This window comes from Capricornis sumatraensis, chromosome 1 (genome assembly GCF_032405125.1).
Source record: "Capricornis sumatraensis isolate serow.1 chromosome 1, serow.2, whole genome shotgun sequence".
NCBI lineage: Eukaryota > Metazoa > Chordata > Mammalia > Artiodactyla > Bovidae > Capricornis > Capricornis sumatraensis.
The window spans coordinates 30,546,952-30,619,040 of record NC_091069.1 but is presented as its reverse complement, the minus strand read 5'-3'; positions in this window follow the sequence as shown (position 1 = coordinate 30,619,040).

Genomic DNA, 72,089 nt, shown 5'->3' with positions numbered 1-72,089 from the left:
TTCCTATTCTTCAATAGTGAACGCATTGTTTCAAAGGCACTGATGACTTCTTGATACTTAAATGTCTGGCCAGACATCTCTGGTTGGATCATACCCTGAGCTTCCCTTTAGGGCTTGCTATCCAGGTAAGAACTTAGCCCCAGCAGCAGTGAGGCCCATCTTCAGCTGTTTCCACTCTATGTGTAGTTCCTAGTGGTGCCCTGAGGACTGTCACTCCCTACCCTGTAGATTTTCCTGCTGGAACTTTGCATGTGCCAGTTTGCCTGCAGACACTACTGTGGTGTCACAATTGTGACTTGATGAGAGCAATTTTCCTAACTGAAACAATTCTGGTGATTTAGCTCCGGCTCCCTTCTGCCAGCCAGTTCAGCTGGGATGGGCTGTGGTATCCACACACACACAGACACACATACACACACACACAGCCCGAGGGTCTGGTTTCCTTGGCGCTCTAGGACCCACTGGAGCTCCCTCTGTGAGCCCTCCCTCCCTTCCTGAGTTAACAGCAGTGTCCCAGATACATGCATAACAGGTTTCCAATTTATTTCTTTTCAACAGCCCTTGGCAAACATTTCTTCCCCCTTTTTCTTTTTATTGCTTGCCTTTACTTTATCTGCTAAATCCCTGCTTGTGGGTCTCCAGCTGCCTTTATAGCACCTGCCCATGTTAATATCTCCTCATTGTTGCAGTTGCTGCCCTTGGGGTCTTAATGAGGAGCAGGTGGATATTATCAGGCCACTTTCAGGGAAGAGACCGGGAAGGGAACCTATTACCAGCCAAGGCATTATAGAGGTTATCTCATTTAAAACCATCCTTGTGCAGTAAATATTATTTCCCTGCCTTTATAATGAGAAAATTTATCCCCAGGAAAGCCCCCAAATATCATTCTTTTGAAATTCCCTATAAGAGTCAATCTCTCTTCTGCTTAAGTTCTTTCAATGGAGTCCTAGGATCTATTACAGAATAAAGATCCCATTCCTTAGCCCTGTATTCAGTATCCCGCGTGGCCTGGCCCTAATCTACATTTTCAGTCCCATTGCTCACCACTTTATAAATATTCAGTTATAATCAAATTGAAGTTTTACTCGGATGTACCCAACACCTTCCTACCTTTATACCTTTACTCCCATAATTCTCCTCTTTATAGTGCTGTCCTCAAACCATTTACCCCACGTCTATATAATCTGCTTAATTTTTAAGAACTATCTCAAAAATCACAGACTCCCCACAAACTCACCTGACCGCCATCCATGGCACCTAACCTGGGCACCCCCTTGCCAAATCCTTTCACCATTGCCTTGTCTAAAGCTGTGGTCTCTTGTGATTTTATCATCTCACAATTTGTCCAGGGCAGTAGCTTTCTCAGAGTTTATGCTTTTAAAAAAAGAAAACAAATTTTTAAAATAATGATTTGGGGAAAGTCACTCCATCGTCTTCAAACTACCATCTCCACCTGTGGTTAATGAAAGTGAAAGTGAAGTCGCTCAGTTGTGTCTGACTCTTTGTGACCCCACGGACTGTAGCCCACCAGGCTCCTCCTCCATGGGATTTTCCAGACAAGGGTACTGGAGTTGATTGCCATTTCCTTCTCCAGGGATCTTCTCAACCCAGGGATGTAACTGGTTCTCCTGCATTGTAGGCAGACACTTTACTGTCTGAGCTTAAGAACTAGTACTAATTAAGAGAATAATGACTAAACTTTTGAGATACAAAAATTGGTGCTAAATGGCAAGCTTTCTGAAGATTTTGCTTAATGAGGCTAATTCTTTATATACTTCCCAAATGGTTTAATATTTGGTTAAATAAACATGAAAAATGAAAGTGTTAATCTCTCAGTTGTGTCTGACTCTTTGAGATCCCAAGGACTGTGGCCTGCCAGGTGCTTCTGTCCATGGGATTCTCCAGGGAAGAATATTGGAGTGAGTTGCCATTTCTTTCTCCAGAGGATCTTCCAGACCCAGGGATGAACCCCAGATCTCCCACATTGCAGGCAGATTCTTTGCCAGATGAGCCACTAGGGAAGCCTGTAAATAAACCTGGTCCTCCTTAATGTAAATTTAAAATTTCAAAATAGTTTCAAAATTTTTGCATCAGAATAGGACATATACAGATAAGGATCAAAGTAGGCTACTTCCTTTATCTGCAATTGGTGGTTATACAAAAATGTACACATGAAATATGAAATATGCTTACCAAAAACTCAAGTGTTAACTTACCCCTCTTGACCTGAATTTAACTATTCATTTAGTCAATAAACATTTTTATGTACAGATATACATCTTTCCTAATTTTCAAACATATACATTCATTATCAACTCAAAAACCACATGTGGATGACCCATAATCCCCTGGGACTCAAGATACCTAAAACTGAAATTATAATCCCATAATCCTGTGCAACCATGTAAAGCAACACCTGTCCGTCTGCTCAGTATGGACCAAATAGCAGTGCTCACACCATCTCCTTCATAAGTCTTGGTAATTATCCTCTACTTTACTTTCTCCTCTACTTCCTGGGACTTCCCTGGTGGCTCAGATGGTAAAGAGTCTGCCTGCCATGCAGGAGACCCAGGTTCTAATCCCAGAGTCAGGAATATCCCCTGGAGAAGGAAATGGCAGCCCACTCCCGTGTTCTTGCCTGGGAAATTCCATAAACACAGGAGCCTGGTGGGCCACAGTCCACGGGGTTGCAAAGAGTCGGACACGACTGAGCAACACTTTCACTTTACTGTTTCCCTCCATCCTGCTCAACCGATCAATTATTCAGTACTGTTGATTACACTGCAGAAATAGCTGTAATATATTGCTCCTTTTCTTTACCTCTAATGTATGAGTGCAGTTTTTTGGATAAAACAAAAAAGTGGCCAATATTGTTAACAATAAACTCAATGGATTAAGTGTCTACAAATTCTGACAACGTAGAAGTTCTTTGTAGATGTTTTCTCATTTAACACTAACAAGAATCCTTCTAAGGACAGCATTTCAAGCAAAATTTGTCTTAAATCAGATGACTGAGTCTTAGAAACTGGAACTTCCTAAAATGTCACACTTAGTAAGTGGCAAAATGGTATTTAGATGGGTCTGAAAGTGAAAGCCGCTCAGTTGTGTCTGATTCTTTTTGACCCCATGAACTGTGGCCCCGCAGTTTCCTCCGTTCATGGGATTTTCCAGGACAGAATTCTAGAGGAAGTAGTCATCCCATTCTCCAGGGTTTTTTTCCCAACCCAGGGATCAAACCCAGGCAGATTCCTTACCAGTTGAGCCAGCAGGGAAGCCTAAGAATACTGGAGTGGGTAGCCTATCCCTTCTCCAGCAGATCTTCCTGACCCAGAAATTGAACTGGGGTCTCCTGCATGGTAGGCGGATTCTCTACCAGCTGAGCTACCAGGGAAGCCCCTTAAATGGGTCTCTGTGACTCCAAAGTCTAATTTATTCTGTTAAACCACATTGCCTCTCAGTGAAGAAAGTGATAGCTTTGATTACGAACATTCATCAGTTTCTTTTGCAGGTCTGTTGAGCATGCATTTGTGCTGGACTCTGTACTTATACTGATGATATAGGGAAGGATCCATTCCTAGAGGAACTTCCAGGGTCGTCAAGATTAGACCAGGCTCTGCTGCTGTAACAAGCACCTGGAACATCTCAGTCACTTCAAAAGCACACATTTTATTACTCACATGCCCCACTCACCTGCTGATGTTTGGCAGGGGCTCTGCTCTGAGTCATCCCCTTTCTCATCCCAGGACCCAGGATGATAGAGCAGCTACTTTCTGGAAATTTGGTGGCTACCTGGGCAGTAGGTTAATAGAGTCTGGTGAAGAAAGGGCTTTCTCTTAAAGCTTCTGACCACAAGTGTTGTCACCTGGGTAGAAATGTGTTCTTCATTGGCCAGAGAGTCACTGGGACACAAACAGGAAAGTGGGAAGGCATCGGGGCAGGGTGTAGTAGTTGGGGGCATGTTGGGTAGTAGTGTAGTTTATCACATAATATGTGAAGTTTATCGTACACATACCACTGGGAACGAACACTTTAGTCTCAGCTCCCTTCATTAGAAATGTCCCAAGAAAAGCTTGCTAATACGACTAATCATTGTTTAAGGCACTAATTGTGCTCTTTGGCACTTCCTGCTGCCCCGAGGTAGACAGACCTGGATAGTGCTTGCCCTTAGGAAAGAGTTAGTTCATGCCCCTCTGTATATGGACTTCTCAGATGGCTCAGTGGTGAGGGAGTCTGCCTGCCAATGCAGGAGACACAGGTGATTCCAGTTCAATCCCTGGGTTGGGAAAATCCCCTGGAGGAGGAGATGGCAACCCCTCTAGTATTCTTGTCTGGAGAATTCCATGGACAGAGGAGCATGGCAGGCTACAGTCCATAGGGTTTCAAAGAGTCAGAATTGACTAAGCACACGCACCTTGGTAAATATTCTGCAGTATTTGATAGAGCTGGCACTCTAAGAGGGCTCCTTTTGTTCCTGACTATTCCTTTTTCTCCTTGCTCTGGTCTGCCTTTTTCTATGTGGCCACTAAAATGGCGGTGAAAGGCCAATTCTAGACTTCATGCATAGTGGGAGGGAGGAATTAGGAGGCCCTATTTAGACCCTGAGCCAAATCCACTCCTCTCACCCAATTTTTAGGAGGGTTCAGCGCTGGTACAGTCTTGGAACTAAAAGCAGAATAGTAATGTGTATCCCATTTGGCTACTATTCCTTGAGACTAGATTCATCAGAATCTCATCAGGGAGAAGCATTGATTAGTAGGATTCAATTTTTTCTTTTTTGGATTCTTGCCTTAATATCATCAAATTTCCATCAGTATTCAAAAAACATGCCGATGGAAGCGCGCACACACATTTTATGGGTCACCGAGGAAAACAAAATGATCAATATATTCTGCAGGTAGATAAATCAGGAAAAGATGAGTTCTCTAGGTCCTGAGCATGGGAGGAAGCAGTTGGGCAGAAGAAACAGCAAATACAGTCTGGAAGGAGAATAGCCTCCTAGGCAAATAACATATGAATACAACGTGAATACAGTGGATCCAGAGCCAAGGCTGTAGGTGGGATTTGACACAAACTATGGCTGATAAGGCCAGATTTTTAAAGACTGCTAGACAAAGAGAAACTTAAACCTATATTTTCCATTTCAGAATTTCTTTTACTAGACACCTAGTCATTATTCAGGGAAGAATGAATATACATACATATGTATATTTATAGTTATATATAATATGTATAATTATTTTCTATATGTATGCATTAGATTATTATATCTCTACATGAATTCAATATAATAAATTGCTATTATTGTATCAATAGTAAAGATGGGAAAACTGAGGTGTAGAGATGCTAAGAGTTTGATGTACTATGTGTTAAAGATGACTTTGGCTATAAGTGAAAACATACTTGTTGAGAGATAATAGGAAATATATCTATGTCTATCTATCATCTATCTATCTATATGCCCCAGGGTTTTAGCTGTAGCTTCACTCCCAGCTTATCCAGAGAGAGTGGAGGGGCTGCAAATGGAGTCATAATTGGTCATGCCTGTGTGAGTAAGCCTATCAATTCAGTTCAGTTGCTCAGTTGTGTCTGACTCTTCGCGACCCCATAGACTGCTGCAGGCCAGGCTTCCCTGTCCATCAACAACTGCTGGAGCTTGCTCAAACTCATGTCCATCAAGTCGGTGATGCCATCCAACCATCTCATCCTCTGTCATCCCCCTCTCCTCCTACCTTCAGTCTTTCCCAGCATCAGGGTCTTTTCTAATGAGCCAGTTTTTCGCATCAGGTGGCCAAACTATTGGAGCTTCAGCTTCAGCATCAGTCCCAATGAATATTCAGGACTGATTTCCTTTAGGATGGACTGGTTTGATTACCTTTCAGTCCAAGGGACTCTCAAGAGTCTTAAACACCACAGTTCAAAAGCATCGATTCTTTGCCACTCAGCTCTCTTTATACTCCAAATCTCACATCCATACATGACTACTGGAAAAACCATAGCTTTGACTAGATGGACCTTTGTTGGAAAAGTAATGTCTCTGCTTTTTAATATGCTGTCTAGGTTTGTCATAACTTTTCTTTCAAGGAGGAAGAGTCTTTTAATTTCATGGCTATAGTGATTTTGGAGCTCAAGAAAATAAAGTCTCTCACTGTTTCCATTGTTTCCCCATCTATTTGCCATAAATTGATGGGACTGGATGCCATGATCTTAGTTTTTTGAATGCTGGGTTTTAAACCAGCTTTTTCACTCTTCTCTTACAGTTTCATCAAGAGGCTCTTTAGTTCCTCTTTGCTTTCTGCCACATAGTAGGGGTTTGGGAGAGCTCCTAAGTTGAAGTGTTTCTCTAAGTTCTTGGAGCTGTTCTCACAAATTAATCAAACTGAAGGATGAGGTGGTTGGAACCTTCTATCTGTAGCCAGTTGGTCAGAAGCACAGGTGATAACCAGGGATTGAAACTGGTGTCTGAAATGGCAGTACTGGGGTAATAGGAACAGTCTTGCGGGGCTGAGTCCTTAGATTGTGGGATCTGAAACTATCTTTGGGTGAATAGTGTCAAAACTGAGTTGATATACTTGTATAAAAATGTTTTCAATGATAAGAAAGGAATGTTTACTATTTCTTGCAAGAAGATTTTCGTGGTAATTTCTTTGAGGGCTAATTTTGCAGCTCAGTAATATTATTAGAGCCCCAGACCCTTCCCACTCTTCCATTCTGGCCCTTATATTTTCTCCTCATGGGGATAAAATGACTGCCATGGTTCCAGACATCACATGAAAGCATGATGTTATCAGCTGACAGAGAGGGGAGCTTACTCTCTGCATGTCCTTATTAAGAAAGAAATTCTTTATAACTGACTCTCTTTAGGAAATATCTCAATAACCCTTTTGGTGTGGTCATGAGAACATGATCTATCTGAAGATGGCAAGAACAAGATCTATCTGAAAATAGAGAGACTACATTGCTCTGTTTATCATGTTAGATAAAATTTGGGCTTGGGGCAAGTAGAGAAATAAAATTATTAAAACAAGAAAAGACAGTGAGCTGAGCAGTATTGCAAAGGGTGGCATTGAATCAAAAGTCTGGAAGGCTGAAGGAACTTTTTGAGAATGTAAAATTTTTAAATTTTCAGACTTTAAATCTTTGTATTCCTGTGTCTGTATTCTCTCAATTTTCCTGATTCCTCTCTAAACACTGAAACATGTACAAATTCCACATGTTTGTTTGTGAGAGAAAGTTAAAAAAAAAAAAAAAGGACTGAATCCCCAACCTCAGTTGGCACAAAGCTCTGAATTTAGATTAATATTGGGAAGATTTGGGGTTTAGTCATCATAGGAGCTTAAAACTTAAGCCCTGAAAATTATCAGAAATCTTGAGGAAGACTTTGGAATTTCCATAGCATATAAGACACAGTTTTAGGATAATTTTATTTAATTTTCAGAAGACAGGAAGTCCTCCAATGTGGGTCACAAGCAAAATGTTGCATTAAGTATTCCTAAATGTCAGTCTTTGCCCATATTTCTGATAATTCCCTATGTATAAATTCCCAGAAGAGCAATTACTGGTCAGAGGTTATGGACATATAGAAAGTCCTTGAAATGCATTGCCAAGCGCTGTGACAGGGCTCATTTCCTTGTACCTTTGCCAACACTGGAGAGTATTATGATGTTTCAAAAACCTTGTGTCTGAAGGTTTTTAAGTGTGCTGACCCTGAGAAAGCGTCCATGTCTTGTTCCGGAAATTTCTCCCTCCCTCCAGCTTCAGCTATCATCCATAATTCGAGTGTATTTGATTGTGTCTCCTATCCAGATGAAGCAGAAAGATGTGCTGGGAAGAGAAAGTAAGAGCCTCAGATGAACGAGGGATCTAGGCTGTTTAGTGTTTAAGAAATGGCAAGTGGCACAGTCTTAAAGGAAATAAGTCCTTTTCATGGGAAATTGAATTTCTGAGAAGGATCTGTAAGGCTGAAATATCTGATCCCTGAACTTGAGGTTAGGTGCTGTCTCTGGGGGATATTGCAATTTCCTCTTCATCCCTCAACCCCACCACCTCCACTGCTTGTAAGCACACAATGCCACAGTTCTGTGCTACTTTCTGAGGCTACAAAGCTATTGCTTTGTCCTGAAAATGCAGATTGCATAATAAGATTTCATCAAAACTCATTTCTTCTGATTAACGTTGAAGGAAGGACCCAGGGTAGGAAGAACGTGGGTGAAGCACCCATTTTTCACCGACCAGCACTCTCGCTTTTCAGACAGAATCAGCTTTTTGCCTTTGGCCACCTGGATTAGAGGCAGATCCTTTCACAGGAAACAGAATCCAGTACAGCACTGGAGGCTGGGCTACTGTATTTAGGCTCCAGGAGAAAAGCTCAATGAGTGATAAACTAAGAAAATAGGACTAATCAGATGGTGTTTTGTTTCTTTTCTAAATCTGCCATATGAGCGCTTTGTGCATCTAGGGGACAGAGCAGGGCATGAGAAATGCTGCCGGGCACCAGATAACTTGAGGTCCTCCCACAGCGAATTTTTTGCTATGATGCACGAGTGTGTGCCCAGTTGCTCAGTCATGTCTGACTCTTTGCAACCCCACAGACTGTAGCCCACCAGGCTCCTCTGTCCATAGGATTCTCCAGGCAAGAATACTGGTGTGGGTTGCCATTTTCTCCTCCAGGGGATCTTCCCGACCCAGGATCAAACCTGCATCTTTTGTGTCTCCTGTATTGGCAGGCAGTTTCTTTACCTCTGAGCCGCCTGGGAAGCCCAGGCAGTCTCAGATGTCTTCCAGAGGAAACACCAAGCACCAAAATACAGTTTGCCTAAATTCACTTCCTTTAAGTGATATGCTAGTGAGGTTTGGGAATCATTAAACTTAGGCTATGTCTCTTCAAATATAATGTCGGTACCATCATGTCATAATTTTCACTGCCATTTCAATTTCTATTCAGTTCAGTTTAGTTGCTCAGTCATGTCCGACTCTTTACAACCCCATGGGTGCAGCACATCAGGCTTCCCTGTCAATCACCAACTCCCGGAGCTTGCTCAAACTCATGTCCATCAAGTTGGTGATGCCATCCAACCATCTCATCCTCTGTCATCCCTTTCTCCTCCTGCCTTCAATCTTTCCCAGCATCAGGGTTTTTCCAATGAGTCAGTTCTTCACATCAGGGGGCCAAAATATTGGCGTTTCATCTTCAGCATCAGTCCTTCCAATGAATATTCAGGACTGATTTCCTTTAGGATTGATTGGTTGGATCTCCTTGCAGTCCAAGGGACTCTCAAGAGTCTTCTCCAACACCACAGTTCAAAAGCATCACTTCTTTGGTGCTCAGCCTTCTTTATAGTCCAACTCTCACACCCATACATGACTACTGGAAAAGCCATCGCTTTGATTAGACGGAACTTTGCCAGCCAAATAATGTCTCTGCTTTTTAATATGCTGTCTAGGTTTGTCATAGCTTTTCTTCCAAGGAGATTTCCAATTTCTGTTAGAATCATGGAAATCCAGAGTTGATTTACTCACAATCATCAGTTCTGTTTTCAGTTCACTCTTATGAAGTTGCCTGAGGGCAGGAATTAACCTTGGTAATCCTAGTGTGCTTACCAGGCACTCAGCATATATTTACCAGATGAATAAGTGAATCCATGCAGAAATGAATATGTAATATCATCAGTATTCATGCTAGGTGCCTCTTTTGTTTCATTTAATTTTAGTTATTTTCCTTTTGAACTGCAATCCCCATTTCCTTTCTAGCCTAGGTACTCTCACCAGTGTATATAAAGGATGTCCTTTCAATTGAGAGGGCGATTAAATCTTTCTCTCTTTACAGTCTCCTGTTATTCTTTGCAAAACTGGTTGATGATTTCTAATTACTGCGGGATGTTTTGGGTTAGACTTACAGCACATTTTGCGTTTCTATTCTGTAGGTGTGGGCAACTAGGTTGGGTCCAGCTTCGTGCTGTCACAATAATGTGGATGTAGAAATCCTCACCGGAGAAGGCAATGGCACCCCACTCCAGTACTTTTGCCTGGAAAATCCCATGGACGGAGAAGCCTGGTGGGCTGCAGTCCATGGGGTCGCTAAGAGTCCAGCACGACTGAGCGACTTCACTTTCACTTTTCACTTTCACGCACTGGAGAAGGACATGGCAACCCACTCCAATGTTCTTGCCTGGAGAATCCCAGGGACAGGGGAGCCTGCTGCTGTCTATGGGGTCGCACAGAGTCGGACACGACTGAAGCGACTTAGCAGCAGCAGCAGCAGCAGAAACCCTCACAAATGTCTCCTATGGGCCCAGGAGAGGGGCTTTTCTAATGAATGGGATGATTGGGAATCTCTATGTGTATGTTTAATTTCATTAAGTTTTACCAGATTCTTCCCAGAAAGGCTCCTGCAGTTACGACCACTTCTATTTCGAACATTAGTTTTGGCTACTTTCTAATTTTGCTTATAAGATGGTGACAATAACGATTACTAATTCTGAGCATCTATTATTAGCCTTTTGGATTCCCTCTGAGGTACCTATTCTTATCCTTTATCTATATTGTATTGGGTTTCTCATCTTTTCTAGATGATTTACAGAAATGCTTCATATATCCAGGTAGTAATTCCTTATTCATATTTTCCAGGCTGTTCTTATTATTGTCTTCACACTGAGTGGCATTTGAGGCACAGGAATCTTTTTTGGTTTCATTTTTTTCTCTCATGATTTATATATTTTGAATTTTGTTTAATAAAGTCTCTCTCACTATAAGGTAAACACCTGTCCATATTTCCTCTGTTAATAATATTGCCTTTCACAATATGTTTCTTTTGAATACATCTAAATTTTGTATATGACAGACACAAGGTCACAAATCAGGGGTAGAAGGAATAGACCATTAATCAAGTTTTGAGACAAATTAGCTCATTTTTATATTTTAAGAAAATAAACTCTAAACAGATTGAAGACCTAACTGTCTTCCTTTTGGTATATAGTCTGTCCTCTGTCTATTTTTCATTTGTCTTTTTTTTTTTTTTTAAATAGTCCATGTTGACTTCAGGTGCCTTACTTTTCCCTGTGAGATTCCCTTTTATACCCTCTGGACCACCAGCTGTCTTGGCTGATTAGTTTCATCAGAATGGAGAAGCAAAACTTAGATCCTAGATTTTTCCTGTTGGTGATGTGGAAATGCTGGTGTTGATATTAATGCTCAAGCATTTTTTGTCCTTTACCAGAGAGTTTCCCAATAGTCTCTTCCAGTGTATCCCCCTCTGTGATAATGGGAATAGGGTGGTTGGGGAGATGTAAACAGTTGCATTCCTGCCCTTGGTTAAAGCAAGCCAGAAAATAATATGTTGGGGCCATATTGGAACTCAGAGTGGTATACCAGCTACCTCCCAACTCAGAGTGGTATACCAGCTACCTGGTCTGCCCACTTTAGGCCACAGCCCAAACTTAACCATCACTGTTCTCTCTCCCCAGAAATTTCATACACATTTTGCTTAGCTTCTGAGCACCTCTCTTAAATATGCAAGCTTCCTTTTTTTTTTTTCTTCTGGCACCTTCGTAATTGGTTGGGGAGGGCACCAACTCCTTGTACTTGTTGGCCATGATATAGTGGACTGGAAGCATGTCAGAAATCTGTCACAGAGGGCATCTGGTATTGGAGATTTGTGCATGTCAAACATAATTGTGAAATGCTTTTTGAACTTTTACTGTATTAAATTGTTTTATTCATATTGAATTTGTCATCTTTTTTTTTTAATGTTTATTTTTACTTTATTTTACTTTACAATACTGTGTTGGTTTTGCCATACATTGACATGAATCCACCATGGGTGTACATGCGATCCCACACATGAACCCCTCTCCCACCTCCCTCCCCACAACATCCCTCTGGGTCATTCCCATGCACCAGCCCCAAGCATGCTGTATCCTGCATCAGATATAGATTGGTGATTCGATTCTTACATGATAGTATACATGTTTCAATGCCATTCTCCCAAATCCTCCCACCCTCTCCCTCTCCCTCTGAGTCCCAAAGTCCGCTATACATATCTGTGTCTTTTTGCTGTCTTCCATACAGGGTCATCATCACCATCTTTCTAAATTCCATATATATGTGTTAGTATACTGTATTGATGTTTTTCTTTCTGGCTTACTTCACTCTGTGTAATCGGCTCCAGTTTCATCCATCTCAACAGAACTGATTCAAATGTATTCTTTTTAACGGCTGAGTAATATTCCATTGTGTATATGTACCACAGCTTTCTTATCCGTTCATCTACTGATGGACATCTAGGTTGTTTCCATGTCCTGGCTATTATAAACAGTGCTGCGATGAACATTGGGGTACATGTGTCTTTTTCTATTCTGGTTTCCTCGGTGTGTATGCCCAGCAGTGGGATTGCTGGGTCATATGGCAGTTCTATTTGCAATTTTTTAAGGAATCTCCACACTGTTTTCCAAAGGGAACCCTCCTACACTGTTGGTGTGAATTTGTCATCTTTTAAAAAAGCTCTCCCAATATTTAGTCTTATTTGTTGGACATGTTATTATAACAACAGTTTTTTTGAAAATCATAATGTGAAATTGAAAAGTAATTTTTGTGAAAGTCTATGTGCTCATAATCATTAATTTGATCTTCCAACATCTTTGCAAGAGCAGAGGGTCTGTGTATTATTTTACAAATGAAGAAACAAGGGTAAGATTGCCAGTCAGATAGTCAAAACCACAGTAGATATTGATGATACTTCCTGAGACACAGATGTGGAGATCTTTGTTAAAAGCCTTGTGCCTCAGTAACTGTATACCACAGGGTCTTCTAATTGGGTCCTAAGACCATCCTGGCTCTATTTCTCAAGCTGATGGAAGCTATACTCAACATTCAGCTTTCAGTAGAAAGGAGGAACCCACTACCCATATCACCCCCGCTTAAGGTGTATGAAGGAAGAGTCTGGATATGGAAACCCTTAGGCATGGCTTCCAGCCCTGGTCACATGTCCACCTGAATGCGTGACTTTGGGCCAGTTTCTCATGCCTGGGCCACAGGTTTCCTAATATGAATGAGGAGGTTGACTTGACACATTTCCCCTTTTGCTCAGCTCTAAAGAGTTTGGAGTTTGTGATTGGGGTTGGAGGTTCAAGCAGACCCCATATTCCATCCTGAAGAACCGAATTTACTTCCCTTCCAGACCAGGAGGTCTCAGCATCAGTGGTTTGGAAGGGCCTTTAGAGACAATGTAGACAGATGCCGAGGCTGGGATTCCTTTTGCAATTACGTGAGTCTAGCCATGCATTAGTAGACATCTTTTCCAGCATATTCCTAGATCTTCCATGGAAAAGAAGGACAAAGCCTGCTTGCTCCAAGTGTTCGCTGTTGTCAGAGCCAGTCTGCCCAATGTCTCTTTTTTATTTATTGGTTGATAGTTGGTTTACAATGTTGTGTTAGTTTCTGCTGTACAATGAAGTGAGTTAGCTATACATATGTGTGTATATATATATATACGTCCCCTCCCTCATGGTCTCCCTCCTCCCCCGCACACCTCCATCCCATCCCTCTAGGTCATTGCAGAGCACCAAGCTGAGCTTCCTATGCTATCCTGCAGCTTCCCACTAGCTAGCTAGTTTACACACAGTAGTGTGTATATGTCAATCCTAGTCTCCCGATTCATCCCACCCTCCGTTCCCCTCTCTGTGTCCGCACGTCCATTCTCTGTGTCTGCATTTCCATCCCTGACCTGCAGATAGGTTTATCTGTATCACTTTTTTTTAGGTTCTATACATGTGCTTTAATATATGAATTTTTTTTTCTCTTTCTGACTGATTTCACTCTGTGTGTCAAATTCTAGATCTATCCACAGAACCCTCTTGCACTGTTAATGGGAATGTAAATTGATACAATCACTAAGAGAACAGTATAGAGGTTTCTTAAAAGCCTAAAAATAGAGCTACCATATGATCCAGAAATCCCACTACTAGGTATATACCGTGAGAAAACCATAATTTAAAAAGATACATGCACCCTAATGCTCACTGCAGCACTATTTACAACAGCCAGGACATGGAAGCAGCCTAGCTGTCCACGGACAGATGAATGAGTAAAGAAGTTGTGCTACATGTATACAATGGAATACTTGGTTGTTGTTCAGTTGCTGAGTCATGTCTGACTCTTTGCGACTCCATGGGCAGCAGCACGCCAGGCTCCTCTATCTTCCACTATCTCCTAGAGTTTGCTCAAATTTATGTCCATTGAGTTGGTGATGCTATCCAGCGATCTCATCTTCTGCCCCCTCTTTCTCCTTTTGCCTTCAATCTTTCCATAGAAAGGAATGAAGTTGGGTCATTTGCCTCAATTTCTTTGCCCCTCTTCTTTCTTGCCGTCAATGCTTGTAGGCACCCAGTGGTTTTCAGAGATGCTTTTGCAAATGTCCAGCCCAGTATGGAGCCAGGCCCACAGAAGGAGCTCCCAGACTATTAGTTTGTGAGGTGCTCATCAATTCCATTTTTGCCATCATCATCTATTATTATCAACTCTATCAACACCTGGGCAACTTTTCATATTTGAAATCCAGGCAGATGTCAAACCTTTTCAAGTCCCCCAGCTGGGAATGAGTTTGGAGGAGACAGGATGATATTCAGCTCTGGATGGAAGGATGAGAAGTGTGGCTGAACTGAGCAGAAAGCCTGTCCCAGGCAGAGAGCTTCTGATGTCGGTAGATCAGCAGGAAATAAGTGGAGATCGCAGCATCCCAGCTTTGGGGGTTATTCCGAGCCCCTTGGTGTGACCCTGCTAACTGTTCTCATCTGGAGGCAGCAGGGGGGTAAAGGAGATCTTTAGAGCAGACAGCCACTCCATAGGAGTATCCATTTTGGCAAACTGTGGATTTGTCCTGAGAACTCAGGCAGCAGAGATTGCAGCCTCCTCCCTGGTCTCAGGCTTGAAGACTTTTTCTCCCAGTAATGAGAGTGTAGAGTGAGCAGGCCTTCCCCGACAGTGCTGGCAGCAGGACAACTTGTGCCCAGGATGGATTTTTCTTCATTGATTCTAATCTTCTTCCTGACTGTCTGTCTTGGCTGCTTTGACATATTGAACACTGAATAGTCCCTGAGTAATTCTTGAACATCTGGGGATCGTTTTTATTTTTACAAGACAGTAGAAGCCAATGGAGTGATTTATACATGTACTAGAAGAAAATGAAGAAAAAAATAACAAAGTGGTTTCATTCAGGGAATAAACACAGATGCGGTGACGATTAAAAACAACACCAAACAAAAGGTTCGGGCCCAATCTTCAATAATTTCATAATTTTGTAAGGATGCAAGGCATCATGTAGAGATGTGCAATAATGGATAAAGGGCTTTCAGAGCTACAACTTCAGTCATGATTGATGAGAAAATGCTACTGGAGGGAGAAAAGGAAAATGAATATTTATTAATAGAATAGAGTGTTAGGGGCTTAAAATCTAAGGAGATCCATCATTTCATATTCAAGGCTGGATGCATTCAAAACAGAAGGCTTAATACAATGACCCCATAGCTGAGCCAGAGACCAGAAAAAGTCACAGGTACTGCCATCATCTGGACCATGGGGGACTTTCTGGAGATGTTATTCCCATTTTAGCCGCCACCAACGTCACCTGAACAGGGCAACATTACATGACTTACCACTTCAAGAATGCTATGACGACAACTGCCTTCACATTTTAGGACACCCAGAGCTATGTGATCTGGCCATTCGTCTAGAAATTAATATATCATGTCTGCATACTTTCTCTGTATATGGTAGTTATGGGCTCTGTGCTGACAGCTTGGGAATTATTATTAAGATTTTTTCCTCCCATGACTTCATCACTTCTCTGCACCTTATAAGTGAAAATCTCTCAGTCGTGTCCGACTCTTTGCAACCCCATTGACTATAGCTTGCCAGGCTCCTTTGTCCATGGAATTCTCCAGGCCAGAATAATGGAGTGGGTAGCTGTTCCCTTCTCCAGGGGGTCTTCCCAACCCAGGGATCGAATCCAGGTCTCCCTCATTTGCAGGCTGATTGAGTGTTTAGCCAACCAATAGCACCTCTTTAAATCTTTTTGCATATTTTCTCCCTATAGAGTCCCCTTTCCTGTGCTTGCTTGCTCTATTTAGGTCAGTTAACACCCAGAAAAGACTGTTTCCTTTTGATGAAATGTTACTCGCCTGACCTTAACATCTTAAAAAAATTAAAATTGGAAATCTAAGGAAGGCATTGTGGATCTCTTTTGTGATGGTGTGATTTCTTCATGTAAGCAGCTTGTTCGGACAATTAACAACAGTGATACTGGGGCTTGTTGTTTTGACAGGGAAGGAGAAATTGACTGATGGCATTTAACTGCCTAGTTTAACTTAAGGTATTGAAGTTGTACGGTAAGTTTCAGTGTGTAGACTTCAGCTAATGGGTAGCCCCAAGCACATCACCCCTACCTACACAACCATGTGCATGCAATGTCTTCAGCTACCCAGGCTTCCCTGGGGTCTGTATTACTTTATTACAGATTATGGCAGTGGTGGCTTATTAGTCTTATAAATCCACCTACACTAAGCTTTTGAAATCACTGTCCTGATAGATGGTCTGAGTCTAGACTGTCATACTTACGTTATTTCTGGATATGACTATTTCTAGGTGGCAAATCTTAGACTGCAGGAGCAGGCTATTACTGGTTTGTTGGATATGTTATGCCAGAAGAAGAGCTGCTATTCTGTTAGACAATGTGTTTCAATTTATTTTAAACCATTGATTCTACCAAATCCTCAGCAATAGATGCAGATGAATTATCTGTGTTGGCCATCTTTGGGAGAAGGCCAAGAGAATATGGATTAGATTGTTCTTTTACATCATGTACACTTCTCGCCTCCCAACACAGACTGGGAAGATTGGTCCCTAAGAAATGACTGGACCCAAAGCAGGTATTTAATGGGTTAACTAATTAACTTTTTATTTGGACACAAAGTGCTGAAGTTTTATTCTGTCTGGAAAGGAAGATGCAGACCCACTGATAATTATGCAGCCATGGCCAGAAGGTATGTGTTCAGAAGAGGCTGCACAGCTCAAAGGATATGGGTAAGAAAGCCTCTGAACTGAACAAAAAGATGGATGATCTCTGCAGAGAGTTGTCTGGAATGGCTACAAATAGGGTGCTGGGCAAAGGAGAAAGAACAATGAGAGAGGAAGCTAGAGATGGATAGTTAAGGGTGACAACCAGAATATCTGGATATTTTCTGGCTAGAATTTCAGTTGTACCCTATAAGCAATGAAGCATTAAGAACTTAAGAGGCCAAATGAAATAGATAATGCCTGATCGTATTTGGATTTTAGAAAAATTCCTGTAACAATCATTGATGGAATGGAAAGTGGCAATAGTAGAGGAAGGAGAAAAATGATAGACTATTTCCATAAGCTAAGGCAATGGCCATGCCGTTAAGGATTTAACTGTGTCTCCTAAAAATTCTTATCCTAAAGCCCTATCTCCTAGCACCTCAGAATGTGACTGAATTTAGAGATACAACCTCTAAATAGGTAATTAAATTAAAACGAGGCTATTAGGGTGGGGTTCAATCCAATCTGACTTGTGTCTTTAGAAAAAGAGGAGATCAGGACACAAGATAAACACCAGGGATGTTCGTGCACAGAGAAAAGGACATGTGAGGACACAGAGAGAAGGAAGCCATCTGTGAATCAAAGAAAGAGGCCCCAGAAGAAACCACACTTGGTGACACCTTGATCTTGGGCTTCCAGCCTCCAGAGCTATGACAGAATAAATTTCTGCTGGTTAAGCCACCCAATCTGTGGCCTATGGTAACGGTATTAGAGTTTCCCTAGAAACAGAACCAACAGGTATGTCTATCTGCCTGTTTATCTATCAATTTATCGTAAGGAATTGGGTCAGATAATTATGGAAACTAAGAAGTCCTTATAGCTGTCAACCTGGAGACCCAGGAGAGCCCGTGGCATAGTCCCACTCTGTGTCTGGAGACCAGAGGACCAGGTAAAATTCCAGTCCTAAAACTGGCATGCTTGAGACCCAAGAAGAACCTGCTTTTGTTCAAAATCAAAGGCAGAAAAAGACTGATGTCCCAGCTCAAGCAGTCAGGTATGAGTTTCTTCTTACTTGATAAAGGGCCAGCCTTTCTGTTCCATTTGGGCCTTCCACTGATTGGATGAGGGTAGCTCACCTTAAGGAGGGCAATTCATTTTGATTCAGGTTAGTCTCATCCAAAAACACTCTCACAGATACCCCCAGAATAGTGTTTGGCCAAAATATGTGGGCATCTCATGGCACAGTCATGTTGACATGTAGAATCAGTCATCACAGCAATCCTAGCAAACTGTTACACATAGCAATAGCCAATGGAATGCATGAGAGCAGATGGATTCGTGAAGTATTTTATGTGGAATTATAAGGACTTGGTGACTGATCAGATGTGAGGAGTAAAGAAAAATGATGCATCAATATTTTCGTGATTCCTACACCAGATGATGGAGTGGGTGACATGCAGGGGGAACGTAATGCATACACACACACACACACACACACACACACACACACCAACTTCTATTACGTATATATAAAAGTTAAGGGATAAATTGAACTGTAATCATCTACCCAGAGTTCACAATTCTTTGCAGCTATTAGGAACAAAGCTGTTAAGCTGGGCCTATGCAAACTAATAATAAAGGTAAAAATGATGTACTGAACTCAGAACCCGGTTAACTCATTTTGCATAGGTGCTATTTTTTTTGTCATTTAAACATTTTTAATCATTTTTAAAAATTTTGCGATGAACACGTGCCCATTTAACAAGCGATACAATCCAACAAGGTACATAAAAAAGTAATGCATCCCCCTTTCCATTTTCCTTCGTTCTCATTCTCTTCCTACAGAAAACAAAGAGATCTTATTTTTCTGTCTTGTATTTTTCTCCCCCAGCCCACACGGGATGAGAAACCCTGCATTAGAGGGGAATAGGAGTATATAAGGGTGAGCTCTGACTTATGCACAAGGGAGAGTTCCAGCCAGGCATTTAATCATATGTAAAGATGACTGTTAAAGCCAAGTTCTGAGGGAAGAGACAGAGTAAATCTATAGGAAATATGAACTTAAAGGCACACAGATTTGGGGCCATTTTGACCGAGAGAAAGCAGACACACTCAGTGGTCTTGATGTCCTTGGCATGTGATATCTGTGAAACTGAAAGTCACTTAGTCGTGTCTGACTCTTTGCGACCCCATGTACTATATAGTCCATGGAATTCTCTAGGCCAGAATACTGGAGTGAGTATCCTTTCCCTTCTCCAGGGGATCTTCCCAACCCAGGGATCGAAGCAGGCTCTCCTGCATTGCAGGTGGATTCTTTACCAGCTGAGCTATCAGGGAAGCTCTGCTATCTGAGTCATCGGTTAAAAAGTTACATGTGGTGGTCGGGTCTGTTGTTTAATTAGGTGGAGACCTAATAGGTCGGTTTTGGAAATCATCAGGATATAAAAGAGGTTTGCAGTAAAACTCCGTTGTGATGCCACTGTCAGGGGAGTGAAAATGTTGACTGGAGTCCCCTCATGATTGGACGAAGGGGCCGGAATGGGGGCGGGGGGACAGGAGGAAGACTACCACACGTGCTGGGGCCCCAGACCTCTGCGAGCAGCCCTTCTGCCTCCTGTGGCTCCCGCCAGGTGAGGGGCCGAGCTGCAGAGGGTCTGCCCTGAATGGTGCTGCTGCCATTGTTTGCTTTCCTCCCTGCAGTTTCCCTGCCGCACCCCCACAGTCCACTGGCTGGTGCAGGTGGGGGATAGATGAGTCTCAACAAACAGAAACACATCCTGTCATAAGTGGCTTTGCCTTTCCTTGTTATTTGAAAAGCTGCAACGTCACGTTCAGGCCAGTTACTCTTCAGGTGGTCTCTTGGGCGAGATGAATTGGTTGGCAAAAAGGTGGATGTCTGTTTGTTGAGAGACAGATGGCTTGGTTTTGAGAAGCCATTGGCATTCTGCTGTGCAAGGGACTTTTCCCTCTTTAGTCTTTAATCTGTTAGTACAATTGCAAGTGAAAACTCACAAAGAATTGCACTGTAGCCATTTTTTGGTAAAACTTATATATGATCCTGGGAGACTGGTTCTAGATAAGCTGCTTTTGTGAAATAAATTTGTCCTTGATTAAAGGCCTATGTGGGGAGGGGGTGGGAGCAGGGAGAGAAGGTGGAGGAGTGGTGGGCAGGTATGAATGCAGGGTAAGTCATTTGTCTGTGTGTGTGTGCGTGTGTGCGAACTTGCTTCAGTTGTGTCTGACTCTTTGTGACCCTATGGACTGTAGTGGAGTGGGTTGCCATGCTCTCCTCCAGGGTGTCTTCCCAACCCAGGGATTGAACCCAGGTCTCCTGCATTACAGATGGATTTTTTACCATCTGAGCCACCAGGGAAGCCCAAGAATACTGGAGTAGATAGACTATCTCTTCTCCAGGGGATCTTCCCAACCCAGGAATCAAACCAGGGTCTCTTGCATTGCAGGCGGATTATCTACCAGTGGAACTACCAGGGAAGACCTATTGTACATCAGCGGATAACTAACATATCATCTAAGATTTTGGATAAGCATAACTGCAGCTGGGGACTAAGCCAGTGACCGCAAAGAGATTTCTGTTGACTTCAGAAATATTCACATTCAAACTCATTTCCAATCCCATCCTCACCTGCCCAGGGTTGCATATGGCCCCTGACAGTTTGTTATGCCACATCTTAGTTTACTGAGGTTGAAGAGATAAAGTAATGGTTAAAGATATTGATTTTAAAGGCTCCTTTGATTATACATTAATTTTAAACCTGGTTTTTTTTGGTAAGAAATTAGGCCTAATTATTACAGTGAATGGGCTCCCTTTGAGGCTCAGATGGTAATCTGGCTGCAGTTCAGGAGACCTGGATTTGATCCCTGGGTCAGGAAGATCCCCTGGAGAAAGGAATGGCTACCTACTTCAGTATTCTTGCTTAGAAAAATCCCATAATCAGAGGAGCCTGGCAGGCTACAGTCCATGCGGTTGCAAAGAGTCAGACACGACCGAACAACTTTCACTTCATACTTCGTTACTGTGAACGGTACCCAAAGCTGATAAAGAATCAGCTAAGCCACACTTACCATCACATTTAGGAACATCAGGTTAAATAAGACACTAATATGAATGAGCCCTGCAACGAAAGAAATAAATACAAGTGAAAGCATAACAGCTCCTTTTTAAAGAACCTCTTCTTTTTGTTCCCACATCCAAATATAATAAATACTTCTTGGCAGTTTTCCTGCTTAGGGCTTAGAATGGTTAGCTATCCTGAGGCCGTGGTAATAGTCATACTGTTAATTTATTACTCTGTATACTCAGATGGCAGTCCCAGGCCTTGGAGCTCTGGAAAAATTTGTGTGGACATCTCGATAGAAAATGACCCTCCTGCTACCACAAAGCTAGCTGATTCTGGTGCCTGCTTTTCCTTTCCTTCTTTTTTTCTTTTTCTTAGTATCAATGATGCTCTTTCTCTGTCTTGGAGGTAAAGAGACTGACATCCTACTTAGTCTAGAAAACAGTCTAGAATTGTGCTGTCCATTAAAAATATCCAAGCCACAAACCCTCACACCATCAGTTCAGTTCAGTTCAGCCACTCAGTCATGTCCGACTCTTCGGGACCCCATGGACTGCATCACACCAGGCGTCCTTGTCCATCACCAGCTCCCGGAGCTTGTGCAAACTCATGTCCATCAAGTTGGTGATGCCATCCAGCCATCTCATCCTCTGTCATCCCCTTCTCCTCCCACATTCAATCTTTCCCGGCATCAGGGTCTTTTCAAATGAGTTATTTCTTTGCATCAAGTGGCTAAAGTATTGGAGCTTCAGCTTCAGCATCAGTCCTTCCAATGAATATTCAGGAATGATTTCCTCACCCCATATGTAACTTTAAATATTCTAGTAGCAACACTGAAAAGTAAAAAGAAACTGCTGAATTTAATATTAAAAATATATCTTATGTAGCCCAATATATCTACTGTCTTATTACTTCAATATGCAATCAATATCAAATTCATTAATGAAATAGTTTCCATTTTTTTCATATTAAATCTTTTAAGATTCAGTATGGGTTTTATTCCCTGGGAACCCACTCTACTATTCTTGCCTGGAGAATCCCATGGACAGAGGAGCCTGGTGGGCTACAGTCCATGGGTCACAAAGAGTCAGACACAACTGAAGCGACTTAGCATGCACACACGCATGGGTTTTATTGCACTTATGTCTTAGTTCACTCCACCCATGTTTCAAGTGCTTGATGGCTGCTGTGTTGGACGAGGCTGGTCTAGAATGTATGTGGAGCAGCTCCTGCCTCTCAGGCTGCTTAGGAACAACCTTCATGCCACTTTGCAGCCTCCTAGTGAACTGCCCCATCCTTTTGGTCCTGGGGTCTTCCTGTTCTGTGCCCTCCTCCTCCGTCAGCTCTTCTCAATCCTCCAGCTTTCTCATGCTATATAATCCGGTTACACTTGGGGATGTTAATTCAGCAGCAGGTTCTCAGGATGCTCCTCTAAAGCTCTCTTTTGAAACAGGAAACATAATAGGATATACATTATGGCAACATTCAAACTGTTCATCAATTATCCATTACATCTGCCATCTCCCTTCTGCCAATCGAGGTAACTATGTTATTACCAAAAAAAAAAAATCTTATTTTAATTATAATCCAATCAGAAGATGCATCCATTATGTAGAGTGCTTTGGCATATTCTAAGAATTTAATTTTTGCACAAATAGTGGAGCAAATGCTGCAGACAGGAAGGGGCTGGCTTCTTTCTTCATGTATTCAGTCACTCAAAAAAGACATACAGAGCACTGGATATGTGGCAGAATTTTGTGTAAAGGGGGACACAAAGTTGCACGGCCCCTGGCTCCTGTTCTCAGGAAACTCACAACTGAAAAGGGGAGGTGAGCCCGGAGAAGATGCTCAGTGTGGCCGCGTGCCTCCACGAGGGCTCTAACTGGGGCGATGGGGAGACATCTTGGAGGAGGCGAAGTCGGGCTAAGTATGGAAAGCGTGGGTCGGGTTTTGATGTGTCACCATGGATGAGAAGGGAGAGGCACGGAGATTATTTCGGAGACTGGCGTGATTCGATGACACAGAGAGGTAAAACCACACACTGAAAATATGTGCAAAGATGTATCTTTTTGACAGGCTGTAGTGGGGAGGGGCTGCAAGGACCCTGTGAGCTGTGAGCATCCACAACTAGGTCAAGCTAGATGGTGGTAGGATTTTTGTGCTAGACTAGGAGACTATATCTCATTTTCTTGGCTGGGCGGAGCCAAGGAAGATTCTAAGCAGAGCCGTAAGAGGATCATAGCTGTGCTTTTGGAGGACGGACCTGAAATGTGTGTGCATTTCTGCACAGAAGTCTGGGGGGAGGAAGCGGGGAGGGCTGCAAACACTTTGTCTCTCGTGGGAAAAAACAATATTAAAGTAATGGGTTTATGCATTTTTTGACCTTTAAAAAATGGTATTTTCAGCAAACTTCCTCCTCCCCACCTTGCCCTTGTTAAATATTTCATCTCAACTGGAAAATACCCACAACAATAATTTTTTTTTATGGTTTTAGCCTTTCAGTAATAAACCAAAACAAACAGTGGGGAGCTTAAAAGGCCTTTCAGCTGAGAAAGATGAAAGCAGATGCCTCTGGTTTAGATTATTGTTAGAAAGCACAAGAGTCTGATGCTTCTGGAAATCCTGTGAGGAAGAGCGAGCAGGAGGAAGAGCAGGTGCCATGAGCACCCCATCCCTGACCTGACATGCTGGTAGTAATTCTCTTCCCTGGTAACTCAGACGGTAAAGAATCTGCCTGCAGTGCAGGAGACCTGGGTTCAATCCCTGGGTCAGGAAGATCCCCTGGAGAAGGAAATGGCAACTCACTCCTGTATTCTTGCCTGGAAAATCCCATGGACAGAGGAGCCTAGTGGGCTACATCCCATAGGGTCACAGAGAGTCAGGCAGGACTGAGCACTAAGACACACACCGGGTTGTGTACATGCATCTAAGAATCTCATTATCTGAAGTGGGATCTTGCTTCCCCTCCCTGTAGCTGGAACCCTCTTTTTTTTCAACCTGTAGAGAAAGCCCCAGGGAGGGAGAGGGAAACATTGGGTACTCATTTTTTTTTTTCCTACAAAACCACTGAGGAAACAGTAATGCCTGAATGGCTTAATGATCTGGGTGCAGCAACAAAGATACCTTCAGGCTGGAAGGAATGGTTTCTAGATGCAGCTTTTTGCTTAGACTACTGACTTCAGTGCATTTGTTCCAGTAACTTTGAATTGTCCAGAGCGCCACGATTTTAGCAACAAGCAAATATGCACTCCTGTTCTACTTACGGGCTTCCCTGGTGGCTCAGACAGTAAAGGATCTGCCTGCAGTGCAGGAGACCCAGATTCAATCCCTGGGTCAGGAGGATCCCCTGGAGAAGGGAATGGCAACCCACTCCAATATTCTTGCCTGGAGAATTCCATGGATGGAGGGGCCTGATGGTCTACAGTCCATGGAATCACAAGAAATCAGACATGACTGAGCATCTAGCACTTTGAAACCATTCCTTTCCACAAGATTTTGTTCAATCCATTCTTTCCACCTAGAAAAGTCTGCCAATTCATTTGTTCAGACATTTGTTCAGCCAACATTTAGTGAAAACCTACTGGGTGCTAGAGCCCAAGGATTCAGAGACAAATAAAATGTAGTCTTTCAAAAGTGCATGGACAAGTACACAGGTGTTAAAATATCTGGTAGCAAGTACCGTGATTGGCATGGTCTTCAAGGCTATGTGGACACCCAACCTGTGAGGTCAGGAAGTCTTAGAAGAGAGGATAGCTTCTCAGTTAATGACTTAGGAGCTGTCCTCCTTCCAAGTCCATCCACATTCAGCACTTCTCCCTTGATCCTGTGTCTTCTTCCTCTGAGCGTTGCCACTTGTCCCTCATGTGTGGTTTTTTGTTTATTAAAATTATTTTTTTATGAAGATTTTTTTTTGATGTGGACCATTTTTAAAATCTTAATTGAATTTGTTACAATATGATTTTGGCATTACATTCTTTGCAGTTTTGGCTGCAAGACATGTGAGATCTTAACTCCCAGACCAGGGATTGAACCCACTTGCCGTGCACTGGAAACTGAAGTCTTACCCACTGGACCAGCAGGGAAGTCCCATGTTTGTTTTAGATTTCACACATGAGATCATGCGGTGTTTGTCTTTCTCTGTAGACTTACTTCACTTAGCATAATGTCCTCAAGGTCCACACATGTTGTTGCAAATAATATGATTTCCTTCTTTTTCATGACTGCATTGTATTCTTCTCTGTGTGTGTGTGTGTGTGTGTGTGTGTTTCTTCTAGTATTTTTTGTTGTTGTTATGCTTATTTCTTTTTGTTGTTATATCTGCTGTTTTAGACTCTTGCCTGTCTCTTCAATGGAACAATTAAAGAATGGGCTTATGGATATTTTGACTTTTTTAAAAATAATAATTTCAACAAATTTCAACTAGATAACATGATATCACTCTGGGGGAGGGATGTCCATCAAGACTGTTAGGTTAAGTGAGCTCATTTCTTCATTCGTTTGCTTAATAACCACATTTTAAGTACCTGTATATTTTCTAGTTCTTAAAATGTGAACAACAACAACAAAAACAACACACAGTCCTTTCCTCATGGAGCTTAGTGATAGTATAAACCGATAGTTAAAAACAAAATCTGGTAAGAAGTGCTATGAACCAAAATAATGAAAAATACAGCTTTGGGGAGGGTGGGCCTATGGTTTTTCTTTTCTTGTGCTGTGCTTGTTTCCATCAGTGTGTTTGTTGGCTGCCTCCAGGGTCTGTAGGGGAGACGTGGTGCTGGTGGGTTAGTACACGGGCTTATAGGAGTGGCTGTGAACCACACTCGGGGGCTGTGTTGGGGATGGGTGATCGGCACAAGCTTGAATCTGCTCTTTGAGAGGCTTGCTGAGTAGATATCAACTCTCAAGGGTGCCCTGAGGCAGGCTCCTCGGCATCCAGGGCCCTGTGAGGGTCCTCCCGGGGTACACACTTCACTGGCTCAGAGCCCTTCTCCCTTCCCTGCAGGGTGGGCTCCTCCTGGGTGTACTGGACATCCTTGAGCTTCTCCTGTGCTTTCCTGGTAAAGGCAACACTCCGTGAGCGGTGTTTGGGGTCATTACGTTTCCAGTCAAAACAGTGAGCAAGTCAGCTTTAATTTCTGACAAAGAGGTATAAACTGAAAGTATAAGTTATGTGCTTTGAAAAAAGGTAAATTTGGGTGCTAGAGAAAGGAAGGCTGAGTGCAGGATGATAAAGCAATGCCCTGCTATCCCCATGATGACCAGAGCCTGATTTCAAATGAATTTCTCTCTCTTTTCCTGAGGGACTACAGAGAGTGCCAGGCAGGGTATCTTGAGCAGTGAGGCATGTTTGCCATTTGCTTGGTATAGTGGTGTGATAGATAACTGATCATATTAAAGCTATTTAAGACCTTTTGTGTTTGGTGGCAGACATTTTTTTTTCAATTTTATTGAGCTATAATTGACATATAACTTTGTATTAGTTAAAGTGCATAGCATTATGGCTTGATGTGTGTGTGTGTGTGTGTGTGTGTGTGTGTGTGTGTGTGTGTTATGTGTTAGTCAGACATGCTCAGTCATGTCTAACTCTTTGCAATCCCATAGACAGTAGCCTGCCAGGTTCCTCTGTTCATGGAATTCTCCAGGCAAGAATCCTGGAGCAGATAGCTGGATAGCCATTCTCTTCTCCAGGGATCTTCCCAACCCAGAGATTGAACCTGGTTGCAGACAGATTCTTTACTGGCTGAGTCACCAAGGAAGCCCTGTATATTCATTTAGCAACAAATAAACACCACGATAAATCTAGTTAACATCCATCATATCAGCTAATTACACTTTTTGCGTGTGTGTTGAGAACTTTTAAGGTCTACTATTTTAGCAACATTCAAATATACAAAATATTATTGCTAACTACAGTTACCATGCTGTAATTCCATCCCCAGAACTTATTTATCTTATAATTGGAAGTTTGTACCTTTTGACCTCCTTATCCTTTTGAAGTCTGTTTAAAGGGAGGCTTAAAATGGCCCTTGTTCTCTTTTTATATAGCTCAAGAGCTTTAGCAGTAAGCTGTGAGGCTTGAGGATATTCCAGAATTGGGCGAGATGTCCCACAGTCGGAGGCTGCAAAGAGCAAGACACTGTATGCAGTGACATGCTCGGCCTCTCTGGGTCACACTCAGGACCCCAGCCAGACTCCCCCTGGACCAGGCCCAGATGGAACAGCCTGACCAGCTGGCACAGCGGTTGCCTTTCTTGTGTGTTAGATGTGAGATGTGTTCAGTGAACCATCTGACAGCCAACCCACATGCTCTAATTGGTGCCTGCTGGGTGCCCTGCCCGTGCAAGATCACCATGGGGACAGACAGCCCAAAGCAGCCAGGGCGATGCCATGCCTTATGCCGGCGCTGCACCCTGGAAGTTTTGTGGGTGACAGTGTGCCTGCAGCTGGCCTTGGCCAGTGGTTCTCACTCTTGATGTGAAATAAGAGTTTCTACAGGTTCTTGTTAGAATGAGTTCCGGGATCCCCAGCCTGGGAGATTTTGGATTATGGTGTCCAAGTTGGGATCTAGAAATGTGAACTTTTGGCAAGCACACCCGGACATTCCGCTGGTAAGTAGATGAAGCCAGCTTGAGAAACCCTGCATTTATGCAGCTCAAGCTTATATTTTTTTTCTTTTAATCTACTAAGAACTTTACTTTTTAAAACCACTTTATTGAGATAAGATTGATACATAAAATGTTGTACACATTTAATGTATAGGGGTGTCCCAGGTGGTGCTAGTAGTAAAGAACCCGCCTGCCAATGCAGGAGACATACAGGCGTGGGTTTGATCCCTGGGTCAGGAAGATCCCCTGGAGGAGGGCATGGCAACCCACTCTAGTATTCTTGCCTATCGAATCCTGTGGACAGAGGAGCCTGGTGGGCTACAGTCCATGTGGTCACAGATAGTTGGACACGACTGAAGCGTCTTGCCACGCATGTGTACATCTGTGATACCATCACCACCAAGGCCAGAACCGTATCACCTCCCAAAGTCTCCTTCTACCCCCTTTTTTATTGATTATTTTTATTTCTGGGTGAGAACACTTAAGATCTATCCTCCGAGCAGATTTCAAGCACACAATACAGCATTGTTAACTATAGGCATTGTGCTGTAGAGCAGATCTCTGAAATTATTTATCCTACATAACTGATACTTTGTATCATCTAACCATCATCTCCCATTTCCTACTCCTCACAACTTCTGGCAGCCACCACTTTATGCTCTGGTTCTATGAGTTTGTTTAGGATTGCACATATAACTGAGATCATGCAATATTTTCCTGTATGTGTCTTGTGTGTTTCACTCAGCATAATGCCCTCCAGATCTATCCATGTTGTCACAAATTTTCTCCTTTTCAGACAGCCCAGTCTTTGATGGGAGAAAATGCTACATGGTTCCAGGAGCAGGACTGCTTGAGTCAGCTTTTTACAGAGCCTAGCCTTTCTCTAGAATGGCAATCCACTCCGGTGTTCTTGCCTGGAGAATCCCAGGGATGGGGGAGCCTGGTGGGCTGCTGTCTATGGGGTCCCACAGAGTCGTACACGACTGAAGCGACTTAAGCAGCAGCAGCAGCCCTTCTCTGATGTACCTACTCTGGCCCAAATTCCTTAGGCCTACAAACCATGGTGAGGTAGTTCATAGTTACTGTTGTCAAAGGAGTCCTCTCCCTGATACAGAAAAGTAAAGCCACCCAAATGAAACAAAACTAGGAGCCTACTGAAATACTACCATCGTTATTGCTATTACCAATATTTAATATTGCAATTGCTTACTGGGAGCCACAATAGGTCATATGGGCATCTCAGGTGGCTCAGTGGGTAAAGAATCTGCCTGCAATGCAGGAGATGCAGGAGACATGGGTTCAATCCCTGGCTTGGGAAGATCCCCTGAAGGAGGGCACAGCAACCCACTCCAGTATTCTTACCTGGAGAATCCCATGGACAGAGGAGCCTGGTGGGCTACAGTCCATAGCACTGGAAAGAGTTGGACACAACTGAAGCGACTGAGCACACACATAGGTCATAAACTGTTCTAAATTCTCTGCATCTTATTGTGTTTAAGTCTATGGAATGATCTTTGAGGTTGGTACTATTATTACCCCCATTTTACCGATGAGGATCCTGAGAGAGAAAGAGATTAAGTAATTTGCCTGGGATTGCACAATTTGTAAATGAACAGTTCATGACTACGGAATGCCAGTGCGGAGGCCTTCTACCGCATGTAAATGACAGGGGACTGGAAAAAGAGAAGGGTTTCTGCTTCTAGGCTTTAATTTTCTCACCCATAAAATAAGGGGTTTGAATGATGTGACCTCTCAGCAGGGCTGACTTTGTTTGTCCAACCTGTGCAGTCAAACAGGGCCCTGGGATCAGAAGTGTCTGAGGTTTGGTTTCATGCTCTGCTGTTGCCACCTTGAAATTGCTAATAATTTTTGAACAAGGAGCCACATGTTTTCATTTTTCACCCTGCAAAATAAAGCTGATCTTGTCTCCCAAGGGCTCTTCCTGTTGTGACACTGCATTTTTTTCTCAGCTCCGTTATAGATCCTTGACAATTCTGTGTGTTCTTGGCCTTGGAACTGCCTTCTGCAGGGGTGATGGAGCAATGGATTGTAATAAGCCTCATAGAGAGGGGTGTTTCTGGCTGGTGATGAGGGTCCATGGTGTGTCTACAGGGGCAGATGAATGGCTGGTGAAGTGGAGCTCATGGAGAGCTTGCAGTGGCTCAGGGTGGTGTTGCATGCAAACTGCAACTGTCTCTTGGCAACAGCCATGTCCCCAGCCTGCCACCGGTGTTGTAGGTGTTGTCACTAAGCGGCCCATCTACAGCAATCCCTCCATGCAGGATACAAATGAGGACTCGAAGTTGAAGTTAATGAATTCATTTCTCCCAGAGAGGCAGTTTGGGACTGTACTGACTGCCCCACCTGCTTCTTTGGCCCTGGTCCCCACCCCCACTTACCTACCAGCAGCCCTGATCCCAGCACTTGAGAGTCCCAGGAGTGGATCCTCATGTGTGCTGCCTGGAAGAAGCTTTCTAAAACGCTGGTTTCTTTGAGGCAATATCTAGTGCCACGACACACACAGTGCACAGGTTTCATCCCACTTGCTGCTGGAAAGGTTTGGCTCAGGAACAAGGGAAGGAGATGTTTGTGGAGTGCTTATCATGTGACCTCCTTCCTCTCTTCCCTAGCTCTTCCTCTGAGTAAAGTTCCCATTTACCTTTTAAGAAAAAAAAAAAAAAACCAAAAATTAAAGGGTGCTTATTGGGGTTAATGACTTAGATTACTATCAGCGCCGAAACAAAAAAATTCAGACACAGACAATCCATCCAAAATGTAGGATAAAAGGTTCATTCTTCACACCTTGATGCTTAAAGGCAGAACAAAGATAAACCATGAGGGACGTGTCGTGTGCGCCTGTGTGTGAAAGCGTGTGTCTATTTGTGTGTGTGTGTAGATTAGGATGGTGAAGAAAGCTGTGACATGTTCTCTTGTCCTAAGTGATGCATTTCCCCCTTCCTAGCTTCCCTTCCCCTCCCCGTGTCTAGATCTTTTACAAATTATGTTTTGAAGTCCTTCCCTCATCCAAGCTTACTGATCACGTCCTCCCAGAAACCCGCCTGCATCCAACCCCGATCTGGGTCAACTATCTACTTTTATCCCCCAGAGCATGAGTACCTAGTAGCTTTTTTGTGCCTGCACACCCCTTTGCACTGCAGTTGTTCACTTACTCATTGTAGCCTCAGGGGCTGTGATCTCCATATGAGCTGGTAGCGGGGCTGTCTTGCTCACCCAGTGAGGATTAATAAATGTTTGTTGAAAGCGTGAGAAGGAGCCCATGGCAGTCACTGCGTCCTGGAGTCTCAGGTGTGAAGACAGATGAGTTGAGTGGGGTACAGTGGAGGCAACCCCACCTGAAGGGCCCAGCCAGGAAAGATGTTTAGAGTCTGTATTTCAGGGCTCACTGGGTCCCCCGTGCAGAGAACTTCAATTACATCACCCTATTTAATACTTACCAAAACAAAGTGGGTTCTGATTAAAATTTTATGTGGAAGGTAACTGCATATTGAACTGAACCTTGAAAACTGGTTAGGCATAGAAGATAGAGAAGGGCTTTTCATCCACTGAGGGCAAATTGAGCCCTGTCCCAGGCATGTGACCATAGCTCAGGTGAGTGTGTCTATGCTGGAGGTCATCATGGTGGAGTGAAATGGGAAGACATGCAATTTACCTGAGTCCTCTGCTCCTGGAGGCAGTAACTGTTAAGAAATCTTCCCACCCTTCTGTGTTCCAATAAAATCTATAAAAACCACTACCCTGATCTCTCTTATGCCTAGATAGGGCCGTCTCATTTCTTCTTCATGACTTCTGTCTGCCTTACCCATGACTCCCTGGTTTACCTGTGTCTATTATCAGATTCAAGGCCCCTTCCTATTCTTTGATATGTTTCTCATTCATTCTTCCTATTGTGAGGCCTGAGTAAAATCACCTCCTTCGTTGTCTGGCACATTTTGTCCTGCACGGGGGTTACATCTGGCAAGAAAGGGAAGGGGCTAGATGTGTGGGGGCCTTGCCAGCCATGGGCAGGAGTTTGGACTTGATACTGTATGCATGGGAAGCCAGTGATGGAGCTAAAGAGTTTTTAACAGAGAAATGGAGAAGTCTGATGCTTATTAGAGAAAGCTCCTTTTGTTTTCTGTATGTGAGAAGGATTGAAGGGAGAATTAACTAAGACAAAGAAATTTCACATTCTGATGAGAAAGGATAGTGCTCTGAGCTAGAGTAGGGTGGGCTATGGGTGATGTGTCAAGGGTGGTATCCTCTAGGACACACGTGGTACCTGGATGGGAGGCCACAGGAAGAGTCTAGGCAGAGTCCCATTCATGAACAGGTGGTGCTAGTTCACTGACATTGTCAGCCATCATAGGAGAGGTAGTCCTTAATCTGTACCATGGAAAATGAGCAGGATGGAAAGCCATAGGCAGGCTGACAGCATGGAAAGGTACAAGAAGGTTGTGATAGTACCATCAGACACAAAAACTCGAAGCAGATGCCTGCAAGGCTCTACAGATGTCCTTATGATGGGAATTAGGGGGAAGAGGCTTAAAGCCTACATAGCTTCCCTCCCTCTAACTGGGGCATCTATGGTTTTATGTTTCGCCAAGTGCTAGTTCTGTTTCCATTGGAGAAGAGATCCCCTAGCACCACGATCTCAGCCTGGATCACTTTAGGGAAGGCTACAGGGAAGGTGGAAGATACAGGCATCAAGGCACCCAGAGGGATGGCTGTTGTAGTTTTCATTCATCCACCCTTAGTGGTAATGAGGCCTAATGGGAGACCTGGTTCTGGGTTCCCTCAGCCTCTCACTTGCACATCAACACTAAGAAATGCTGACCTTTAATGGCAATCAAAGGGTGAGTTGCTTCTATGTAGGTGTCATGCTTGAAGGTGGTGGATGTTCAGGTGCTAATTCCTCAGAGAGGGAGGCACCTTTGTTATCTGTCTTTACAAGCCTGTGCTCAGGCTGGAGCTGTGAATTGTAGACAGCCTGGTGAAACATGCTTCCCAGTTTTTCATAAGATATTGGTGGGTTTGTTTTTTTTTAAGTGTTTTTCACACATTAATACCATTTTCAGGCTTAAAAAAAAAAATCTGGTCTTTGATTGCCTGAAAGCTTAATGTAGATGTAAGCACTTTCCTGGATTCTCAGTGAGAGATGTTACATTAACGCAATTACAGCAATGATGATTCATGTGGCCCTGGTATCACGAATCTGGGCCTACAGAAAACTCTTCACATAGAGCTCTGACTTCATCTCTTTCCTCTAAGTTTGACATCTCCATTCTACGTGGAGGCTGCTGGGGGAGGCCTCGAGCCTCGGCTACCCTTGGGGACTACCCTCACACCAAGGCCTTCAGGACAATTTATATGCTGGGTGCTTCCTGGTTGCTTCTGGAACCAGTCTTCTGCTCTGATATCCAGGCCCAGAAAGCCAGCAGTTCACTGCCTGTCATCACCTGGCCTCTCCATAGAAATCACAAAATCCTGAGGTCTCAGTACCTGAGTATGGAATTAGTCCTCTTTCCTATGCTCACAGCACTCTCTCTCCAAACTGCAATGATTCAGATGTCAAAGGGGAAGCATTCTGAGACAGATTTCTAGAGGAAGTGATGCTAAATGTAAAGTATAGAGATATTAGCCAGGCAAACTCTGTAGAATGTGATTGGGCCTGCAAGTAGGTCAGGCATTTGGTAAAGGGCTCCTTCCTGGGTCTTGGGTGGATGGTCAAGCTACATGGCTAATCGTTTAAGATGTCCTCCCACTGGAAGAATCCATGCAGAACCAGCAGAGAGCCAACACTGGGTTGTTGAATGTGCCCGCACAATTCATCCTCCTTCTCTTCCCTTTCTTCTCTGTGTTTTAATTATTGATTGGAAGCCTATTATAAAAACTTGGAGGTCTTGACTTTCTGTCAGCAAACTTCCTAGTTTTAAAATATTCTGTCCTAAGCAACCAGAGAGTGGCAACTTTCCCAAAGTAATACCCAGGTCAGTGAATAAATTCTATAAGTCTGCAGACCTGAAGAGGGCCAGCCAGGCATATTGTATGAACTTGTGAGACACAGAGAGGAAGGGGGAGATTGTGGGTGGGGAATTAGTAAGATGGTTGACAAAGGTCTGGTTTTTATTTAGCCATTCCTCTTTCTTTAAGGGCTTTGGTTTGGGACTTAGGGTGTGTTAGTCCATGGAAGTGAAGCCAGAAGCAGCTACTCTAGGATTTATTTGCCTCTGAGGACAGTGGCTCCTGCTCTTTTAGGAGAGGCAGCATGTGCTTGGTGGGGATGGTGAGTGGGAAGTTTTCTTAAGGTAGGAGAGATTTGTGTTGGTCAAAGGATTGCTTTTTCAGTGTGGATGAAGTATATTAATGAGGAACTATGACCAGTTTTCTGTCTTTTACATGTTCCCCAAATGACTGTGCTCAGTTCAATAGTGACATTCGCCTGCCCTTTAATCCATGCTCCCCTGAGTTTCCTTGCATGATGGCAAAAAAGATTTTTTCCATGTGCATGTTACGAACCTACAGTGTCTAAAACCTTAGTGCCAAGTAGCCAGGAGATTGTGGTGCAGAAGGAGGTGTGTATGTGTGTTATATATGTTTGTGTACTTGTGTCTCTGTGTGTGAATGGGTTGCTTGGACCTGTGTGCATCAGTGTATAATTATGAGCTCCTTTCCTGTCTGAATTCCTTTGCAGGGTGTTTTGCAAGTGAAGGCCCATTTCTTTATAAAACAGAATTGCTTTTCTAAGACAGAAATGCTGAATAAGCAGAAGGATGGCTCCGAGTTTTAGGAGCTTTCCAGAAATTGGTGCAAGGAACTTGCTAGTGGTACTGGGAGATAGAAGGGGAGATGCACCGATCATGCTGTGTTTTGCATTTCAATCTCTGTGGATCCTCTCTCCCTGGCTATGCATATTTAAAATTCCTTTCAATATATAAATAGGATAATTCTCTCTCCTCATCCCCACCAGAGTTCATTTAACAGGCACAAAAAGAATTGCACATCCAGGCCTGTCTTTTCCTGCTTCCTGTTATTACTATTTATTGGTTTTTCTCATCTTCTTGTTTTCCCCTCTCCCGTGTTGCTCCCCTTAGATTAAACTGTGTTTCAGGATTGACCGGAGGGAGAGATGCCATTTCTTCAAAACAAAGCTGCGCCCAAGAGAGGTGATCTCCAGGCTGGTTTTGCTCTTTGGCACCAACCCAAACCTTCCAGAGCTCCACTCTGAATAGAAAGCCCTGGGCCTTAGACAATCTGGGTTTTTACAACCCCCTCTTAATGCCATCCTTTCGCATTATTGATAACAATTACCCATTTACTCCATGAATGAAGCCCTGACACTCTCCAGTGTCCCAAAGGCGTAGGTGAAAGAATTCTTGATGGGATGGATGCTGGGCAAGAATATGAGCTGGGATCTGGGGATTGGTGTCTATGATAGTAGCCAGTCAATCTTCTTCCTAGAGAAAAGCTCTCAGAAGCACTTGTTGAGTCTAATGGTCTTGCTTCATATTGCTAATGTGAATAACTCAATCATTTTGGAAGAAGTTAGACCTTGCATTTCAAACACTGTCCAGATTTCAAAGTGGCAGTTAGTGAGGCCTATAGGACAGGAGTTCTTGGAACGACATTCTGCATCATTTTGCACACAGTGCAAGGGGCACTGAACTGGGATCAGAAGACTTGAGTTCTAGGCCTGGCCCCGTTAGTGTCAAGTTTACAGTTCACTTCCCAGTGCGGATCTCACTTGGTTCTCACTTTACTGATACCCAGTGATTTCTCTGATTACAACAAAATGACCGATTCTGTTAAACTCTTGGGTCATATTTGATGGCTAAAACATCTGTGTAGTGGGGCACAGAATAAGGCACCGACTTGTCACCTGTTATGTAAACAAGTATGAAGGGCAGGAAGAGTTATCTATTAAAATGTGATGAGCTCGATTCTGGGACACACTAGGATCTCATTCTCTAAGTAGAGCTCTCACTGAACAGTGGACAGAATCCAGAAGCATGTTGTTGCTGTTTACTCACTAAGTCATGTCCGACTCTGTGACCTCATGGACTCTAGCCTGCTGGGCTCCTCTGTCCATGGGATTTCCCAGGCTAGAATACTGGAATGGGTTGCTATTTCCTTCTCCAGGGGATCTCCCCAATCCAGGGATCAAGCCCACATTTTCTGCATCACCTGCCTTGGCAAGCAGATTTTTTACCACTGAGCCATCTCCACCAGGGAAGCCCCAGAAACACGTGACCAACGGAAAATGTCACTGCTGCATGACTCGGCACAGAACCAAGGGGAAGTTTATAGCCATGTCTCTCAACTATAAGTAAGGTGAGCTACAGATGTAACCTGGATATTTCTGAGGGATTCATTTGGGGAGCAACCTACCCCTAAATGTGGTCTACCTTCTGAGGGAGCTCTTGATTCAGAAGGCTGCTACCGGATCAGGGGGCAGAGGGGCAGTGCATGAAACTTGCAGGTGATGTCTCTACCTGGCAAACATTGCTTGTTTGCCTTCCTCTCCATATACCTTGCTGTCAACAAATCTACTTAGGAAACTGATCTCTGCAAGCCAGGCTGTCCTCGGAGGCCCAAGTGATGTGTATACTGTGTCAGGTCCCCGGTCTCAAGAGCAAAGCAAGGACTTTCTTTACAGGCCAAGTCAAGGGATCCTCAGCACCATTCTGTGAAATACTGAGAGACAGGTGGGCATAGCAATGAGTTTCAGCTCCTCACACAGAGCATGTGCGGGGGAGGAATCCCTGCTCTGTATTTCCTCCTGTCACGGCTTTCATCTGGGATTGGCGATCAATAATTTTCATATCTAGCTCACTTGGAGCTCATCCAACCATAGGTAAGGATAAGCACACGCGAGGCTATTCCACTGGGCTTCCTGAAACACTCGTCTATTATAATGGGATCCTGGATACTGACTCTGAAAGTCTTCACATTTTCATTTCTTACAAATAAAGGAAAGTATACAACCCATACTGGATACAGCTCAAGGGCTGTAGTGAGCTCATTGACATGGATTACCTTATGTAACTGTCCCCAGGCAAAAGTCATTGTCCTTACAGAATACCCTTGGCACCAAGGGGAGTATAATGGGTCTGCACTTTCCCTGTGAATTCATCAACAGGGACATTACCAGAGTCCTATGCTGATATCATATCACTGATAAGCCAGGCCCTCTTGAAGAAAGGCATTTCCTGATAAGGAGCATAAATGCTCAGGGCCTGATCCTGTGGAACCTGCCGTCTCTGTGGTTATATAGGCAGCAGCGATTCAGGACCATTTTGATAACTGTAAAAGGACTCTTGACTTTATTAAAAATTAAAAAAAAATTTTATCATCTAGCAACAAAAAGAAGTTTTATTTTTATGTCCCACCAGGTATCACATGATTTAGCTATCATGCAAAAGAGCATTTGGTAGAATCTCTTTTTTGACTCATTATACTTCTTTAGCTGTCTCTCACACATTCCCCTTTATCTAATGAAATCTACATATGCATAAGGCTGATTCACTTTGTTGCACAGCAAAAACTAACGCAACAGTGTAAAGAAGCAACTATACTCCAATAAAAATTAACAAACCAAGTCCTTAACTAAATGACTCTTGACTTTAAAGATCCTCAACTGAATGAGGTACACGTCCATGAGTTGTTGGAATACAAAGTTATTCAGTTCTGTTCAGTTCAGTTCAGTCGCTCAGTCATGTCCGACTCTTTGCAACCCCATGAATCACAGCACGCCAGGCCTCCCTGTCCATCACCAACTCCTGGAGTTCACTCAGATTCATATCCATCGAGTCAGTGATGCCATCCAGCCATCTCATCCTCAGTTGTCCCGTTCTCCTCCTGCCCCCAATCCCTCCCAGCATCAGGGTCTTTTCCAATGAGTCAACTCTTCACATGAGGTGGCCAAAATACTGGAGTTTCAGCTTTAGCATCATTCCTTCCAAAGAAATCCCAGGGCTGATCTCCTTCAGAATGGACTGGTTGGATCTCCTTGCAGTCCAAGGGACTCTCAAGAGTCTTCTCCAACACCACAGTTCAAAAGCATCAATTCTTCAGTGCTCAGCCTTCTTCACAGTCTAACTCTCACATCCATACATGACTACTGGAAAAACCATAGCCTTGACTAGATGGACCTTAGTTGGCAAAGTAATGTCTCTGCTTTTGAATATGCTATCTATATTGGTCATAACTTTTCTTCCAAGGAGTAAGCGTCTTTTAATTTCATGGCTGCAATCACTATCTGCAGTGATTTTGGAGCCCAAAAAAATAGTATTAAAAAGCAGAGACATCACTTTGCCAACAAAGGCCCCTAAAGTCAAAGCTATGGTTTCTCCTATAATCATGTATAGATGTGAGAGTTGGACCATAAATAAGGCTGAGTGCCGAAGATTTGATGCTTTCGAACTGTGGTGCTGGAAATGACTCATGAGAATCCCTTGGACTACAAGGAGATAAAATCAGTCAATCCTAAAGGAAATCAACCCTGAATATTCAATGGAAGGACTGATGCTGAAGCTGAAGCTCCAATACTTTGGCCACCTGATGTGAAGAGTCAACTCATTGGAAAAGACTGATGCTGGGAAAGGTTGAAGGCAAAAGAAGAGGGCGGCAGAGGATGAGATGGTTAGATAGCATCACCAACTCAATGAAATATGAATTTGAGCAAACTCTGGGAGATAATGAAAGACAGGGAAGCCTGGTGTGTTGCCACACATGGGGTTGCAAAGAGTTGGACATAATTAGTGATTGAACAACAGTGAACAACAGCAGATCCCTGATACCATCTGAATTCTCCAAACTTGCAAATGCCATGATGGTAGAAAGTTTCCCAATAGAATGCATGTGCTAAATGAGCCAAAAAGCACTACAGAGTATTCTTGGAATGCAGCTCTGAACATGCAGCTTGGCTCTCTTATTTTCATCAATTTCAGCACCTCAGCCATTCCATATCTGAGCCTCAGTAAAATCATAAACGACCCAAGGCCAGATGCCTTCAGGGTCTCTTTAGAGTCTCCACTATTGTGTAAATGATATCAGCAAATAGCACACGTCTCTCATATTTGACTAGCAAAGCGGACTTGAGGATTTTGGTTCTTGGTCTTTTGAACAGTCACACTTTTTATTTTTATTTTTGTTGTTTGGTTGGTTTAGGTACTGTCACTAGAAAACAGCATGAACCCTAGAGCTAAACCACATGGGATTCAGTGCCAGCCCTGCCACTTCCTAGCTACGCAACCTTAGGCAAGTTGCTTAACTTTTCTGTGCCTCAGTTTCTATACTTACAGTGTGGACAACAGTAGGGTTATTTTAAGGATGAAATGAACTCATGCGGTAGCAGCTCTTAGAACCGTGCCTGACAGTTGAAGCACTTTACAAGTGTTAGCTCCTCTTATTGTAAGTCACCATGGCTGCTAGAGTTGACATCTGGAAGGTGTGCTGAATAGCATGTCCTGCATGAAAATATGATAATGGCTCTTGTGTTTGCAACTAGTATCTATTAATTAAGAAACCATCATTTGTACTCTATAATTATATTTATTAAACCCTAACTCCTATCATAACAATAATTAGTTCTTGCTAATTAAATTTATCAAATTCCCCTTGGATTCATATCTTAGGTAAATATTTAGTAGCCCTACACTAATTATTTTAATCAACATGGAGTGTATTTCAAATGACTACAAATAGTTATAACTAATTAAATTAAGTACAAAATAATATCTTATGTAATAAATTTGCAGGTGCTAAAAAGAGTGGGAATGAACCACAGGATAATGTTTCAGGACCTAACCACCTGACTTGGTGACTGCAGCGTTTCCAAAGCTTAGCCAACTTGCTAGGGGTAGTAGCCTGAGAAAGTTTATTGTTCCTCTTCTGATTTGTCTTCTATTGCCAATGTTTTGTGTGTGGAGCAAGCTCTGTGTGTAATTCGAGAACATGCCTTATGATTTGGAATTGGATGCATCAATACTAGTGATTAATGCAGAAGTGAGAAGCCAGCAACAGCAGCAGTGGGGCAAATTCCTGCTTCAAAGAGTCTGAAGGAAGAAAGGCAAACTCTCTGAGGTTCCTTCTTCTGCAGGCTTGGTTTCCTCAGCTGCACTGTCAATTGTTTCTCCTGCTGGGAAGTCCTCCCACCCTACCCTGCTTCTCCCAGCTCCTTCCTACCAAAGACCTTGAACCCTTGAATTACAGTTTCCTGATTGGTATCCTGTTGCTAGGAAACTGTAAATTGAATGTGTTGTATTTCATAATAAAGATGCCTGTAACCCATCCTTGGTGAGACATGCGCAATCAGATGTGGCCTCGTGTGGAACTGGCCAGCAGTGACCACCCCCTCTCCTCTCCTCTGCTCCCTTCCAGGGTCACGGTGAGATAACTGGCTCATGTTAAAGGTGTCCACTCCCTGGCCCGCCATAGGATTGTCTGTGGCCTGAATGAGGGGTCTGTCCATGGCTAGGCTTAGAAGGATGGCTGTCTGTGGCTGAAACAGGGGGCTCAGTCAGTGACCAGGATTGGGGGGATGTTCAATTCACAACTGAGTTTCAATACTCATTCTGGGGTCGGAATTAGAGTGTAGGCTGTTGTGAAGTCCTTTTAAGGAGAGGCAAGAAGGAAATGACCACTCAAGTCCTGGCAGCTGGATAATATTATAATACAAATGGTCTATCTCAAGAATAATGAGTTCAAATATTACACAGCCTATGTAGAAAACTAAATCTTTTCAAAATCATCTTCAGCCCTTCCTTGTAAATGACAAGTGAATGATCATAAACAAGCAGCCAGAGGTGGATGCCCAGGGCATGGTGTCAAGCATCACCCCAGGCTATCCTGACCTTCCCTTTTCATCAGGTGGCTGGTGGGCGTTGGGGGCTGCCTCTTTGCAGCTTACACACTTCATTCTATTTTTGTGGAGGAAGTGTCTCAAGTGGGCATGGGAGGGGTCATGGGAGACATATCAGACAGTGGATCTGCACTTATGCTCTCAGAGAAGTTCAAACACACAAGAGAGTTATAGAAGATGCCCGAACTTTATCTCCCCCTCTCATTAAGCTGTCATCCACGTTCAGTGTGGATCTATTTCCTAGTTCTGAATATCACTCTCCCTCCTTCTAGCTCTCTTTTGAGTGTTTGTGATCTCATGCAGCCACCTTTATGATAGATGAATCATTCCTATGGCAACCACAGTCATCATGAATCCTCTGAGCGAGCAGGCAGGAGAAAACAGCTTTCAAGAGAACAGAGATTCTAGGGGGACCTGGAGTAGCAGAGAAATCTGAGAGCATTGAACAGATGGAAGTAGGATCTTATCATATCGGAACCGAAAAGGATGAAATGACTGAGGCCCAGAAAAGGGACTGGCTTTGCTCAACATCACACAGAGCTAGAACTCAGCCCTCTTTTATTCCTGTACCATGATGTACAAGTAAATGAATGAGCACAGACTTGCTATGTGTCAACTGAAGGCAAACAGGCCATATAACAGGACCTTTATGTGTTCTTCGTTTGAGCCCATCGGCCTGAATGTGAAGTTTTGTTGATAGAGTCTGATGCTTCAGGACTGAGACTGCATCTGGGTCTAAGACATGTTGTCTCTGAAAATATCATTCTTTTCCATCCCATTTCTTTCTTTTTTTTTTTTTTTAAGAAAAAGCTTTTTATTTTGTATTGAGTATAGCTGATTAACTGTCCCATTTCTTTTCCAGGGAATATGCTCACTTGTAATAGTGGTAGTTTGGGAGTCTCTGGACAATGGAGGCAGCTCTGTAGATAGCAATGATAAAGAATGTTGGATTTGCCCCCTAAGTGAGGGTATTGTGGGACCTAGCTTTGTTCTTGCTGTGGTTGGCAGAGCATGCAGGTACAGTTTATTGAATGGCACCTTATAGACAGGTCTTAGAGCAGATCTGCCTGAATGGAGCTGAGACCAGGTCATATAAACACATGGCTTTGTTCCCTGGTGGCCACCACAGGGGCCTCACACACCTGGTGCCTACCTGTCAGTTCTGAAGTTACCATCAGTATCTCAGCTCCACGTGTGAAGATGTTCTCCATCCCTTTCTTGCCCAAAGATATCCAGGGAATCCTTCCTTTAAAGGAGGAAATGCCTTATTTTTTGCTTTGAGCAATTTTAATCCCAGACTGTGACCGAAGAATAGGAAGAAAGCTTACATCTTCTGAAAGAATCCACTACAAAAGAAGGGGAAGTGCACAGAAGGGAGGTATTGCAGCTGTTTCATTTTTGTGCTTTGCATAGGAGTCTCCTGAGATGGTGCCCTGAAGCATGCCCATTGTTCTTTTCCTTTAATGGATCAACCAACAGAGAGCTAAAGCCCTTGGCTGACTGGGCAGAGAACCACAGCGTCTGAGCACATTACTACTTATTCTGAGAATAGCTGAGTTCAAATTGTCCTTATTCAACCCACTGCCATATAGCTGCTCTAAGCCCTGTCTATAGGACACTAACGGCACCTAGTACTGCTGTATAATTTAAATTTAACAGATTAAAAAAAATGTCTGAATTTGAAGCAGAATTTAGCGCAACTGATCCCACACACCTTCACCTTATTCATGGCTCTCATATCAGTAAAGTTTCCCAGATTTGTCCTCTCTGTTGGCTATATCTTACTTTCCTTATTTGGATTTTCTCAACGCTTAATTCTAAAGCATTTTCCCCTCAGTTCAGTCACACAGTTGGGTCCATCTCTTTGCAACCCCATGAACTGCAGTACACCAGGCTTCCCTGCGCATCACCAACTCCCAGAGCCTACTCAAACTCATGTCTATTGAGTCGGTGATGCCATCCAACCATCTCATCCTCTGTTGTCCCCTTTTCCTCCTGCCTTCAATCCTTCCCAGCATCAGGGTCTTTGCAAATGAGTCAGTTCTTCGCATCAGGTGGCCAAAGTATTGGAATTTCAACTTCAACATCAGTCTTTCCAATGAATATTCAGGACTGATTTCCTTTAGGATTGACTGGTTAGATCTCCCTACAGTCCAAGGGACTCTCAAGAGTCTTCTCCAACACCACAGTTCAAAAGCATCAATTCTTTGGTGCTCAGTTTTCTTTATAGTCCAACTCTCACATCCAAACATGACTACTGGAGAAAACATAGTTTTGACTAGATGGACCTTTGTTGGTAAAATAATGTCTCTTCTTTTTAATATGCTGTCTAGGATTGTCATAGCTTTTCTTCCAAGAAGCAAGCGTCTTTTAATTTCATGGCTGCAGTCACTTAGTTTCATGGCTGGTGACTGCAGCCATTTTTCCTTGTATTTATCAATTTTAAAGAATTTAATGATCATCTCTGTCTATATTGTCCAGTATGGTAAATAACCACTAACCAGCTGTGGCTACTGAGCATTTGGAATGTGGATATCTGAATTAAGATGCAATAGAAGTGTAAAACACACAACAGATTTCAGAGACTTATTACAAACAACAAAATAATATTTTTGTCTCATTAACAATTTTTATATTGATCCTTGCTAAAACAGTAATATTTGAATACATTGTATTAAGCAAAATATACTATTTAAAAAGTTTCATTTTATGTTTCTGTCCAGTGGTGTGCAATGAACATACCCAAACTTGTACAATGAACATACCCAAAGTTATCTCCAGCTCAGATTTCTTTAAACTCCAGACCATGTAACTAATTTCCAGTTTAACATTTCCCAAGGTTATCTGACAAGTGTTTCAAAAAAAACATGAAAGGTGAGATTTATTTTTCCTCCTAAATCCGGTCCTGTTTTAGTGACACTTCCTTTTTCTTTTCTCCACATGGCTTCCTTCTTCAAGCATTATAGACATGTAGAATGTCCATGTAGGAAGACCAGGTATTACGCATGACCGCCAATCCTATGGTTAAGCCTTCTCTGCATTATAAAATTTCTACGTGGGCATCTGTAGTGAGTGGAAGCTCATTTCCTTATAAGGCAGCACATTTCATTGTAGACAGCTCTGTTAGAAAGTTTCCCAATATATCACACTACAATTGGATTTCTCAGAATTTCTAATCATGTTTTATTTCTGTCTCCTGAAGCCATACAAAACAAGTTTAACTCCCTTTCTACTTGTGAGAATTATTTCATGTCTTGACTACATTGACTTTTCTTGAGTTAAACATTTCTTGTTCAGGGGCTGTGGTTTCAGGTCTTCTCAGTCATTCTTGCCACTTACATTTGAATACAGTCTTGTTTTTCTACTTATTAATAATGTAGTTGTCAAATGGTCCACTGATTTCAATAGGCTAGCTGAAGACTTCTGGAAAGGTGTTCTTTCTTTCAGTTCAGTTCAGTTCAGTTGCTCAGTCATGTCCAACTCTTTGCAACCCCATGGACTGCAGCTTGCCAGGCTTCCCTGTCCATCACCAACTCCCAGAGCCTACTCAAACTCATGTTCATTGAGTCAGTGATGTCATCCAACCATCTCATCCTCTGTCGTCCCCATCTCCTCCTGCCTTCAATCTTTTCCAGCATCAGGGTCTTTTCCAGTGAGTCAGTACTTTGCATCAGGTGGCCAAAGTATTGGAGTTTCAGCTTCAGCATCAGCCCTTCCAATGAATATTCAGAACTGATTTCCTTTAGGATTGGCTGGTTTGATCACCTTGCAGTCCAAGGGACTCTCAAGAGTCTTCTCCAACACCACAGTTCAAAAGCATCAGTTCTTTGGTGCTCAGCTTTCTTCGTAGTTGGACTACTGGAAAAACCATAGCTTTGACTAGATAGCCCTTTGTAAGCAAAGTAATGTGTCTGCTTTTCAATATGCTGTCTAGGTTTGTCATAGTTTTTCTTCCAAGGAGCAAGCGTCTTTAAATTTCATGGCTGCAGTCACCATCTGCAGTGATTTTGTAGCCCCCGAAAATAAAGTCTGTCACTGTTTCCATTGTTTCCCCATCTATTTGCCATGCAGTAATGGGATCAGTTTCCATGATCTTAGTTTTTTGAATGTTGAGTTTTAAGCCAGCTTTTTCCCTCTCCTATTTCACTTTCATCAAGAGGCTCTTTAGTTCTTTGCTTTCTGCCATAAGGGTGGTATCATCTGCGTAGCTGAGGTTATTGATATTTCTCCAGGCAATCTTGATTCCAGCTTGTGCTTCATCCAGCTCAGCATTTCACATGATGTACTCTGCATATAAGTTAAATAAGCAAGGTGACAAATTACAGCCTTGATGTATTTTATATAAATAATGTGTAAATACATTAAGTATGTATAAATAAGCAAGGTGACAAAATACTCTTTTCCCAACTTGGAACCAGTTTGTTGTTCCATGTCCTGTTCTTTCTTCGGTCACATTAAATTCTGCACCTCTGCTAATACCACTTGGGAGTATGTCCATTTGTTGAGGAGTCTCATCAAACACAGACACTGGTTTGTACAAGACTCACTTTCATGTATATCCATTTATACCTTGGATATGCAATTAAGCCAGGCCTCCTTCATCTTCTGTTTTACTGGTTTGTAATATTATGTATTTGAAGTTTGTGGTTATATTTATAGTTTAGCCCTTGTATAAGTAAGCTAATCTGGATGGTATTAATTCCTCTTCTTCCATTTTTATTTGTTTTGTGTCTTAAATCAATGTCATCCAAAATTTGAGTGCTAAACCTGTATTTTCACATAAGTATCAGCAGAAGTATATAAAGTACGGGATGAAGGTTAGAACTATGTTTTATATTATAAATTTGTTCTGTCCATGTTACTTGCTCAGTCATGCCCGACTCTTTGGGACCCATGGACTATAGTCCACCAGGCTCCTCTGTCCATGGAATTTTCCAGGCAAGAATATTGGAGTGGGTAGCCATTCTCTTCTCTAGGAGGTCTTCCTGACTGAGGAATTGAACCCAAGTCTTCTGCACTGCAGGTGGGTTCTTTACCATCTGAGTCACCAGGAAGTCCAAGTTATGTCAGAACATAATTCAACTCTCCAGATTACTGGTCATTTAACCAACCACAGGTTTAGGTGACAGTGCTTGGTAAATTCTTCTTCATTATCACTTTATATATTTCCTCTATTCTGTTCTATCTCTTTCTGGGACTTCAACTACATTTCCACTGAATATTTGATATGTCCCACTCCTCTTATCTTTTCTGTTCATTTTTTCCTTCCCCTTCTCATCTTTGTGTCTCAACTGGGATAATTTCTACTGGCACTGACACATTGTCAAGTAGCTAATTTATTGCTATGCTGTTTTCATGCTACTGATGAGCCTATCAGAGAAATTCTTCATCTTTGATGTAGTTTCTATTGGCAGAATTTCTATTTGACTTTTATAGTTTTCATCTCTCTGTTGGTATTCTGTATTTGTTTATGCTTATAGTCAATTTTTTCCATTAGGCTCAAGATCAGCAAGTTTTAAATTTTTTTTGGTCAAAGGGCAGAAAGTAAATATTTTAAGCTTTGTAGGATCTACAAACTCTCTCACAACTATACAGCTCTGCCATTTTAGTGTAAAATTATCCCTCAGTAATTATAAGTGAATGTGGTTGTGTTCATTAAAATTTTTTTACAAAGGTAAGAAGAAGCTGAATTTTTCCTGAAGGCCAGGGTTTGCTGACCCCCCTGCTCTAGATTATTTGAAGTATTAATTATAGCTATTCTAGTATACCTATCTGATAGTCATCCCTGTCTGCTAATGTTGACTGCTTTATGAACTGATAATGAGTTATTTACCTTGCCTCATCATTTTTTTCTCTTTAATTTATTTTTGTATTGAAGGAAAATTGTTTTACAGAATTTTGTTGTTTTCTGTTAAATCCTCAACATGAATCAGCCATAGATATACATATATCCCCTCCCTTTTGAAACCCCCTCCCATCTCCCTCTCCATCCCACCCCTCTAGGTTGATACAGAGCCCCTGTTTGAGTTTCCTGAGCCATACAGCAAATTCCCACTGGCTATCTATTTTACATATGGTAATGTAAATTTCCATGTTACTCTTTCCATACATCTCTCCTCCCTCTCCTGCCCTCTCCCCATGTCCCTAAGTCTATTCTCTATGCCTGTTTCTCCATTGCTGCCCTGTACATAAATTTTTCAGTACCATTTTTCTAGATTCTGTATATGTGAATTAGAATATGATATTTATCTTTCTCTTTCTGACTCACTTCACTCTGTATAGGGCTTTCCTGGTGGCTCAGAGGTTAAAGCATCTGCCTGCAATGTGGGAGACCTGGGTTTGATCCCTGGGTCAGGAAGATCCCCTGGAGAAGGAAATGGCAACCCACTCCAGTATTCTTGCCTGGAGAATCCCATGGACTGAGGAGCCTGGTAGGCTGCAGTCCATGAGGTCACAAAGAGTCGGACATGACAGAACGACTTCACTTTCTTTTCTTTCTTTCACTTTCACTCTGTATAATAGGTTCTAGTTTCATCTACCTCATCAGAACTGACTCAAATGTGTTCTTTTTTATGGCTGAGTAATATTCCATTGTATATATGCACCACAACTTCTTTATCCATTCTTCTGTTGATGGACATCCAGGTTGCTTCCATGTTCTAGCTATTGTAAATAGTGCTGCAGTGAAAAGTTGGATACATGTGTGTTTTTCAATTTCGGTTTCCTCAGCGTATATGCCTAGGAGTGGGATTGCTGGGTCATTGCCTCATCATTTTTGATTAACTATCAGAAATGGTATATGGAAGAACAGAAGTAGCTAAAGTAAATATTATTTACTGAAGGAAATGGGAACATCTTCTGTTAGGCCATTAGTGCAAAGCACAGAATTAGTCTGGTAATATTTCAACTGAAGTTTTGTTTTTGGAAGTTATTCATACTACAATTACCTCTGGTATAATGGAGCCTTTTAAATCATCTGGTGATAAGTTGCTTTTTTGTGTGTTTTGTGTAGAAAATGGTGGTGTTGTTTTTTTTATTCTCAGTGTTCCTATTCAGCCTTCAGCTTTCAGTGGTCTTAATATAAGCACATTACATGGGGGTATTTCTCTCCTTATCTTGCTCAGGTGGTAGAATACTTGTTGCTTGAAGTTAGATTTATGATATTGAATGGGTTCTCTTATGTCAAAGTACTTGCATTAGCTCATATTTTTGTACTTCTTTTTCTTATTTAAGAAAATACTGTAATGATCCAAATGAATTTTTAGACATTTTTTAAAATTTATAGCTACATCATTGTCCTGAATTATCAGACTAATAACTTTGAGAAAGCAAAAATTGTGATTTTAGACATGATTATTTTTCTAGAAGAAGAGTACTGGCTCATAGTAATGTTTCCTCTGTAGATTTAATTGAATATTATATAATCAATTCAATAATAGTTTATGGAATCTTGAATTGATGTCAAGACAAGCCATCTCTAGATTCCAGGATCAGTCTTATTCCTCTTTAACCTGAAGTAATATTTGCTTTCTATGATTTTTCTGTGTCTTCTTCATGTTCTTGTTATGTTAACAAATATATAACATAATCACATGTTTGAAGTCCTTTTTTTCTTAAAGTCTCTTTACCTAATTTGGCCTAAGCTTCCTTCTTTTAATGTGTTTTTTCTTTATAGCCTCCAAATAATTATAATTTACAATATTACTACATTGTTTGATGTATTAGTTCAAGAAAAGTTTTTTAATAACTAATGTGTCGAGTTTTAGGTTTGAACCTTGAGAAACAAGCTTGGATAAAATTTAACTTCTGCTCCCCAGTCCATCCAGATGCTAAGGCAGACATGTAACAGGTATTTAGCCAGATGCATGTGATAAAACAATAATAGGAGAATAGTTAATAAGCTATGACTAGAGCTGGCTGATAAGCTATGAAAAGGGCTGGGGAAGGAGATTCAGGAAGGGTTCAGAGAGTTTCTGGTATTCTTAAAGTCTTAAAAAAATGGTAAAGACTTGAACTTGATGCATGATACAGAAAAGAATATTTCCAACAATGTAAATCATGTACAAAGTAGCCGCATGCTTGCATTTTTGTAAATTCCCGCAATGGTTAAACATGGTGGCAGGTAGTGGCAATAGATGAGGCTGGACAGGAAACTGAGGTCAGGCTGTAAAGATCATGCTGGCTCACTGAGGAATTTGGACTTTGTCCTGTAGATGATTAGGATTAATGGAAGGATTTTAGATAGAGGAAACACATGATCCAATTTACAGTTTTAAAAGTGCACTTTCACTTGAGTGAGTATAATGAATCAGTGCAGCTTTATTGTTTTGACTCTGCAGGCATGATATGTAGGGCTCAGGAGCTACACAAGGGTCCTCAAATTGTGAGAGACATGGGAGAGGAGACACCTTAGCTTCATAGTTGGAAAACTGCCAAGTCAAAATAAAAATGATTTTAATTAAATGCCTATAAACTATGGAATTATGTTAACTTCAGCTCAAATAAACTCTAAAATATTTTCATACAAATTGGAGAAATGTTGTGTCAAATAAGCAGAACTTGTAGAACACAACAATAAGGTGAATTTAGGCTCCCCCTCTGGAGAAGGCAATGGCACCCCACTCCAGTACTCTTGCCTGGAGCATCCCAGGGATGGGGGAGCCTGGTGGGCTGCCGTCTATGGGGTCACACAGAGTTGGTCACGACTGAAGCGACTTAGCAGCAGCAGCAGCAGCAGGCTCCCCCTCGCAAGGAGATCCAAGCAGTCCATTCTGAAGGAGATCAACCTTGGTATTTCTTTGGAAGGAATGATGCTAAAGCTGAAGCTCCAGTACTTTGGCCACCTCATGAGAAGAGTTGACTCATTGGAAAAGACTCTGATGCTGGGAGGGACTGGGGGCAGGAGGAGAAGGGGACGACCGAGGATGAGATGGCTGGATGGCATCACAGACTCGATGGACATGAGTCTGAGTGAACTCCGGGAGATGGTGATGGACAGGGAGGCCTGGCGTGCTGCAATTCATGGGGTCACAAAGAGTTGGACATGACTGAGCGACTGACCTGAACTGAACTCTCCCTTCAAATCTAGTCTGTGGGTGAGTTCTTTCTGTCTCTCTTTAGATAAAAGTGTCAATATGAGGAAAATCCTATGACTTCTGCAGTCACTCTTTAGGAACTAAAGTTCTTATGGTTGGTCTAGTCCCTCTAACAGCTTTTGCTCAATAACTAGAATGCCCAGTTCTATTACTAGTACTGCATTTTCATGTATGGCGTTAGAGAATGTTCTAATTATATTCTGTTATGTGTAGCTTCCCATTTTCCCAGCACCACTTAATGAAGAGACTGTCTTTTCTCTACTGTATATTCTTGTCTCCTTTGTCATAGAATAATTGACCATAAGTGTGTGAGTGTATTTCTGGGCTCTCCATTCTGTTCCACTGATCGGTGTGTCTGTTTTTGTGCCAGTACCATACTGTCTTGATTATTGTAGCATTGTGATGTAGTCTGAAGTTAGGGCACCTGATTCCTTTATCCCTTTTCTTTCTCAAGAGTGTTTTCACTATTCAAGGTCTTGAATGTTTTCATATAAATTTTAAAATTATTTGCTCTAGTTCTATGAAAATGCCATTGGTATTTTGATAGTGATTGCTTTGAATCTCTAGACTGCCTTGGTAAGGCCATGCATCATAAAACTCCTAGAAGAAAACCTAGAAAGATCACTTTTTGACATAAATTGTAGCATTTTGGGGATGTGTTTTTAAAGCAAAGGAAATAAAAGTAAAGTTAAACAAATGGTTAAAAGGTTTTGCACAGTGAAAGAAACTATTGACAAAATGAAAAGAAAACTATGAAATGGGAGAAACTATATGCCATTGATATAACTGATAATATCATATATGCACAGCTCACACAACTCAACATCAGAACACAGACAACACAATTAAAAATTGGCAAAAGAATTGAATAGAGATTTTACCCAAAGAGGAGTTGCAGCTGGTCAACAGGCACAAGAAAAGATGCTCAACATTGCTAATTATCAAGGAAATGCAACTCAAAACAAGGATGAGATGTCATCTCACTCTTGCCAGAATGGTTATCACTGAAAAGAACACACAACTGTTGGCGAGGATGTAGTGAAAAGAAAACCCTTGAACACTGTTGGTGGGAATGTAAACTGGTGCAGTCCCTGTGGAAAACAGTATTTAAGTTCCCCTCAAAGTAAGAATAGAACTACCATATGACCCCACAATTCCACACCTGAGTGTGTATTTATACAAAAACACTAATTTGAAAAAATACATGCACCCCCAATTCTTAGCAGCATTATTTACAGTTGCCAAGATATGGAACCGGCATATGTGTCCATCAATAGATGAACAGATAAAGAAGATGGTATGTGTATATGTGTGTGCATGCACACATATATATTATGTGTGTGTACACATACAATGAAATACTACTCAGCCATAAAAAGAAAGTTTGTCATTTTCAGCCACTTGGATGGGCCTGCAGGGCATTATGCAAGTGAAATAAATCAACCAGTGAAAGGCAAATGTAATTTGATATCACTTATATGTGTAATCTAAAAAATACAACAAACTAGTGAATGTAAAAGAAAAGAAGCAACTTTATATAGAGAAAAAAGTGACTGGTTACCAGTGGGGAGAGGAAAGTGAGAAGGCATAATATAGAGGTAGGAGGTTAAGAGGTACAAGCTGTTAGATATAAAATAAGCTACAAGAATATATTGTACAACACAAAGAATATAGATAATATTTTATAATAACTATAAATAGGGTAAACCCTTAAAAAATATGAATCACTATATATTGTACACCTGTGGGTTTCCCTGGTGGCTCAGCAGTAAAGAATTTGCTTACAAATGCAGGAGATTTAGGTTCAATTCCTGGATTGGGAAGATCCCTTAGAGAAACAAATGGCAACCCATCTCAGTATTCTTGCTTGGGAAATCACATGGACAGAGGAGCCTGGTATGTTACAGTCTCTGGGGTCACAAAGAGTTGGACACAACTGAACGACTTGTCATCACTGGGACTTTTCTGGGCTGTTGGCTTGTATAGAAAGAGAGGTTTCATATATTTTACAATTAATATTTTTAATTCACTGTTTCCACTAACTGCCTCTAGATCTTGCCAAGTTGAAACAGGCTGGGGATTAGTGAAAGGATGGGTAGGGTTGAGGAGAGACTGGTTAGAAATGGAAATGAACATTGTTTACAAGTCATGTATTAACAGAAGGCAAGTAAATGGACACCTTGGTCACCTGAATATCAGAGTGGGAGGGAAGGAGATGCTTAGAATGACTTCTTGTGTGATGTGCTATGGTGATGTCTCCAACTAGACTCTGTGTTTATTCATTCAAGAGGCATTAACCGCCTACTTGATATTTAGATCCATATGAATGAGACAGTTCCAAGTCTTGACCAGCTCAAGTCCTTTGGGAAGAGTGGCAAATACACAGCTAAAATGTTCTGTGATGAGAACTGTAACAATGTGATGCTTTGGAAATTATGGGAACACAATGGTGCATTTCATGCAGCTTGAGTAAAATGGGAAGTGGTGCCTCTGGAGATGTAGACCAACTGGTCTTAGTTTGGGAAATACTGATTGTAATTCCTGTGAGGAAGTTGGAAATGGTGTTGGTTATATATACTGAGGGCTAAGAAAAGGTTTGATCTCATAGAGGAGTTTAGGAGCTATCTGCCTGAGGTATAAGCAGAAGTGGATGAGATATATCATCTAGCAAGAATATTAACTGTCTGACTCATATACATGAGGGAAAAATTGGAAGTATAGAGAACTAGGGAATATGTGGTGGTAGCGGTGGTTTAGTCTCTAAGAAGGTATGTCCAACTCTTGCAACCCCACGGACTTCAGCCCACCAGGCTCCTCTGTCCATGGAATTCTCCAGGCAGGAATGTTGGAGTGGGTTGCCATTTCCTTCTCCAGGAAATCTTCCCAACCGAGAGATCGAACCTGGGTCTCCTGCATTGGAGGCAGGTGCTTTACCAACTGTGTCACCAGGGAATACCTAAGGGATAAAGAAGAGACGGAGAAGGATCCTGAGGAGAATTGGTCAGGTGTACAAGGAGAACCTAGAGAGGGAAGAGCCCTGGAGGCCAATGGAGAAGGGGCCCAACTTTTCAGGGATTAGAAAATTACTGTAAATGCTACAAAGAGCTCAAGCTCTGGTTTCTAGGTCTGAGATACCTGGATGTACCCTAGTTTCTACTTTGTGAAGAGTTGGACATGACTGAAGCAACTTAGCATGCACACACTGCTTACAACCTATGACTTTGGGCAAGTTATCTAACCATTTAGCAGGAAAACTGTGGGTCTTGGTTGCTCCTTATGGTTGCTCTGTAGGGCATTGGGTGATGTCTTTCTCTTTAGAAGCCATATCCATCTTTTGTGCTGGAAGACTACCAATCCTGTGTCCAGAGATACTTCTCCTTCCCAACCTTCTGTGTCTTTATTCTCAACCTATGCCTCCATGTTGTCCTGATCATTTATTAATTTCTGAGTTCCTTTTTGTTGGAGCCTCTTCTCTCTCTAGATCACCCTCTCCTGAAACTTAAGGCTCCCGGAATGTGGAGCTGTGTACAGATGTTTCCATCCTGCGAGCACTCCACTGCTTCTCAGGCAGTGTCTCTGAGCAGATGTTCTGCGGTGTGCATCCCATTTCCTCTGCTGTTCTGTTTTCTATACAAACACCAGATTGCATGGCTACAGCCTTCTTTCTGGAGAAAACCCAAGTCATGATGGTGATGGGATAGGCTGTGCTTTCAGGCTGTCAGAGATGGTCTATGGTGCAAAAGCTTTGCAGCGAGAGTGTGAAGCCAAAAGGCTTAGGGGATGCAGCTGTGTGCTGTGACTTTATCTACTCATGACCTGTTGTCTCTGGTGTGTCTTCCGCTGAGCTGCTGCTCTGCCAGAATATCTCTTGTCTTTACCTCGTTAGCCTTGCCCTGTGTCCCCATTTGCCTCTCTTGGTCTTTTTAAATTGTGCCCCCTCAACTGAGCCTTCCCAACGCATGGGGTTCTTTGTCTTCTGACAGCATGTGTGGTTTGGAGGCAGAGTCAGAGAGTACTTTACAATAATAGACTTGAAAAGTCTTACTGAAAATGGGGCGGAGGCAGGGTTACCTGCTGGACAGGCTGGCAGGAGGGCAAACAGTCCCCGTGAGGGTCAATGTTGACATGTTTCAATGGTCTCCAGCCCCCCTCACCATTTTCTCTTGGTTTGTGGACTTGTCTTTGATCGCTTACTGATAGTTTGTAACAAAGGGCCCAGGGATGTGGAAGAAAATTTCCTGACTTTATTATTTATTTACTGTACTGCATGATTCCATTTTTATAAAGTATAGAAACAAGACAATCTAACCTTTATTGTTAGAAATAAGGATAATGATTGAGGGACTGGGGTGATAAATAGTGACTGGAAGGCACACCCCAGAGAGCTAGAATGCAAGTCAGGTTCTCCTTCTTGACCTGGGTGCTGATTGCATAAGTGCTTTTAGTTTGTGAAAACTCATTGAGTTGTACCCTGACAGCATGTGTATATTGTGATTCAAGAACAACTTTGAAAAAATCTATAGCTGGGTATTTAAAAAAAGATGAAATATAGTTAATTCACATTGTTATGTTAGTTTCAGATGTATAGCAATGTGATTTAGTTGTATATGTATATGTATATATATATTCTTTTTCAGATTCTTTTCCATTATAGTTATTGCAAGATACTGAATATAGCTCCCTGTGCTACACAGTAGGTCCTGGTTGTTTATCTTTTTTTCCTCCAAAAAGGCAGGCTACTCTTTAAGCTTACCTCTCAATCTGCTTTTGGGAATTCATGATTTGGAAAAGACTTTTCATTTCCATCTTTGTTCCATTCATGACAAGTATGCATCTTTAGTCCTTCATGTGATCGAAGAAGTTGCATTCATCCGTCACTGGCCACCTCTCCTTGCTGGAAATAGCCATCTGGTTGAAGCTGCCTATGTTCCTTTCAGAGATGCCTATAGACAGGGTGTCCTCATATGCATTAATTTGAATGTTAAGTAGAGCTCTGGAGAGTGTGATAGAGTCTGGGGAGCTGAAGGAAAGGAGGGGCTAGAGTGACTCACTTACCAACCAGCCTTACCAACTTACCAACCAAGTTTTATCCATAACTAGATGAGCCAACCCAGTGATTAAAGGCAGGAGTGGAACTCAGACCTGGCAGGTCTCAATGCTGCTAGTATGGAGTGCATCTTATCCAGGCCTCCCTGACTCCACATAGCAGATCATCTGAAAATTTTTATGTGACATTCTCTCTTTTAAAGGACCCAGCAATACATTTGTTTATAAAGTGAAGAGTGTGCCACAGAGAAGAAAGTTTGACCTTCAGATGCAGACACATCTGAATCACACCATGGCTTTATCACTTCATTTGTTCATTTATTCAGCCATTCATTTATTCAAAAATATTTATCTAAAGCATTCTCTGTCCCAGGCATAATGCCAAGTATGAATTTTCTATGGCAATCTGGATAATTTAGTAACTTCTCTCAGCCTCAATTTCTCATCTATAAAATATGAATGATACTACTCTCTGTGCAAATTGTCATGAAGGTTGAAATAAGGACACAGTTTCTGGCATATATCAATTTTTAAAAAAAATCTAGAATTATAATTATGTGAAAAATACCCTATTTGCATGTTCCATGAGTTTCTTTTTTTTAAGTGACATCTACATATTTACAATGACTTACAATAATGTTGGGCTTCCCTTGTGGTTCAGCTGGTAAGTAATCCTCCCTCAATGCAGAAGACCTAGGTTAGATCCCTGGGTTGGGAAGATTCCCTGGAGAAAGGAAAGGTTACTCACTCCAGTATTCTGGCCTGGAGAATTCCATGGACTGTACAGAGCGTCGGATACGACTGAGCGACTTTCACTTTCACTTTTCATAATAATATTATTCTTATCAAGGTTTCCCAGGTAAACAGTTCTCTCCCACTAACAGATTAAACTTCTACACACTGAAACTCATTGTGATGAAGACTTCAGAAATCAACTCAAATTGTAAATGTTTTAGCTATACTACAGGACTTGGCTTTTTTTCTCTATAGAAGAGTTCCAAAGAGCACAGGACTGGAAGTACCCAGGCCTGACTTAGTTTTAGCTTAGACAGAATATAACCTGGGATATTTTTGTTTTGCCTCTCTCTGGACTCTACCTTTTGCATTTATGGAACAGTTATAATTATAAAAATGTCCTTGCTTATTTGTAGTATTTATGTAGTATATGATATGAGAGGGCTTTAATACTTTAATTGTATGTATGTTTTCTTGCTTTCTTGTTTTTAAGGGGAAAAAATGAGAATATCTAGGGATATTTTGCCAAGTTTTACATCTTCTTACAGATTATCCTGTTTTCTTATCTTTTGTAAATTTGCACACTTAGATTTCTGTTTTGAATGATAAGGAATAACGATGGTTGGTCCTAACGTGGAGAAGGGGGATTTGTCAGACTTTAAATTTGCTAACTATATATGAGTGAGTGAGTGAAGTCACTCAGTAGTGTCCGACTCTTTGCGACCCCGTGGATTGTAGCCTACCAGGCTCCTCGGTCCATGGAATTCTCCAGGCAAGAATACTGAAGTGGGTTGCCATCCTTTTCCAGGGGATCTTCCCGACCCAGGGATCGAACCTGGGACCCTGCATTGTAGGCAGACACTTTACCAAATGAGCTACCAGAAGTGTTTTATTTTATAAAAGTCTTTTTTTTATTTGACTTTCTTAAACTGGTAGGGGCAAACAGTGCATTTAAAGCATGATTTGATGTCTTAGAAATATAGCTATTGCACAAGTTGAAATATACCTACCTACTCCGGGAGATGGTGATGGACAGGGAGGCCTGGCGTGCTGCGATTCATGGTGTCGCAAAGAGTCGGACACGACTGAGCGACTGAACTGAACTGAACTGAATAATATTAGAACGTGAGTTAACAGTTGGATTTTTGTCCCAATACCCAGGTCTATGTGTACAGTGATGGGTCTAAGTTGCTCTTATACCTGCACAAAACAATGTCAAATTTGTTGCTATATATTTAGTTTGGGACTTTGATTTTGGAGTTGGTTTCGAATAAATTCTGGGGGGAAAAAATAAAACCTTTATAGCTTGGAGGCCTAGGGAAAAAATAAATGGAACAAAGTCTAAAATATAATCAGTCAATCCGTAAGTCTCTACTCAATGCCTGTTGTGGGTACTTGCTACTTTGCTGGGAGATGTGCAGTCAGAAGAGACATTTGAGTTTAAATTTGAAAGTGGTATAGTTGTTTACCAAGTGAAAAAGGAGTCTAAAGGAAAACAAGGCACAGAGAACTCTGTGACCAATTTAGAAGGATCATAGAACCTGGGGAGCTGGTTTGAGTGTGGGGGAGTTCTGAGCGGGGTGGGGAGACGGGAGAAATAGTCAGGAGACAGGCTAGGGAGGGAATCCCCCACCATGTTGTAAAGTTGCTACAAATGCAGCCAAGAGAATGAGTGTTTGATTAAGCAGATCTTATAAAACACATCAGCTCACTCTCCGCTAGACATTCTATAAATTTTCTCACTGAGCCAAGGCAAGTGCTGTTCTATTATTATGCAGAGGGGATTAAGGTTTCTTTCCTTAAGACTAAGCTCCTTAACCCAGCATGCTGATGTGCTAAGGTTTATAAAGACACACTCCTGTGTGGGTGAGTCATGTCTAATGTGTTCCACCCATTAATTTGCTGTAATGATAAACCCGATGGATTATGTTTTTTCCTGAAGTGGTTGCTGTCTTCTTAGTGTGTTCAGCATTTATGGAGTTATTATCAAATGATCACAGACTCATATAAACTGAAGTTGAAAAAGAACTTGGTCTCTAAGAATACAATATAGATAGTCAGCATTGAGATGGGAGCCCCAAAAGAGAGGAGGTGGGTGTAGGGGTCAAGTAATGGGTTAGGAGAGAGGGTTTTTTAAAGGGAACTTGATGACAAGGACAAGGAGTGATGGGAAATCCAAAAGCTATGAGACCAGAACTCTGAATTTGATTTTGGAAGCATTGGAAATAGAGTAAATTATAAATGCTCATTCTTGCTGCAGTGCAGAGACTTCTTTGATGGAGGTCATCTGGAGAGTGAGAGTCAGACACCAGGCAAAGACAGGCATTAAACTATGGGGCTCAAAGGTCCTCAGCTTTCCTAAGACTGCAGAAATACCAAAGAAACCTGTTTCAAGGAAAGTCAGAGGTTGTCGGCTTCAACATTTGGAGGCAGGCTGAAAGCAGGGCGCAGAGAAAAGTGGAATCTGGGAAGACTCCTGGGCTAGTTGACTGGCAGGACCCAGCAGGGAATGGCACTGCTCAAGGATTTTTTGTTGTTAATCATTTTTCTCATTTTCCCTCGTTGTTAACCCTGGGACCATACTAATCAACTCCTCGTTTCCCTGCCCGTGGCTTACATGGTTCCTTGGTTATTACATCTGAGTTTAATCATTGTCCAAACTGAGCTCCATGTCTTCCTTGCAATTTTGCTCCTGATTCAGTTAGTGTTTCGCCAGGAAATGTAGCTGTGTAGAGAAATGGAGAGAATCTATTCAGAGAGAGGGGTGTCAAAAAGGGGCAGCACAGTCCAGAACAAGGAGCTGGGGCTCTGACAGAAAGCAGGGAAGATTTTTTCTTCCCCTGATCCCCAGACAGTGATGAAAAAATTCAGAAAAATAGAGGGAAACCGAAGCCACCATGATTTACTGCATTTCCTCTCATTCTCATTGCATGAAGACGAAGTGGAGATGTTCACTGGGAAGTAGGAAAGTGATCACATCAAAAGCATAAAAATGCAGTCAACTTGACATTGAAGTAGGAATTGTCTGGAAGTCATGTTTGGCCTCCGCTCCCATCTCTCTCTGCTCAGCCTCCTTCGCTCCAGGAGTCCCTCATGTTTCAGAAACAGAGTGTTAGAGGAGGCAGAAGTAAGTCAATCACGGCTTCTTCAATTACTAGGAACTGTCAGTGCTGGCCAACATCAATTGATGCTGTAAGACATCAGAGATATTATTTATCTCTCTACCCTCTAAGGTCTAATTTGTAGATGGCAAAGATTAAAATCAGCTCCTTGCAGACCAGCTCTCAAAATCTTAAGGGAATTTATGCATAAATATGTGTATGTATACATATTTTTCCACAGAAAATGCTGTCAGATATCAGATACCCTGAGGAATATACCCCTCTAGAGAATGGGGTATTTTCAAACCATAGACCAACATCCCATTATTTTTTCCACCTTTAAAACAAATAAACATGTAAACCTTGACCCCGCCCTTCCACTTTCCACATCAACAGCCTTTTAAAGTAAATCTCAAAAGAATTGTCTGTGATATACACTACCCCCAATTTTTCTCTTCCTGTTCTTCTTTGAGCCCACATTCATCAATGCAATGCAAATGATCTTGACAAGCTCAAGAAGAACCTCTGTTTAATAAATCCAACAATTACTTCCTAGTCCTCAGCCTGCTGAACTTAAAACAACATCTACAGTTATTTACCCCTTCCTCCTGGATTCTGAATAATTCCTTTCTTAAACTGGCTTCCATGTAAAACACACCCTCCCAGTTTTTCTCCAGTCTCACAAGTTGCTCCTTTTTAGTCTTTACTATTGGTTCTTATCTCTCTGCCTTCTTCTTCTTTTTTTCTTAATATTTATTTATTGGCTGGGTCAGATCTTAGCTGTGGCATGCAGGATCTTCATTGTAGCATGCAGGCTCCAGAGCAAGTGACTCAGTATTTGTGATGCATGGTCTTGTTTATGTCGAGACATGTGGATCTTAGATCTCTGACCAGGGATTGAACCTGCGTCCTTGCATTAGAAGGCGAATTCTTAACCACTGGACCACCAGGGAAGTCCCTCTCCCTGCCTTCTTAACGTTAGAATGTTGCCGGGTTTGGCAGTCTTCTGCTTAATTTCTTCATGATCTTATTCAACTCCATTTTTTCACACACCAAGTACAAAATGTGACTTCCAAATTTATACTCCAAGCACAGAGCTTCTCCCTGAGTTCCACACTTGTATATGTAAATATCCATCTGACTACTCAATATTTCCACTTGGATGTCTAATAGAAATCTCAGTATGTTCAAGACTAAGCTTGTGATCTTTTCTTCCTCTCCTTTAGTGCTGGGACTGTTTTTTCTATGGCTTAGGCCATCAGAGCTTGCTGTCATCCTTGGCTCATTCCTGTTTCATAGTCTTCATCTTTCCATTAGCAAACCCTATGGACTCTACTTCTGAAATAGATGCAGGACTGGTTTACTTCTCACCCATGCCACTGCTGCATTCTGGTCAAGCCATTAGCTTGAATCTGGATAATTGTAATGCAGTTTATTCTTTGAACAGCAGAGAATAGCTAGGTCTATGTGCAATAGAGATAAAAGAGATTAGAGTTCAAAAGGTAATTTAGTTTTTGAGTTAGGGGTCTGAGGATGAAGTGAAAAGTGCAGGATGCTCTCAGTGGGTGTGCTGTAGACACAGAGGACTGTAGCAGTTATTTCGCTCCCTCTGCCCACCTGCCCATCCCGGTTCATTCTCCACTCTCTGTGTCCTGCTCTGCACTCCAGAAGCCTGACTTCTATGCTTTGCATCTTGTAGGCTTTCTTGCCCATTGTTCTGTGTGGGTTCAAGCAATCAGAAACATGGGCAGGATCTCAAAGTGAAGAGAGGGAAGGCAGAGTCTTCTCTGCACTCCCCGTCCCTACTACACATCTGGTGGTGACTTTGCTCCATCCACAGCACATGTCAAATTGTCTTTACTGCCTGGTTTCAGCTCTCCTGGGTTTAAGAAACACTGTTTCTTCTCCTTGCTCCCTCAGGATCATGAGTGTGAACAGCTTTCTTCTGTTCCCCACCCCTGGGTATCTCAGCATTCATTATAATCATTAGGTTTCAATATTCTTTTGTCTTCAAAACTTTAGGTATCTTATATTTTAGACATAGCATAAAAAAGATGTTAGAGATCAGCAGATTCTTGTCCCTTGATGAGTAACACATATTTTCCTGCATATTTGCTAAAATTTTGGTTGTTGTTTTTTTTTTTTTTTTTTTCTGACAGTTTAGTGTAATTTCCAGCAGGTTACTAGATGTGGTTCCTTCATCTATTTTTACCATGTTCCTAAAACTGCCCAAACCTCTTTAAATAATCCCTATTAAAAAAATCTCTTTTTAGATAAACCTATAATAGCTCAGTTGGTAAAGAATCTGCCTGCAGTGCAGGAGACTGGTTCTATTCCTGGGTCAGAAAGATTCACTGGAGAAGGGATAGGCTACCCATTCCATATTCTTGGGCTGCCCTTGTGGCTCAGCTGGTAAAGAATCCTCCTGCAATGTGGGAGAAGGCTATCCACTTCAGTATTCTGGCCTGGAGAATTCCATGGACTACATACAGATCTCGAAGAGTCAGACATGACTAAGTGACTTTCACTTTTCACTTTTCTTCATAAAAAGGTTTTTCAGGTAAATCTTTTTGAAAGTGTCCCTTATTTCCTTCAGGGACCCTTCTTCACATAAATATAATTATTCTTTTGTTATTAAAATAAATATTAAATTAATTGCACATTATGAAAATAAATTTATGGAATGCATTATTCACAGAAATTTAGGAACTACAAAGTCTTGAAGAAAGAAAAATGTTCATTCTTAATCCCAGTGCTACTAAATAATTGCTGGAACATTTTTGTGAGATGTAAAAAAAAAATTTAAAGATATTTTTATTGGATTATAGTTGATTTACAGTGTTGTGTTAGTTTCTGGTATACAGTAAAGTGACTCACTTATGCATATACATATATCCAGTCTTTTATTTGAATAATTTTAGTCTCCTTGTGATATTTTAAAACATTAATATTTCTTATATAAAAAGAAAAATTTGGAATGTAGAAAATACAAAGGACAACAAAATCAAAAGTTCTATTACTTAAAGACAAGCTTGGAAATTTTTTGTGTGTTTTCTTAAAAATCTTTCTTTCTTTGGAGTTTAATATAGCTTCTACTCTACACTATGTGGTGATTTTAAAGCATGGTGAATACAGAGCAGTTATAATTCATAGAACAAAGGGGAAATGAAGAGAACCTTGGTATAATATTGATTGCTGGTTAGTTTTTATTGCTCTGTCATAATATTAAAAAATTACTTTAGCTATTAAACTGAAGTTTAAATTATAAAAATCAGTTATTTAATTATCTTGATATTAAAACTGCTTCTCTGACTTTGTAGTTGGAAGATTTTGCAGATGGAAGAGAAAGACTAGTAATTATCTTGGTAGTAGATGAAAAACCTAAGTACCATAACCATTGTTAGTGGTCTTTGTCACCATTAGAAAGGGTATGTCTCCAGAAAATTACCTGGTTCTTGGAAAAGAAAGAAATCTGCTGAGGAGTAGCTCCACGAAGCAAAGCAGGTTCAGCTTTGTACATGGGATACAAAATCTAGACACATAAATAAACTGATTCTGAAATGGAGGTCCAACTAAGCAACAAAAAGTGGCCATTTTGAAAAATATTATAACCTTCCTAGTTTTGGAGCTTCCCTTGTGGCTCGGCTGGTAAAGAACCTGACTGCAAGAGACGCTGGTTTGATCCCTGGGTCAGGAAGATCCCCTAGAAAAGGATATGGCAACCCACTCCAGGATTCTGGCCTGGGAAATCCCATGGACAGAGGAGCCTGGTGGGCTACAGCCCATGGGGGTCACAAAGAGTCGGACATGACTGAGCGCACATGTACACATTCAGTTGAGATTTATTCATTTGGATTTTCCCTTGCGTCACTTGGTATGTCTTTACATAATTGTTTCCAAGGGATTAGGCCGATCAGTGCTGTATATTTGAATCTCTCAAATATTTGCCTCTCTCTGTTGCTTTAAGACATGAAAGACAGCTTAGCATGTAATCATTAGGTTTCAATATTTTTTCCTGAAAACTTGAGGTATTTTATATTTTTGACATAGCATAAAAAAATGTTAGAGATCAACAGATTTCTCTCCCTTTGTAACATACATTTTCCTATGTATTTGCTTAAAAATTTAGTAATTTTTTTTTTTTTTACTAACAGTTTAAGATAATTACCAACAGGTTACTAGATGTGGCTCTTTCCTTTCATTGATTTTTACCAAGAATTTAGTCTGAATCCTGTTAATCAATACACATCATCAGTTTCAACTCAAGACTTAAAAAAAAATCACTTTAATTATGACTTCATTATAATACATTCTTTTTAAAATTAGAATATATATTTGGTTATATTGAATCTGTATTTCTACCAATTCCTTCATTATTTTCCATCTCCTTTCTATTTTTCTCCTCATTGTCAGGGAAATTCTCAGATTCTAAATGTCTGATTTGATTTTTCACAAAATCAATCCTGCTTTTTACTTCCTTCTGGGTGGATTTCAATTCTGCTTTTCTATTTTGAATTTATTTCCTTTCTTTGCCTTCACTTATATTTTATCTTTTAATTTTGGTCTATGTTGTTCATATTTGTAGCTCCTATTTCTTATAATATTTTGAAGGAAATAGTTATTTTGCCTAACTTTGATTTTTAGCATAGGTTTATTCAGTCTTCCCCTTTTTCGTCTTTCATATTGAATTCTGTACTCCTCATTGAATACTGATTTTTAGTATCTTCTCCCTTGGTTTCTTGATCACTTTGAATAAAGACGTTTCTTTTTTCTTTAAAAAATACATTTAGTGTTTTCAAAGAACCAATTTTAATGTTGCTAAAACTCTCTATATTTCATCTTCCGTTTTGACTAATTCTATTTCTATTATTTCTTTTCTAAGTTATTTGAGCTTATTGTAGTATGTTAATCTTCTTTCTTGAGATGAATATTTAGACTATTCGTTTTCAGCCTTTCCTCTTATCTAATGTAAGGAAATACACTTCTCTCTAAACACGGTGCTAGCTTTTCCTTTTACGTTTAACAAGTAGTTTCTTTCTTTCAGTTTTTGACTTCTCATGTCTACTTTTCATTATAATTCTTTTAATGCATGCCACCCAAGTGTATTTTACAGATATTATGCTGATATCAAATCCTCACTTCAGTAAATTATCATCAAATCTGTATGTGTCAATTTATTCAATGATTATTTATTGAGGTTTACTGTGTCCAAGGTGTTCTTTCAGATGTGAGGATTTCATTAATGTATAAACTAGAGAAACTCTTAATATATTCAGTTATATTCGCTTATATTCTAAACTGGGGAGAGAAGTAGTCAATGCAATTTGTAGTTTGTAAAAGTAAAAGGTGGGAAGTATATGCAAATTAAGAAGCAGATAAGGAGATTGGTTTCTGCTGTGTATGTATATTTGGGAGGTGTGGCAGGTGTGTGTATGTGTTGAATGTGTTGTGTGTGTGGAGTTTTAAATAGAGTGATCAGAGAAAGCCATCCCAAGAAGGTGAGATTAGGAGAAAAGGGATTCTTCTCTGGGGGAGAAGTTCTTGTCAAAGGGAACATCCAGTGCAAAATTTCGGAGGCAATATGGTGCCTGACATATCTTCAGAAGCTGAGGTGACTATTAAAGAGTGACTGAGGGCTGGGCAGGCAGAAGAGCAGATGAGAGAGGATAGTTAATGCCACTTAGATAACAGCCAGGGAAACAAAGATCTTGATGCATATGTATCTGGTCTTCATGGAATAATTATTTATCTAAAGAACATTTTATTCTTCAGAAATTGTTTATAGAAATGACTTTATTTTGACCTCTAGGAATAATCACATGACCCAAAAGCATAGGATCTTTTAGGTCCTTGAGCCTGGTGGCTCCGTGGTAAAGAATCTGCCTCCCAATGCAGGAGACACAGGTTCAATCCCTGGGTCAGGAAGATCTCCTGGAGAAGGAAATGGCAACTCGCTCCAGTATTCTTTCCTGGGAAATCCCATGGACAGATGAACTTGGCGGGCTACAGTCCATGGGGTTGCAGAGTGGGACACGGCTTAGCAACTAAACAATGACAACAAACACTTTTACAGCTATGGTTTAATCAGAAGAAACTCAGATTTTGCTCTCTTTTCACCTGCTCTTTATACAGGAGTCATCCATTCATTTAGTCAACTAGTAGTTATTTTCTTCAAAATTATTTATATAAATGTTCTTGTGCTGACCTTTAGATTTAGACAAATCGACATGTAGCCATCCCATCTGGTCATTTCAGCTTTGAAATTTGAAAAACTTCAGTAGTCATCACCATAACAACAGATCATTATCCAAATTCTGCTTGAATGGTCCCAATTCTTATTTATAGCTGAATCCATTACTGGATCATTTTAATTTCTGCCAGTTTTATCTTATAATCCATCAGCTATTTGAAAAAAAATTCCATGTTCCCCTTGAGTCATAGCTTCTAGCCCTTGTAATCTCACTCTTCATATACTATTCCCCACACATTTCTTGTGCCTGATGTTTTAGACTTTTTGCCATTAGGTCACCCTCTTTTAGACAAGGACAGGGAAATTCTTACATTTCTATGTAAGGAAAGTTCCTAGCCTTGAATTTGAATTTTCAGATCCCTTCTTGTAAGTAAAGTTCTAACAGTAGTTATAGACAGAAATGTGATGAAAAAAATCAATTAGATGCCAGTGCTGATGGCCATGTTATGTATTTTGGCACATTATGGAAAGAGTTTCTTTCCCTCACAGAAAAGTTCTATAATAGATCTTCCTTCAGCCCTAGTGAAATTGATTAATTACTCCAACTTAATTGATTGTATGCAGTTTCTCAACCCTGTTCAACATCCTAGAAACCAAACTCAGTCAGGAACCAACATTTTTGCATTTGGTTCAATCTGTGTTTATTACTGGTGACAAAACAAGTGCCTAGTGTGTTGCAAAGCAAAGAGGCTAGGTATTCTGCCTCTATTAATGTCCTGTTTGTGATATGAATGAAGTTAAGATTAACCTGATGAGGCATAACTTTTCCTGTTCTATTTTTGCCCTGATGATGAATATCACTTTCCCTGAGTATCATGCAAATCTGTTCTGTTTTGGAAAGACCATTGATTTATTGAAAAGTTAAGTTGGCAGAAGCTCTCAACCTCTAGACAATGCATCTGTCCACTCATCCACACCTCTCCCCAACAAAATTTTATTTTATATTCTAATACTACAAGGAGATATTTCTTCCCTGGAATATCTTTTTAAATCTTTTGAATGCCCATCTTTCATTCAAGTTTCAGGTAAAAATTATTTCAATGTGAAATTTGAAATAATTCAAATTACTAGCCCTTACCCAGAGTAGTATATTCTTTCTTTAGGTGCCAAGATCTGTCCCTAGAACCTCACCTGTATCATGTGAGCATGTCGCATGTGTAGCATGTACTTTGCTGGTGTCACAGTTATGTGTATTTATACATAATCAGGTTTCCATTCCCAATTCCAACTCCATTCTTAAGCTTTGAGCAGACATCTCTTTTCCTTTTTTTTTTTTTTTTCCTTGACCATTGGAAATCTTAACACTCTTTCTCTGGTAGAATATATCATTATGTATGTCTCAAGAGGTCCTGCTTCTGACTACAGAGGCCTAAATATATAGAAAACAGTCCTTTCCTGCTCCTAACACTGGGACATGGACACATGATGTAAATTCCTGATTGCATGATCCTACCTATATCCTTAATTTGGAGCATTAATAGGGACTGTTGAGATTGGTTCTAGCCATAGTGATGATAGGAGCCATCAAATGGTGGGACCATTGCTCTGGTTTGGTAGTGGCCTCTGAAGTCCATTGGTGACATCAGTAGTGTCCTGTCTAGATTGTCCCTGTACTGTGCTCTTGCCTCTGGTTCTGGTTCCTGCCCATTTCCTAAAGCTGGCTCTTCATCTACATGTTCAGATTGCCTAGTATTCTAATAAGCCGTCACTTTTGTTGTCATTAACCAAGAGCCCTGACTGGTAGATGAAGAATGTTTGTTTTATTCTGATTTGATTACCTGGTGCCTAATAAATGTTTATTGAATGATTGAGATCATACTGGATATGATGTCTGTGGGAACCAGAGGGGAATCAGTGGCCAAATTATTTCATTGACTAAACTGTCATCTTCCATTTTAGAGTGTGAGGTGCTGGACCACACTTTGGAATAGTCTTTCTCCTTCTACCCTCCTTTCATCTCTCAATATAGGAGATGGCTCAAATGGTAAAGAATCTGCCTACAATCCAGGTGACACAAGAGATGTGTGTTCAATCTCTGGGTTAGGAAGATCCTCTGGAGAAGGGAATGACAACCGACTCCAGTATCCTTGCCTTGAGAATCCCATGGACAGAGGAGCCTGACTGGCTACAGTCCATGGGGTCACACAGAGTCAGACATGAATGAACTACTAACAACACATAGATAAGCAAATATAGGCTCTCAGGGTAGATACTTAGCTCACTGTGGGTTAGTTGGTTGCCTTTTTAATGTTTTTGGGGCTGCTGTGTTCAGTTGCACTAAAAATCTTAAGCCTGAGAAACTTCCCTGACATGGAGTCATTAAAGGGTTTGCAGCAAAGGAAGAGACTGACTGAACAGACTGCTCAGTCCTCCTGCTGCATAGCCTGTAGTTTGGAATTGCAAGTACCAGGGACCCAGGCACAGAGGAGAGAGAGCTGCCTGAGATGGTTTATCCTTACTATAATTCTGCTGGGTCCTGATCTTGCCAAAGAATTTTGCAGAGATGAGAGTGTTTCAAACTCTGTAAACAGAACTGCAGGGGCCGGGAGCCCTGTTTTTCCCATCAGCCCCTCAATGCACGGATGACTCCTTGAATCTGGAAGGTGGTTTGAAGTGTCCTGGTGCTTCCACTGCTCTGTCACCTCTGACCTGGGGTCCCTGGATGCTGGCAGAACCATGTGTGTCTGTGTGTGGGGCTGCGACTGAGTGTCAGTCTCTCTGAGGACACTCACCCTGTGACAGCACTGACGAGTTTCTTAATGGGCCTGTGATGCAATGGCTGCAACCCTACCTGGAGGCTTGGCTTCTGCCCGGTGCCACTGGCCTTGTCCACGGCCTCGGGGAGCCCACTCCTGGTTTGTGCTACTTCTCTGAGTCCAGAAATCTGTGTGTTTCCACCATGGGGAGTGAGATAAGTGTGTTTATCAACCACAGGCTTGGAATGAGAGTCTTCTCATGGGAATGCATCAATCCATTTTCTGGGATGACCATTTTGGGTAGTGTCTCTTGTCAATGATGTTTTGCTTTCCCTGATTGCACAACAAAATAAGAGCTTCATAATTAAGTATGTGGTAAACAGTGAGGCCATGGCCCTTGGATCCCCAGTCCTCTCCTAACTGCATTTTGCTGCACGGGGTGGGGGCAGTGGCTTGGGGGCAGATGAGATCGTTTGGGAATTCTTTTCAACTTCCTGGTTACATTTCTCCAAAAGAACACAAGACGACTTTGGTATGACCTTTGACCTCCCCATTCTAAGTTCCTTCCCAGGAACTTGCCATACTTCATTCAGTTTAGACGAAATCCTTTAAGTGGAAAAGCCAACCGAAGCCTCTTGTGTTTATATACCCCAGGGTGCAGCGGTGCCTAAGCACACAGCTTGCATTCCAAAGTTGGAACAAAGAAGCATTTGTTCTCTTTTCTGAGTGGCTATGAAACATTTTCAAGAGCATTGTGACAGAATTATGTTGATTTGACTCGGGACAAAAATCAATGGGTTGTTTTTCTGAAAAAGATGAGAGGCCGTCACTTCTTTACACACCCCCTCCATCTCCTTTGGAAATAGCCTGTGAGGACATCAGCCCTTGTACTTATTATCTGTACTTCTAGGGATGTTCCTATTAAATAAATTGTTTTGAGATCAACATGAAACACCAACTGGAATGTAACACAAAAAAATCAAAATAGAACAGCCCTCTTTGTGATCATTAAGACAATGTTAAAAAGGGAGAAATCTATACTATTGACCCGCCTTTGATATTTTCTGCTTTAGTTTAGGGTCGTCACCACAAATCTCAGTTACTAAACTCATTACATGTTGCACAGGCTCCCCATGCTGTGTGATTAACAATCGAGACGTCACAAACAGTGTGTTCTTCTCTGGCGCCTGAGAAATACAGCTGCTGAGGCCAGCTAGTCTCATTGGCAGCCTGGGACAATGATTTCTTCTGCGTGAGCCCCTTCTGACCAATTCTTAGATCCTGACTCTCTGATGACTTATGCTGTGATGAATGACAAATAAACACTGCTGACAGTATTATGAGCCTTCGTTCCTATTGGCTTCAGCTAGGTGTCATCAAGAAGCCTTCTTGTGACCAAGGGGAATGCTGAGGGGTTGCCAAGACCATAAGCTAGTCTGTGTGATTCATCTGTCAGCGCTCACATCCTCACCACAAACATTTTAACCTGGAGGCCAAAACATCTAACTTTTAGCAATAATAACAATGAGAAAAAATTGCAGTAAGTGCTATTTATTGAGTATAACTGTGTAATTCTAATTAAATAATCCCCCAGTAGTATGTATGGCAACTTCCTCTTTGAGAGTTGGGTTATATAATTTTATTATGACATTCTCAGTCTTGTTTTGGTATCTTTTGAGGGAGTTGGACATCATCAATGGAAAAGCCTGGTTTTAGCCAGGAAAACCAGACTTTGGAAAGCACAGAGCCCCCACAGAGGACCTGCTGCCTGGTAATCCAGTTTTGATGGTCTTATTTCTAGTCTGGTTTTAGAGAAGTTTCCAGCCTTTGCAGATGAGTATATTATGCAGCCAAGGTTGGAAACCAATGCCATCAGTGGAACATTGGCTGCTCTCAGTTCTGAGTCAGATCATAGGTGAGACTTTTGACTCCTTATTTGTGTTTTTCTTAACTCTGAAGTAATGTTCAGAATGTGGAGAAGGTGTGGCCAGCATGTGAAATTGTTGGAAGAAAGAAACGCAGTGTAGGAGTGGGGAGGCACGTTTGGGGAGCATAGGGAGAGGGGGAGAAACCCGATCCTACTGCTTCTCCTTAACTGGGGTTGCCTATCCTGAGTGCAATTCTCATTTATACCCAGTGCCACCAATACCAGCTCTAAAGTCAGACATCATAACATTTCTGGGCTGAGAAGGACTCAGAGACAACAGTTGGTGCGGTTCCTCTTTCATCTGATGAATATCCACTCTTTCCGGTGCCCAGCAATGACTCTTCTCTTCAAGGTTACAGAGATTTTTACCCATAGCAATCTCAACTGTTCTCTTCCGTGCTACTTCTTCTTTCTTTCCTTTCCCGTGCTCCCTTCACTTCCTTCTTCCTGCTTCATTCATCGAACACAAAATTACTAAGCACCTTCTGTATGCTTAGCTGTAACTGGTAATTTCCCTTTGATTAAGAGTATAATGTGCTTTTCTAAACATTTCTGGTTTACTCACATACCTTTTAAGATTTTTGTGTTCAAAGTGTAATCTAGAGCTTTCAAGAAGTTCTGGAAAAGAGAAAGGGTGAGAGGAATGTGACTTCTGAGCCTGGGAGGTTTGTATTTAGCTTGTGGGCATCTTGGAACCCTTGTTTGTTTTTCCTTGCCCCACAGTGACCCTCTGTAGAGTCACTCCACCTTGCTAAGATCAGTTTGAATTTTATTCCTGTCTTCAGAAGTATTAGCAGATCTGCCTAAATTAGTATAGTCTGCAAATTTGATGAGCACTTGTCGATTCCTTCCTCTCAACCATCAGTGAAGATATTGAACAGACAATAAAGATATTGAGTCCTGTCATACTCTGGGACAAAGGCATGGGTATTTACAGTAACATTTATGACCCAAGCAATCCTGTTGATTGAACTCATATTTTCTTCTCAGAGTCAGGCCTCCAGCGCATGCGAATTTTACTTACACTGAGAACTTCAAATGTCACTAAAACTGGTGTAAAGCAAACTCCTAATTTCCCCCTTTTGAACATGTCACTTGCTCCCCATCACTCTCACTGTAGCCTATGATCCTTCATTCTTATCCTCCTCAATTAATTGGGCCCTTTTCTTCATTGGCAATTTGTGCTGTGGACCATGTTGACAGTAAAACTTCTGCATCTTGTCTTTGATATCTTATGATTTCTAGCCATGACTGTTTCCACCATAACTTTTCTTCCTACTCAATTCATAGTGCTCTTCATATCCTAAAATGTAGCCCCTAAAGTTCATTTGGAGGGCAGCATAAGATACTATTTTGATGTCCATCCATGTACCAGAGCATCTTTGTCAGTGATCATGAGAGGAGTAGGTTTTAATTATTTTAGATGCTTGGATGTAATTCCTTAAACCTGTGGTGGGATAGGAGATTGAACAAACTTACCCTTGAGTCTCACTATAACAGTCCCCTGATTGGGGTATAGAAGAAGTGCTCAGAATATTTCCGAGGCAATGATTCTTCATTCTGAAATGTCAGGTAGTCAGCAACCGTGGCAAGCTCTTTTCTCAGTGCTTCCTCTTTGTTTGGCCTCAGATTATTCCTTGACTTAGAAATAAAATGCCAGTACAGTTAATAATGTAACTGGCGGAAAGACATGGAGTCATTTGTCTCCATAGAGTGAGACATAAGCCCGTATCAACCCAAACAAACAGATGACAGTCTTTCCCTGCAAAAAAACTTTTGCTCATTCCTGTCTATCCAGAAAACTTTCAGTTTTTGCTTTAATTTAAACCATCCATTTGAAACACCAATCATAGCTGGAAATAAAGACAAATGATGTGCATTCCTCAGACTTTGAAATGGGCACCCTGCCTGTGCTCTGGTCCCTTTAACTAACACACTCCATCTCCTGTGGTTGGCTATGGATCTCTTCACTCTTCTCTGTATATGAAAGGCTTATTCCAGCCTCTAAGACTTTTGACCTTTGATGTCAATACCTGGAAAACAATCTCCCCATCCACACTTCTTTAGTTATCTCAGTTCTGTTTCTGATCCCACCCTCCTTATCATTCCCTCCTCTGATCATTGACTTTCTGGGAAATACTTTCATACTCCATAGCTATTTTCTCTTTTGCCAGGTACTAGAACACTTAGTGATGATCTGGCTGTAATATTTATTTTGTTTATTCACTCACTCATCTGTTCACTCTCTCATCAAAAGATCATTATTGAACACCTGCTGCTGCTGCTGCTGCGTCACTTCAGTCGTGTCCGACTCTGTGCAACCCCATAGACAGCAGCCCACCAGGCTCCCCCGTCCCTGGGATTCTCCAGGCAAGAACACTGGAGTGGGTTGCCAGTTCCTTCTCCAAGGCATGAAAGTGAAAATTCAAAGTGAAGTCGCTCAGTCATGTCGACTCTTAGCGACCCCATGGACTGCAGCCTACCAGGCTCCTCCGTCCATGGGATTTTCCAGGCAAGAGTACTGGAGTGGGTTGCCATTTCCTTCTACTATGTGTCATAGATTGGAATAGGGTCACAAAGTGAAGCAAAAACAAATGTTCTCTTGCCCTCATAGAACTTATAGTGCAGTGGAGGACACTGACATAAGTAATTG